This window comes from Eschscholzia californica, unplaced genomic scaffold (genome assembly GCF_041429995.1).
Source record: "Eschscholzia californica isolate CP2 unplaced genomic scaffold, dmEscCali1.0.p SCAF_6, whole genome shotgun sequence".
Classification (NCBI taxonomy): domain Eukaryota; kingdom Viridiplantae; phylum Streptophyta; class Magnoliopsida; order Ranunculales; family Papaveraceae; genus Eschscholzia; species Eschscholzia californica.
In genome coordinates, this window is record NW_028238483.1 from 457,784 (window position 1) to 529,872 (window position 72,089).

A 72,089-nucleotide genomic window follows, 5' to 3' on the forward strand; every position below is an offset into this window, starting at 1 on the left:
CTTTCCTTCATGGTGACTTGGAGGAAGATGTGTATATGGAACAACCAACAGGGTTTGAAGTTAAAGGTAAGGAACACTTGGTTTGCAAGTTAGAGAAGAGTTTATATGGGCTAAAACAAGCACCAAGACAGTGGTACAAAAAGTTCGAATCGTTCATGAAGGATCAAGGGTATCACAGGAATTGTGCTTTCGTTCATAAATTTCCTGATGGAGATTTGATTATACTTCTGCTTTATGTTGACTATATGTTGATTGTTGGTCAGGATGCTAATAAAATTAGCAGGTTAAAGAAGGAACTAAACAAGTATATCGATATGAAAGACTTGGGTCCAGCAAAATAAATTCTTGGCATGCATATCTCTCGTGATAGAAAAGCTGGAAAACTTTGGCTATCACAAGAAAGATACATTGAGAAGGTTCTAGAAAGGTTCAATATGGACAAAACCAGTGAGTTGTCCATTAGCCAGTCACTTCAAGTTGACTCGTGATCAGTGTCCATCAGCTAGAAGTGAGAAAGAAGAAATGGAGAAAATTCCTTATGCTTCAGTTGTAGGAAGTTTGATGTATGCAATGGTGTGTACGAGATCGGACATTGCATTTGCAGTTGGACTAGTAAGCATATTTCTTGCCAATCCAGACAAAGAGCATTGGATAGCAGTGAAGTGGATTCTGAAGTATCTTAGAGGTACGTCTAAAGCTCGTATATGTTTTGGTAATGATAAGCCAGTATTAGTTAGTTACACAGATGCAGACATGGCAGGAGATGTAGATTCCAAAAGGTCCACATCAGGCTACCGATTTACATTTTCAGGGGGAGCAGTGTCATGGCAATCTAAATTACAAAAGTGTGTAGCTTTATCAACTACAGAGGCAGAATATATTGCCATTACAGAATGTTGCAAAGAGATGTTATGGATGAAGAGGTTGTTAGAAGAACTTGGTATGAAACAGGATAATTATGTTATTCATTGTGATAGTCAGAGTGCCATGCACCCCAGTAAGAATTCTAGTTTCCATTCTAAGTCCAAGCATATAAACGTGAGATACCAGTGGATCCAAGATGTTCTTGAAGACAAGGTGTTGAAGATCGAGAAAATCCATACTGACGACAATGGTTCAGATATGATGACAAAACCATTACCCAAAGGCAAACATGAGCTATGTAGCAGTGTTGCAGGTTTGGGGATGGTAGGTCCCTCTTCATAAGTCGGGAGGGGGAGTTTGTTGGGGTCCCTCCTTATAATAAAAAGGAATTCCTATTTCTATTGGTAAACCTCCCTATTTATCATTATAAAAGGGAATGAAAGGGAAGAGATTATTCACAACAACTTCCAGAACAAAGAGAAGTCAGAGAAAGAGAGATTTCTGACGTGGTTCTTTCAAGAGAGATTGAAAGAGAAGAATATTGGTCTGAAGAAAAGAAGATTATTAATCTTGTGAAGCAATTTAGTTTGTGGTTATCTTCTTCAACCTTTAGTAATCTAGGATTTGTTCTAATCCTAAGGAGTAAGAGATTTCCATTTCTTTGTTTCTTTGTTCAGTTTATCCAACATAGTTCTGGTGAAGAGTTTTTATTCAAGAGTGTTTCTACACATCTTGAACAATTGGTTTATCCACCATAGGTTTGGTGAAGAATTGTGTAACCCATTATTTAATTATAGTGGAAGATTTTTGGACTAGGTCCCGTGGTTTTTTGCCACGTTAAATAATCTTGGTGTCTCTACTTGTACTTTCGCATCGTTTATCTTCATATTCCTGAACAAGTCAATTAGGTTATTTTTCCTAACACTTGAAATTTAAATAAAAATTGTTGACAAATCAAGCATTCCCCATTTTGGGTCATAAAAGAAACACCAAAAATCCATTAACAGTTAATATTTAACCAAAATACGATTAAATTAAACACTAAAAGGATACATCAACATAGTCGAAGACAAACAAACTGCGTAAAACCCCAAAAGTTAGAGAACCCTATCGCAAGAAATCGTGGGAATCGTTCTAATAGATGATTTTTTTTTTCTAGAGAGAGAACTTTGAAACCAAAATCTCATTATAACTGGGGATTTAAGATTTTAAAGAGAGAGGGATAAAGACTCTTAAATTGTAAGAGTCCTTTCAGGGATAGACGAGATTGTAACTGAAATCTTTAAGAAGATGAAGTAAGGGATAATCATAACCCTCTCCCAGTCGATGTCCTTCACGTCTGGGTAAGAGGACGTTAAGAGAGAAAAAGAAACAAATGATTAAGAGCATCTCCAATGCAACACTCAGTCTTAGAAACTCTGAGTGCCACATATGATTTTTAAAGTTTTATTTTTTTTAAACTCTCTCCAATGCAACACTCTATTTTGATCTCTAAGATGACGCGTCGAGGGTAGAATAGAGATATCTCAAGAGGACAATCTTTTTCTAGAGTGTCCTCTTGAGATATCCCAAATTGTCCAACTCATCAATATTTGATTTTCAACCAATAGAAATCAAGTTTCTACATTTTTTAAATAATTAATTATTTATTTACGAAAATAACTATGCCACATAAGTAAATAAGATAAGTTTAGAGTTTTGCATTGTAGACACAAAAAAGTTAGGGATCTCTATTTTCGCCACCTAGGAGTGAGAATCTCAATTAGAACTTAACACATAGGATAAATGAAGATTTTTTTGGAGTTTTGCATTGGAGATGCTTTAAGAGAGGGAAGATATGTTGAATGAGTATAATTAATGATGAAGATATGCTAATTGATACTTACCCATAATTGCAAAATAATCTGGGTCAATCGATTTTGTTACTCAAAATTGAAATTGAAAAGCACCATATAGTAAGTGCTCAAGGGCTTTTAGACAATATCTTTTATTAAGAAAAATGTTTGTCCCCGTCAGTATAAAATCTTTCTTTTTTTCTTATATAGATTGTCCAACTTATCAATATTTAAATTTGAACAAATAGAAATCAATTTTTCATATATTTTTAAAATAATTATATATTTCTTTACAAAAATAACAATGTCATATAAGTAAATAAACAAGTTTAAAGTTTTGTATTAGAAATGCTTTAAAAAGTCCATATATTTCCATCTCTACTTTATATATTGCCTTGCTTATATATGATAAATTTTGATGATGAACTCCTTGTATTTGATCCTCCAACCATTAAACCAAAGAGTGATAGACAAACATTGGAACTATCCCCTACCACTAACACATACATGAACCAACAGCCATTTTTTTTGTTGGAAGGTCGACCAACTTCCATGACCGATCAAATTGCCATTGCATTCCACACAATTTCCAAGTAATCAGGAATTAAGCTTACGAGGAATATGGGCGGGAAAAAAGAGAAGCTTGGCGGGAAAATAAGCGAGAAAATCAAGAATAGATTAAATACCCCTTATATTTATAAAGAACAGAGGAAACCCTAGGTTGAAACTTATCCTGTACTGAACATTTCTCTGTCTAAATCTCTATATCTGTTTGTGACGGAATTGGGAACGATGTACGTGGTGAAAAGAGATGGTCGGAAAGAACCAGTTCATTTCGACAAGATTACTGCTCGATTGAAGAAGTTAAGTTATGGTCTCAGTACCGATCACTGCGATCCTGTTCTTGTTTCTCAGAAGGTCTGTGCTGGGGTTTACAAAGGTGTAACAACAAGTCAACTTGATGAACTTGCCGCTGAAACTGCCGCCGGCATGGTCGCTAACCATCCTGATTACGCTTCTGTAATTCTCTCTCTTCTTCTTCTTCTCTCTCTTTTGTGGTTTGCTATTTTTTTTCCTGTTTTATATAAATTTACTGTTGTGGTATAGTTGGCTGCAAGGATTGCCATTTCAAATCTGCATAAGAACACAAAGAAATCATTTTCAGAGACGTAAGAATCCCTTTTTGTTTTTCAATCACAATTATCTGACTTTCTGTTTCTAGAAATAGGTCTAATTCTAAGTGGGTTGTTGCAGGATCAAGGATATGTATAACCATGTTGATGAAGGGTCAGGACTTGAGGCTTCTCTTGTCGCTGACGATGTATATGAGATTATCATGAAGGTAATTTTCCAATTATAAGCTATGTTTCTATTTTAATTCTTCTTTGTGGGTATTTCAGATAGAGGATAGTTTTTTTTTTTTTTGAATTGTTCTGCGTGCCTCGAACCCTTGACCTCTAAGGCGGAAGACTATACCTCTTACCACTCCAACCAAGGGTTGTTGACCAGATAGAGGATAGTTAGGTCGTGGTTTGTGAATCATTTTTTGTTATGTTTTGTATGTAATGGTAATAAATCGTTCCTTCCTAAAAAAGAATCATTTAAGTCAACATACAACTTTCCTTGCTCGTAATTGATGATGGGACTTGTGATCAATTTGTTTTTTTATGGATACGAAATGGACTTCAAACATCTATTGTATATCAAAGAAAATTTGTAGTTTTGGTTACTATATGAGATACACACAGTTGTTGAAATTATCACACTTGGTGGGTTGAACTAATTTTTTAGCGTTGAATTGTTTCAGAATTCTGCCCTCCTGGATAGTGAGATCATTTATGACAGAGATTTTGACTATGATTATTTTGGTTTCAAAACCCTTGAAAGATCGTACCTCTTAAAGATTAATGGGAAAGTAGTGGAAAGGCCACAACACATGTTGATGAGGGTTTCTGTTGGGATTCACAAGGATGACATTGCATCTGCTCTGAAAACTTATCATTTGATGTCCCAGCGTTGGTTTACACATGCTTCACCTACCCTTTTCAATGCAGGAACACCAAGGCCCCAAGTATGTTCTTTGTGCTATAAGTTTATTATCCCTTTATGTGCTGTTTGAGAGCTGTCTCTTCGTATTTTTGGTTACATGATTTTTTTTTTCTTAATTTGATCGTATATGACATCAGTTGAGTAGCTGTTTCCTCGTATGCATGAAAGAAGACAGTATAGATGGGATATATGATACGTTGAAGGAGTGTGCTGTTATTAGCAAATCAGCTGGAGGAATTGGTTTCTCTATCCATAATATTCGTGCCACTGGTAGTTATATTTGTGGTACAAATGGGATGTCTAATGGCATTGTTCCAATGCTACGAGTGTTCAATGATACTGCACGTTATGTCGATCAAGGCGGAGGCAGAAGGAAGGGTATAATTTTCTAACACTTTTTGTTTGATATGGTTGACATGCAGTGTAGATTTCTTAGGTGTAGGGCAAGAGCATATGTAAATTACATGCGTCTCAACATTTGTGTATTTAGCAATTTCTTACAACATATCCATTTATTGGTACCCAATTTTAATACACTTGTGCTGAGTATAGGTGCATTTGCTGTGTATTTGGAGCCATGGCATGCTGATGTTTTTGATTTTCTGGATCTCCGAAAAAATCATGGGAAGGTATGATTAGACTTATGATACATGAAGTAATTACTTATTGCAACTCTCCTGGGTGTTATCTACTTACTTGTTGGCTTTGTAATGGACATCTCTTTGTAAGTTTCCTTCTTTTACAAATTGAAGATATGCATCTTTTTGTCCGACAATCCATTACTTGGTCTCATCTAGTAGCATTTTAATTAAGATATGCTTCTTTTTTGTCCGACAATCCATTACTTGGTCTCATCTAGTAGCATTTTAATTAAGATATGCTCCTTAGTTTACTTAGCTTTGGGTGTGAGGGTGTTCAATCAGCAAAGCAAGTTCACCTAGGTAAGCTTCGTTAAAGGAGAGAGATTGTTTGCTAAATGACTGATAAAGAAATTGGTTGCTTTCACCGTTTCATATTTTCCTTTTCTTTGGTTTCCTTTTTTATTCTGCTCCAACTCATCATCTTTTATCTCAGTTCTTTCTTTACATTTTTATTGCTTTGTCTATTCTGCTTTTGTCATGAAGCTATAGATTAGTAACTGTTGGGCAACAAAAACATTGTGGATTAATATTATATTAGTCTGCGCATATATTTATATCCCAATAATCTAGAGGGGCGCTACATTGTGAATTGTCGTTTCTCTGAATGTTCCTACATCCTATTGGAAAACTGGGAATTGCATCAGATACTGAGTTCTTTATAACATGTTGTACACTTGCAGGAAGAACACCGAGCTCGTGATCTATTTTATGCTCTCTGGGTTCCCGACCTGTTTATGAAAAGAGTTAAAGAAAATGGCCAATGGTCATTATTTTGCCCTAATGAGGCACCACGCTTGGCTGATTGTTGGGGTGAAGAGTTTGAGAAACTGTACACCAAGTATGAGAGAGAGGTAAAACTCAGCGAATGAGCTCTTGTTTTTTATGTATCTTGTAATTACAGAATGCTTATATGGTCCTGGATTACTCAGGGCAAGGCGAGGAAGGTTATCCCAGCACAGAATCTATGGTTTGAGATTCTCAAAGCGCAGATGGAAACTGGAACTCCTTATATGCTCTTTAAGGTACTATACTGAGCTTGATTTGGTGTAAACGACAATGTTATATCCTTTGTTTTTGTTATTTATTTGTTTCTGTTGAACTGCAGGATACTTGCAACAGAAAGAGCAATCAGCAAAATTTAGGGACTATTAAATCTTCTAACTTGTGTACTGAAATTATTGAGTACACAAGTCCAACTGAAACTGCAGTTTGTAATTTGGCATCAATTGCTTTACCTCGATTTATCAGGGAGAAGGTGGATAATTTTGATGCTCTGTATTTATCAAATAAAAAATTTGTTCCACTTGCTGTGCATTGACGACACTTAATTGTTGATGTACTTTGTTTATTAGGACGTTGCAACCGAATCTCAGCCATCTAAGCTAGTTGGGAGTAGGGGTTCTGGAAACCGATATTTTGATTTTGACAAGCTGGCAGAGGTTTGATTTTCAGAACTTTTAGTGAGATATGTATGTTTTAGTTATGCATATCACTTAACCTTTTGTCTGTTTCAATTATTGTTTGTATTGTTATTCTAGTAAGTCTTCGAATATATCTTGGTTTTATTGTAATAGGTTACTGCAGTTGTTACGAGAAATCTCAACAAGGTAATCAATGTTACTTACTACCCTGTTGAGACTGCAAAAAGGTCAAATTTGAGGCACAGACCCATTGGAATAGGAGTCCAGGGTCTTGCTGATACGTTCATCTTGCTTGGGATGCCATTTGGTTCACCAGAGGTAACAACAATGTCCATGATGTTTCATTTTCTCGATCGAGTTTCTTTGTGTGGATAACTAAATTTGTAGTTTTATCCTTATTCTAGGCTCAGCAACTGAATAAAGAAATTTTTGAGACCATCTACTATCATGCTTTAAGAGCTTCTTGTGAAATTGCTGCAAATGAAGGCCCTTATGAGTCATATGAAGGGAGTCCTGTTAGCCAGGTCAGTAATTTGGCATAGCTTGTTATGTGTCTTAAATGGATCTTTTATTGGTCTCTCTGCCGTAATGTTGCAAATGCATTCTTTTGTAATTAATAATATATGGTAGCTTGCCTGGTAGACAGTTTGCTGTCGTTTTCTCATGTACAACTGATCTCAATAGAGGAAAGTATTTGATCTCAAATGAATTTGCCAAATACAATTTTTTATGGATTTAGAATAAATCTATTTTCTGCAAACAAGTTGGTGGACTATGATAGCCAACGATTTGCATGGACGTATCAAGAAAATCTATGTTGGTTGCTGTGCAATGCTCACTGCTGAATGTGTCAAATGCAAGAAGGAAGATGATGCTAGTTTATTTTTAATTTCATGCCAACCTTTCTCATCCACAGTGTTCCATTTAAGAGACATAGATTAGTTGCAACTTGCAAATGTACTGCATGAGATTCAACGATTTATGTTGCTAAGATGGATTGCATAAAACATAGATTGATCCAGATAAATACCTTTAAAGAGGAGCGAACTAACTACTTGATGTTGTGAATATGCAGGGAGTTTTTCAACCAGACATGTGGGGTGTAAAACCGTCAGACCGGTGGGACTGGGCCGCTCTTAGAGAAATGGTCTCCAGGAATGGAGTGAGAAATTCCCTTCTTGTAGCGCCCATGCCTACTGCTTCAACTAGCCAGATTCTTGGCAACAATGAGTGTTTTGAACCATATACTTCCAATATCTACAGCCGTCGGGTTCTAAGGTTGGTCTTCTTTTCCTACTGTGTTCTTGCTAAAAGAGAATATGTGCTGTGTGCCGTACTCATAATCTTTTCCCCTCTGTTTGCAGTGGCGAGTTTGTTGTGGTGAACAAACATCTACTTCATGACTTAACTGAGATGGGTCTATGGTCTCCTGCTCTAAAGAACAAAATAATTTATGAGGATGGTTCGATTCTTAATGTCCCTGAAATTCCTGAGGATCTGAAAGCTATTTATAGGTACAGTATTTTGCTGGTTTATATAGTGTAAGTTTGTCTTAAGTGTTGTTTTAGCATACTAAGAGTTACTGCTGGGGAATAGGACTGTGTGGGAGATCAAGCAAAGGACCTTGGTTGACATGGCGGTGGATCGTGGGTGTTACATAGATCAGAGCCAGAGCTTGAATATCCACATGGACCAGCCTAATTTTGATAAGCTGACATCCTTGCACTTCTATGCTTGGTCAGAGGTATTATGGCTTGTACATGATTTTTGACTTTTTAGTAACCATACCAAATTATCAAAACTATTTCTCCATCGAGGAGTGATTATATTGTGTGTGAAAGTATTTTTTTGATGTAGTTGTAGTTTAATAAGTGTTACCTTTACGAGTGTTATATTATGAAGTCACCTAACTTGTTACTTCTTTTTTGGAATCTTAAAGGGTCTGAAAACTGGAATGTATTATTTGCGATCACGTGCTGCAGCTGATGCCATCAAATTTACTGTCGATACATCCACTCTCAAGGTAGTAAACTTGATTCTTGATTCGGTTGGGCGTTATCTTTTTTCCAGTGTCATATTGTTCTTACCTCGTTTGGGACAATGTGCAGGAAAAGGCAAAGGTGAGTGAAGATGGTGGTGACGATGAATTGAAGATGGCACAAATGGTATGCTCCCTACAGAACCGGGACGATTGCTTGGCTTGTGGAAGTTGAAAAATTGAAACCAGATAGATGAGGCCACGAGGGAGCCTTGGAAGAAGATGATTGTTAGGGTATAAATATATAAGGGGATAAATATAAAGAGGGAGGAGAGGGATTGAGTTGTAAAATGTGAAATCTAGTTCTTCTAATTTCTACCAGGTAATTGAGTATGATGTTTGCTGTTAATGAAGTACTCTTACCAAGGTTGAAGTCCAAAAATTTCAGAAGATTTAGATTGGAGCTTTGGCAAATTACTTGGATAAGCTTCTGTGACCAGCACCAGTGCTGTAGCTCGAAGGGTGCGTCTATAGGTGCACAACAAAATTTCTCTAGGGGTCCCCAAGAGTGTTTGACGATACTGAATTCCCTCAGATTGACTAGTCCGAAGCAATGTCTTGGACTGGTTCGAGTCTGAGACCACTGCTATATCTTAGTGATGTTCATTAGTTCATACCAACTCTATTGATTATTTCATAGGCAATGGATTCTGAAGGGGTTTTCATTTTAGATTCCGAAGCAATGGATCTAAGCTGATGGAGGGTTTTCATTTCAGATTTTTGAAGTTTTCGAGTTCTTGAGAAGTTTCAAGTTTTAGGGTTCTTGAGAACTTTCAAGATTTTGGTTGGATTAGTAGATAAATATAGCTCTGAAATCAATTGTCAATGAGTGTTGTTTGGGGTTAGATCGGGTTCTAGTAGGAGTTGTTTTGTAACTGTGCATAAATTGTTACGAACATCGAGGAACCATTTTTCGTTGCCGAAGAGAACAAAAGAAGAAAAGAAGAGGGGAGTGCTTGGGGTCGCTTTGTTGGGACATAAGGGGTGCGTCTACATACGAAGGCCCGAAGAGAAATTTTGGTCTGCATATAGACGCACCCCTAACTCGAAATGTGAGTTTTATGTGGTATGTGTTTTTCCTCGTCTTATGTAATGCCCAAAGACTCTTTTCCACCTCGACCATCATTAAAACAAAGATTTAGCATTATGTCATGGTGTTGTAACACAGTAAATATGAAAGCTAAAGAAATGGGAACCAAATACACAAGGAGTTTATAAGAAACAATACATCAACTAACAATGAATAAACTGAATACTCAAGTTTTAAGGTACCTAATTTCATTAACTAATGAAGAAACTAGACTGCACTAATACAAAAACCTAGGAAAAGAACTAAACAACTAATCTCCAAAAGTGAAAACTATGACGAAGTTCCTGTTAGAGTATAAGGATCGAGATGAATCGAGATCCGAAGATATCAAATATCAACCGTCCAAGATATATGGAGATGAGACGGATCGATATGAAGAGATCCGAAGATCAAGATGAGTCCAAGATATTGAAGATATGAGAGATATCGAAGGTCTATTTAGGATATCTCTTATACAGTAATATTGAGTAGAGATTATATAGTTTCCTAGTTTAGTTAGGAGAAACTAGGAAACCCTAAACCTTATAAATAAGAGATGGGTTCTAGGAGTTTAAGCATTCGATTATAATCATTGTAACGAATCACCACAAGTGTGGCTAATAAAATATGTAGCCGTTCCGGCTTTCTCCGAGGATGTAGGTCGTGAATATCCGACCGAACCTCGTTAACTATTGTGTTATTTATTTTAGTTTATGTCTTCTAATCTACCAACGAACGTGAACTTTCACATGGTATCAAGAGCAGGTTAGGCAATCCTGATCAAACTTTCGTAAATTCTCCATTTTTTTTTTTATCGATTAAATTCATCAATCCTGTTTCATCAATTTCTTTTGCTTCCGCTATTTTCGACGATTTTCTTTCGTCGTGATTCTACCTTTCGGTCACTTCGTCGAGTTGTTGAACTCTTCCAAAATTTTCTGTTGATTATTACTCTTCTTGAAGCCAAGAAAATCCTGTGAAAGAAAAGAGATTAATTGATGGACTATTGAAAAGTCTTATTTGAGTTCTCGTGCTTCAATCATCATGAAATATGAAGAACAAATCCCACATGCATTGAAGGCTATTTCATCCGTGAGTTGCTGTTTTTTTTTCAAAACAGAGCCTAGTTTATTTACTTGATTCTCTAGTAAGTATAGAAATCTCCTGGATGGGTTTACAAAAATCTCAATCTCTTTCTCCCTCTGCCCATTGACAATGGTGAAGCTCCCTTTGATTTTGATTCTATGTGTTTTAGCAGTCTCTCCTTTTATTTTTGTTCCTGGAGAGATATTTGGTCATCTTCTTCAAATCAAAGGTTACTACTTTTTAATTTCTTTTACTCCAGAAGAGACTAAATCCCGTTCAATGTACTTGTTTTTAGAACGAGCACTTTCCCGACGTTTTTTCCAATCGTTGTGATTTCGTTATCAATCGATCATCTTCTTATGCATTTTCAAGAAGAAGTCATATCCAAGATCATCTTGTGTGATCATTCTAATATTCGATGTGCTTCAAGCAATCCGTATTCCAGATTCCACAGCTTTCCGATATCTTTTTACTCGCCTTAATATTGTCGTTCCATCGGCTGCGATGTGTTCACCTTAATCCATCATTCCCTCTCTTCTCAAAACGGTCTTTGCTGAATCGTTTCTTTTGCATCCGGATTAAGTTTCCCCAAGTTCCAACAATTTCTTTGTTGTATTTATCGTCCAATCATCACTGTCGTGGATTTGTTAATGAAGAGTCGCAAATTTCCACACATCATTGAAGGTCACTCTCTAATCTCACCAATTACACCACCTTCAAATCATATTTAGTAGGATATACTACTACAATTTTTGCTTCATCTCGATATTCATCGTATTCAATCTCTCGCCTCCAACGTTGTTTGATGTATTCAATGTTGTGATTTTTTTTTTCAAAACTAATTGAATTTTGGTTTTTCGAACTCCGTCTGTCCAGCTCACCAGAAATTGGATTGCGAACTTCCTTTTTTTGGCCGATCGACTTTCCCGGCTTTTCCTTCGACTAATCGAAATCCTTCATCTATTTGGACATCACCCTATTAGCCACCACTGATTTTTGTTTTTCAGTTCTGTGAGTAATCATCCCTCTTCCTCTCGGTTTGTGATCCGACGAGTTTATCTCTCTCTCCCGATCATTCAAGATCGATAATTCCCATGGTGTAATCTCTCTCTCTCTCTCTCGGCCATAACCCTCTCTCTCGACTATATCTCTCTCCCTCATGGTTTCTCTCACGTGAGTGTGAAATTTCACATGGTTTCTAGACGCTATCTTTCTGTCACCTATCTCTTCTTTTTGTGACACTATGTTTTCATCATCCTCTTCGTGGATCCACCGGTTCCTCTCTTCCATCATCAACTACATATGGTATCGTTTCCTCCTTAGTTTATTGATAAATTTGAAGCTCACCTCCCTCTCACCAAATTTTATTCAAGCTCGAGAAAGAAATAAAGCAAAGATGAAAAGAATGTCATTCAAGCTTACGAAAGAAAGACAAGAACATTATATCAAGTTCATTTGCGATATAAGTTCAAGTTGCAGACAAAGCATTCCGCACCATTGCCCATTGTTCGACATTAACCAAAAATTAAAATTCAAGTTCAAGTTTTGAATCTGATCGTATGCGAGCAACATTCTTCTTTTCCATGTTCAATCTTCAAGTTGGATACTTCACACGTTCCGCATTCCAACTTGAGGGGGAGTGTTAGAGAATAAGGATCGAGATGAATCGAGATCCGAAGATATCAAATATCAACCGTCCAAGATATATGAAGATGAGACGGATCGACATGAAGAGATCCGACGATCAAGATGAGTCCAAGATATTGAAGATATGAAAGATATCGAAGATCTATTTAGGATATCTCTTATATAGTAATATTGAGTAGAGATTATATAGTTTCCTAGTTTAGTTAGGAGAAACTAGGAAACCCTAAACCCTATAAATAAGAGATGGGTTCTAGGAGTTTAAGCATTCGATTATAATCATTGTAACGAATCACTACAAGTGTGGCTAATAAAGTATGTAGCCGTTCCGGCTTTCTCCGAGGATATAGGTCGTGAATATCCGACCGAACCTCGTTAACTATTGTGTTATTTATTTTAGTTTATGTCTTCTAATGTACCAACGAACATGAACTTTCACAGTTCCAAGTAGACGGCATAGATCACATTAGTGGCAACTTCAATTTTCTCTCACCATAAAAATAATAAGCTGGGTCGAACTCAACTAATAGATTCCCTAAAGGCACCTGACCAAACAGCTGTTAGCATCCAAAAATATTGTTGACTCAAGTCAATGATTTTTGACTTGAGTTCTCTATAAGCACCAGTTTTTAATGTGGGTGACCTTCACCTTCGTTTACTTCTTCCATCTTCTTCTTCCAACAAAAAAGGAATCCTAATCAAATCTTCTTCCAAAACAAAACCCTAGAAAAGAGTGCAACATTCTCCGGCAACGGCGACGGCAACGTCTCCGACACCTACCGGCGACTATTCTTTTATTCGAAAAAATCAATCCGGGTGATTTATTCATCATACAGCTGTGTTACATCTAATTCATAGCTTCTTTATATCATCTTTTGAAAAGAAATTAGGAAGATAACCATGGAAGAAGAGAGTTCTAAAAATTTAACAACTACATCGATTCCAACTCTTTCACCTAATTCCGGGCAAGGAGAAGTTTCTCATGAGGTATACAACCATTCCCCGATCCTATTTTATATGTTTTTATACGTGTTGTGTGAGTTTTTGAAAAAATCAAATTGAAACTTCGGTGACGCGGACGGACTGAACCAGTCCGGTACTTATCAGTCACTAACGGATCGGTCTATCCGTTTATAAATGAAAGGGCACGGACTCAGAAGTCCGTGATCTTGTAGATATGGACGGATAGGCTGATCCGTCATTAGCTGATAAATCCTGGACTCGTTCAGTCCGTTCCATCCTGAAGATTTTTTTTATCTTTAAGTGTTTTTTATGTTTTTTTCACCTTTTGACAGATTCCGGACCTTAATATTGTTCCTATTGAAGAGGAGTACCATGCCGAAGAAGAAAATCGACCTTCAAATGATGGGTGTCAATTTATTAGTATTGATGTTGGTGAGTATTTTGTGACTGAAGATGTTTTTCAAACTAAAGAGGAGTTAATCGTTTGGGCTCAAGAAATTGGGAAAAAACATAAGTTTGTAGTATTGACCTCTAGGTCAGGTAATAGAAAAGGGGGACAGAAACCCCGGTTAGAATTATGTTGCGAAAGAAGTGGAGTATTTCGTTCACATGAGAAGAAGGATTTAGTTCCAAAATCCCATCAACCACCTATAAAGAAAAGGAAATCGAGCACCAAAAAATGTCAATGTCCGTTCAAGCTCAAAGGAATACCGGGGGTTAATGACACGTGGAAAGTGTCAGTTGTGTCTGGAATCCATAACCACGAGTTAGCTGAAAGTCTTCTAGGTCACGCATATGTGAATAGGTTGAAACCCGATGAAAAAGCTGTTGTGAAACATCTATTAAAAATTGGTTCGAAGCCAGCTCAAATTCTTTCTCAAATTCATGAACAATTCAAGGATAACACATCAACGTTGAAAACCATTTACAATGCACGTGCGAACATACGTATGGAAAACCAAGAAGGAAGGAGTCCGATGCAACAAGTCATTAAGTTGTTGGTGGAACACCATTACGTCTACCATTTTTCAAAGAACGAAGACACTGATGAGGTAACAAATCTATTTTGGGCACATCCTGATTGTATTCTATTATTACAGAGTTTCCATACCGTGTTATTGCTCGATTGTACGTATAAAACCAACCGATTTAACAAGCCATTGCTTGAGATTGTCGGGGTAACTTCTACGTTGAAATCCTTCACCGCGGCCTTTACATTTATGGATGGGGAGACAACTAATCAGTACACATGGGCCCTTAATCGTTTGCGGACGTTGTTTTCTCCCAACTCAATGCCAATCGTGTTTATTACCGATCGTGAACTTGCATTGATTAACGCCATTGGTGAAGTCTTTCCAAATGCTCAAAGGTTGCTATGTACTTTCCACATCGACAAGTGTGTGGTAGCCAAAGTCAAAGGTCATTTCAAACAAGAACAATTCAATGTGTTTATGACAATGTTTCGAGCTATCATGTATGCTGAGACTGAAAGTGGTTATAATGAGGCGGTAGAAACTTTTGTGAAGTTTTGGTCAGACACACATCATAAAGATGTTAGTTATGTTCAAGATACCTGGTTGGGATTGAAAGAGAGATTTGTGACTGCATGGACTAACGGGGTTATTCACATGGGAAATACTACAACAAATCGTGTGGAAGGTGCTCATTCCAAATTGAAGAGATATCTATGTAGCTCCGAAGGTAACTATGTTACGTGCTGGGAATTTATGCATATCATGACGGAAACCGAGACATGTGAAATTATAACATCTTTTGAGCACAGTCGTATTAAGGTGAAGGAAGGGCATCAAATCAAGTTTTTTAAAGAGCTACGTGGTTATGTCTCGCACGCGGCATTAGATCTTATGGTAGATGAGATCGACCGTGCAAATGGGATTGATATTAACGTTCAAAATTGCGGATGTGTTCTAAGGTATGTCTATGGTCTCCCTTGTGCTCATGAGATGGTATCTTTAATGAAACAAGATAAGGTATGTCCAAAGGACATCATTCACCCACAGTGGACCAAGCTATCCATTAACCCGACTCCGCCGATTCATAATGATCTTGACGCATCACATGAGATGGAGCACCTTTATTTAATGTGGGATAAATCCAGTGATGCTGAGAGGACCGCAATACTTGAGAAGTTGAGGGAAATTTCTTTTCCGGTCATGACAAACTTGTGTGAGCCATTGCAACAAACAAAGACAAAAGGGGCTCCGAAACAAAGAAGAATGAGCAAAAAAGAAAAAGAAGTTGCAAAATCTACTAAGAGGAACCCATCTGCTTTCGAATATGCAAAGTGTGTTGATGAATGTGTTCCCTCCACTCAGACAGTACGTAAAGTTAACAAAGTTAACAAAGTAACCAAAGCACCGAAAGCAACCGTACCCAATTTTGAAAGATACAAAGGACATATTCCGTCAGTTATGCATCCATTCTTGGATGACATTATAGATGTGCCAGGCGATGGTCATTGTGGGTTTCATGCCGTTGGTAAAGGACTTGGGTTTTCACTAGAAGATGGTTGGAAACAAGTTCGCGAAAATGTCATAAAAGAACTTGAGGATCAGAACACACTCTACAAAGAGATGTTTGGAATAAGAGATTACAATCAAACACACAGTGCCGCGAACAACTTCAATTTTACATGTCCGGAAGATTGGTTCTACATTCACCCAAACACTAGTATAGTTGTGGCGAGTAGCTTCAATTGCATATTAGTTCATTTGTCTTACGGTTGTTCGACAACTTTCTTACCCTTACTTAGTGGTCCACCTTCTGAGGGTTATAAAATTGCATGCATTACATATACCGGTGGTCACTTTATGAACGTTAAACTCAAAAAAGATTCTATACTCCCTCCCATTGCACCGCAATGGTCTAGGTATGCATCGGTAGAGGCAACGGGTTGGCTTCCAATTGTTAGAGATAGAATCGAGGATGGAAAGAAATTTTATTCTCATGATAATTCGAATGAGCCAAGTAGTAGTGTGATAAATTTAAGTGATGATTAAGTTGTACTGAAAGACCGAGTTACAAAGTTTTTGATTTTATATTTGAATAAATTTAGATGATTAATTGTCTTCGTTACTTAACTTCTTTTTTCTTTGGGTTTATAATCGAAGAGAAACAGAAAAACAGGAATTTCATACAGGTCACGGATCCCTGAATCCGTTATGGTTCACAAAGGAACGGATCTATGGATCCGTTTATAGTAAAGTCGTCACGGATCCATAGATCCGTTACTTCTTATAACCGGGGCTCTTATTTTCATGTTAGAAAGGAACGGATCTATGGATCCGTTTATAGTAAAGTCGTCACGGATCCATAGATCCGTTACTTCTTATAACCGGGGCTCTTATTTTCATGTTAGAAGGAAACGGATTAGGTGATCCGTATTTTTTTTTTTTTTTTCCGAACAATGGTACTTAAGGTAGATATTAAAACTTGTTAAAAAAACAAGAATAACAATCAAAATGTACGGTAGATGTTAAAACTTGTTAAAACAAGAGTAACGATGTTCAAACATAGATCAAATTGTACGATACACATCGTTCACAAAAAGCAATTCAAAATAACGAGACTACACTTGAGATTCTAAACCATAATATATGCCTTAATATAATACTTCATTCCCTTTGTGATTTCCTCGATTTCTTCACCGTAGCTTTTCTAGACGATCTTCTTGGTTCGGGTTCTGATTGAGGTTGATGAGGACATTCGGGAAGCGGCATTTCAGCCCTCGCATTAGTTAGGATTTCAAGCCCTAACGAAACGTCAGACGCTTGAATCGCTACAATGGCACGATCAATTCCATCTCTCTAAAAAAACAACAATGGATTAATAACAAATTAGGTAACAAATTATAGCTACAAATTCAAAAGTAACAAAACAAAAGAATGATAAATCGAATACTCACGTAGTACGATACCGAACCTATGTACTGTTCTGGTCTATTGGATTTGTACAAAGCTAGGTTTTGTACAAACGGGTGAGATACTCTCTTGAACCAATGGTTATACTGAGCGCTTGCCTCCCACGGAGCCAAAGATACCTCCTTCGGTCTATCACTCATGTTTAGTAGGTGATCTTCCCAACGCCCCCAATAAGAAGCCACATTAACAAAGTTTTTAGAATCTCCATCCTTCGACACCTTTTTTGGTCGAATCGGTTCTTTAGGGATGACTTGAACCAACCCAAGTTGCCTTAACACCCTATCAGGGTGATAGGGCTCGGCAATATCGTTAACCGCGATGCAACCAGTGTAAAAAGAGTATTCAGGAAGTGGTAGTGCATCATCAGACGATAAGGGACGATATGGGTCCCAAATGACCTACATGATACAGACGTTTAACGAGTGATTCCTATAGCATACGTCAGGTATTATAGAACACAGGAAAAATTAATAAATAAAATACATACATCTCTCTCGGTCAGACCGTCCAATTGCTCACGAGTGCTTCCTAGAGCACATGCCTTGTTGCCTTTCAAGACGTGTTCCTCCCATTTATACATCCGGGGCACGTTAGATGTAGGATCATATTTTGGGTTGGGAACAGACACCCCAAGTTTGAAGTGTTCATCGATCCACGCCTACAAATGGAATGTTAAATACACATTTATTATTCGCTACTCTAAAATAATAAAGAAATAATTGAGAGACAAAAATAAATATGAAATTACCTGAAATAAAGTAAGATAACCAGCCAATTGATTTCCTCCCCTCGAAGCAAAACCAATCTGCCGATAAAGATAGGCAAGCGCCGCTGTTCCCCACGAGTAACTCGAAATATCATCTAAGTTCTTCAGATAACGTAGATAGAGAAAAGGAACCTTAGTTGCACTCTTATCAGCAAAAAGAGTACAACCAAAAAGATGCAAGAGGTATGCCCGTGCAACAACATCTTTGACATGTTCGGGGTCATCCTCTTTCGACCCACTGCATTGCTCCCTCAACCACTTGAGCTCCACAGACTTAGATTTACCTAAGTGCAGTTTTACACCTTCGTAATCTAATTGTAAATAACGAGAGACTAGTAATGCATCTGGATCTTTTGTATCATCGTCATCGTCATCGTCATCGTCATCGTTCAAATCTTCATCATCCGTCTTAGACAGAACAACAGGTTTACCTTCAATTGGAAGACCACATATGCGATACACATCCTCTAACGTGATCGTCATCTCCCCGAACGGCATGTGGAAAGTATTTGTGTCCTCGTACCACCGCTCTGTAAATGCCGAGATTAGAACACGATCTAGCTTGGTGTATGAATATTTGGCGATGTGGGCCAATCCCGTGTTCCGGACTCTCTCTCGAACACTTTGACACTCAGTTTCGAGGTCCCACCCATTCGTCTTCTTCAAAGCAGTACCCACAACTACGGCAGACGCATGGTTGTGTAACTTCAGCACCGGCCTCTCCTGAAAATAAAAAAGATATTGTTTTAGATTGATGATTAACAAAATTTTATCATAACTACTAAAATTAGAAAATAATATTTGCTTACCGGTTTGTTCCAAATCGTATAAGCAACATGATTCTTGAAACAAGGTAGAAGCGAACGATCTATCGGACCTCCAGAGTACGGGTCTGAAAATGAAGATGACCCCCCTACTTCTGTTTCTGCTGTCGAAATAGGAGGCTCTGTTTCGTTCTCATCTCCTTGCGTTCGTCGTTGCTTACGTGGTGGCATAATAACTTTTGAATAATACGCGTATGTGATGCACAAACAATAAATAATCAAAATATGTTTTCCTACTCTAAATTAATGAAGGAAAAATTAGACGTATCGCTACAAAAAAGGTCATTCAAAATAGGCACGTATCGCTACAAAAAAGGTCATTCAAATAATGAAGGAAAAATGATGAGAAAAATAAAGAAAGAAAAATATGAAAGATTAAAAAAAAAAAAAAAAAAAACTAAGGTCCCGGATCAGGTAATCCGGACCCTTTAAGTCCGGAACGGATTACCCAGTCCGTCACGGACTCAAAAGGGAGTCCGTTTCTTTGTACTAAGTCACGGATTAGCTGATCCGTGACTAGGAAGACAAGGACGGACTGGACCAGTCCGTCCGAGTCGTTCCAGAACGTTCATAAACCTAGGGCAGTACACATGGGCATCAAACATTCACAAAAAATGCTCTAAATATGTTCGAAATTGAAGAATACAACATTCTAAACATGTTACAACACACGATTAACATCCCCAATCAATCAAACAACAAATTTATTCAAAAAAATTATAAAAGTTAGGGTTTTTGAACCAACCTTGAAGGAGTAATTGTAGCTTGATTTCAACTTCGTCTCCACCAAATGATTATTGATTCTAAGAGTTAGAGAGTCGAATGACTTATTCTCAGCAAAATTTGAGGGAGATTAGTGAGATTATGAGCGATTTGATGAGGGTAAAATTCGGTTTTGGGTGAGCTTAGAGAGAGAAAGTTTAAAATCCCCAATTTTGGATGGATTTTGTGAGAGATGGATGGAGGGGGGTTAGGGTCAACAGATAATAGACGGTGCCTACATACTTGAGTGGTGCCAACAGAGAATAGAGCGGTTGGGCGTGGTGCCAACAGAGATGGATGCTAACAGCTGTTTGGTCAGGTGCCTTTAGAAGCACCCAAGACAAAGCTTATTCAAATGATATCAACCAGTTTTAACCAGTAAGAATCTGACTTGTTACACGGTGGTGGAAGGGATTCATGCAAATTCGATCCCCTTCGACCGTTTATAACTTATAACTAATTAAAAGTCTACTAGATAGCCTCTCTTAACAGTCGTGTTTGCATCAATTTTATCCTCTCCCACAAATCATGTGACCGTTCGGTTATCGCACATCATATAGGAGCAGGAGTGGAGCAGGCCGCTAGGCTCTAGTTGGCAAATTAATTCACAAGATAGTGTAAAATTATACTGATAAACTTGTGTTTACATCAACCACCATAAGTCGACCAACATATAGAGCCAACCACCAATTAATAATAGATGACAATCGCCGACCTATAAGAACTCAAGACAACGGTCCACTAGGTTGTTCGATGTTACATCAATAAATCCGTGTTTGCGTCGACCAGTAGTCTAAGGTTACCGTATATTTAGCGTAGTTTGTAGTCATTATATAAGTTATTCATGGCACAATCTAAGTCTAACCGACGATAATAGACTATATAGTTGAAACTATGAAGCTATTCCACATTTCGACTAATAAAACTAGGTTTGAAATTGGGACAAAAAACTAAAGAAACCCTAGGTATGTTGAAAGTAAAATTCTCCTCACTCAATTTAGACCTACAGTTTTTTTTTTTGTGTTGAGAAACACTTTAGACCTATAGTTTAGATTTCAAATTTGCCTCATAAAGATTGTTAACCGTACTGTTAATGGAGTGCCAAATTTGAAGTTCGACTGAAAATTAGCAAGGGATAGGAAGTTGTATAAACAATTCTGCTATTTCTAAAAGGGACTATGACTATCTCCACATCAACCTCTCATTTTCTGTGAGAGGTAGTGGGAAGTTTTAGAAGCCCACGCAAAATTCGAACCCTACTCTTTAGTATCAATAACCCACGCAAAAAAAGTAGTTTTACTCTGAACAAAGAAATATTACGAGTTTAATAATCAAGAGAAGATGATGATGATGATGACGACTGCAAACCAAGTACCTCAGACAACGCTTGGCGAAAAGAATTTGAAGAACATATCCTTCTTTCTTACATAAGAAAAATATACCAAACAAACCAAACTGCCTGCCGTCTTATAAAGCTAGTTAACTGACTACTACGGGTGAGATTTTGCAGTCACACTCAGATCAAGGTTGGCCAAATCGGCGAGTGCTTACACTTTTAGAACTGCTACTTTGTGGGTCATGGTTTCCTTGTGGATTTGGTGGCAGCTCTTTTCTACAAGATCAAGCACCTTTTCCAAGCTCACTGCCCATGAGTTTAGTACTTCGTTGCTGTCTTTCCCTTTCTCAAAGCACACTATTCCCATTGGCCTATCTATCTTTGCGACCAAAGATTTCGAGACCACCATTTCAGACAAGTGTTTCTGTGCTTCCTGAAACAATGAAAAATATTTCTTTTGATGCAAGTACAGACTAAAGAAAACAAGATTAGAAGATTTAGCGCACGTTTTGGCATCTGATTCTGCAATAAAATATTTTACAAAATGAAAAATGATTCACAATTTGATGCCAATAAGGTATTTGATAACGCAACCCGGGAACCCTACTGTTTTCTGAAGATTGCCAAGTCAGTCACGAATCGATCACATATCAATAACCTAGCATAAAATTGTCTTACCTCTACTAGCTCTATATGCATGTGTGTAGTATATCAGATAATAATGTTCGTTAATTATAAATGTAGCTTAGAATAAGTATTGTCCCGATCATACTCGGATTGAAAAACCATGTGGGACATAAGCAACTAGCAATTAATTTCATTACGTCAAATCATAGTTTTGAACGGACCAGAGTTCCTAACTGCGTAAGCCACTACATACGAAAACACAAGAATCTTATGATGCAGATATACCTAGATTCAATCTAGATTGATAAAAGAACTTGTTTTATGGGTGAATAAACAACGTTCCTCAGACAGAAGAAGCTGGAAGAATTGACACCTCCATCCGGGGAGTTCGGTAAATGTCTTGAGAATTTTTCAGGGTGGAAGATGAGATCAATACTAAGTCACAGCACAAGATCAATAGGGTAATAAGAGGGAGGATTCAGAAAAGTAGCAAACCTGGAGACTAAGACATAGAAGCTCGGCGAGTCTCTTTAAAGTAATCTTTGAGTAATATTTAGACACAACCAAAATGTTCTGCAAACAAAATAAACCGTGTAAACGAACTTGAACATCAAAATGCAGAAGTCCTAAAACAAGAGATAAAGAACTTGTTACGTGTTGAAACAAATTACATGTTCAATGATTCTCTGTTTTAGATCTTCAGCGGCCTTGTCACCCAAAGAGCCCCCAAGCATATTCTTCTCGTTCTCGAATTCAGATTTGTATGCTTCCCATAAAGCTGTCCACTGGATGACCTCCATTGTGACAAGCTGCTTCAGAAGCAAACTGAAGGTGGTATATTCCAATAAGTATTCAGATCGACATCAGCCAAATAAAATTTTTGAACAATCATGAACTAAGCGACGAAGCTGTTGGGTATTCTTTTTTACCCAAAAGTGTACGTGTATATTGAACTAGATCACAAAAGCATACCGAAAATTTTGGATTTCAGAGAGATTCTTATCTTCCAAGGTAGAGTTGAGAAGGCTTGACTGCATCGGGTCATGTTGCGCCAACACCAAGTACCAGCAAATTTTCCTCAATACCTACATAACATTACTGTCAGAAAGTTCAAAGAAGCTAGAGAATGTGGAAGCTAGAGGTTTCGGTTACCGGTATCCATTGTGCTGGATCTTCTTTCACTGAAGGTATTTCATATATTGATTTGTAGCATCGGCAGATCTCTAGGTAATCATTATTGTGGGAGTAATACCTAAAATAGAAAAAGGAAAAAGTTATTCTTCGTATGAAACAAACAAACATATCCAAATTAAAGCTTTAGGGATACATCTGATTCTTCATATTAGATGCTTTCATGTACCCCCATTCTCTCCAGACTAGTAATTTTAATCAATTTAACCAAATCAGCCTTTCAGGTTTGAAAGGTGCTTCTATATGATGTCTATTGTATAAAATGCGTGAGCATTTCGCAGGATCTGTTATTCTCAGTCCTCGCTCATGAGGATAAAAAGGTATTACAGCAAAGTGAAAGAGAGAAACTACTTCTAATGTTTGAGGAAATTACTTAATAACAAAAATTAAGCAAGAGGAGAGACGGAGAAGAAGAACCGACAAGAAGATAACAGAGCTTTTAGATGATAAGAAGCATTTCAGTTTAAATCCTGATGGGTTAAAATTTGAATTCAGAAAAAAAAGTATAGTAGAAGGAAACCGAAAACATACCGTATCATCAATTCGTAGTAGATTCGCTTCAATTCTGACAGAGAAGGAATATCAGCAGGGGCTTCTTCAACAACATTATCTCCTTCCTTAGGCTTTTTCTTTTCTTTAGTGGTATCTGCATCAAAAACTCGTGTGCTGATCTTCCTTGAGAGAATCTGTGCACGCACATAATCTTGACGGTCCAAGCACAAGCGAACCTATAAATTTTAAATTTCAACAAGGAATTTGATGTTCAATTTAGCAAGGCCTCGTATATTGAAAGAATCTTTTATAGGAAAAGAGATGTCAATACTTGTTCAAGGATGAAGGCTATCTTCTCAGTTTTTGCCATAGCTCCAAAAGTTTCCACCTGAATTCCAACATTATCAAAAGAAGGAATCAGAAGCAAAATACATGATATAAAGGAATTCTTTGCCACTTAAACAAGTACGGATTCAGATATGTTCCCTACCATACTAAATATTTAATTTAAGTTACACTTACAGCAATTTCTTGCATCAAATCAGCAGCCTCAGCAACTTGACCCTGTTCTTCCTTGATCTTTGCAAGTTTCTTGACAAGTCGTGCCCTCTCTATTTCAACATATATCTATGAAGGACACAAGATAATCCACATAACTACATAAGAATCTCGCATGGAAAAGTTATTACATTTCTCTTGAATCGTACGTAACTTATATTTCAGTATGTTATCACCTTCCCAGCAGATACACTGTTAAGTGTTTTGATTAGCTCCACACGAGTTTCAACATCAGGGGTCTCATCAATATATTGCATAGCTTGCTGGACCATCGCTGTTACTGCCTGTATGACAATTAATAACCAATGTAAATAACAAACCAGTTAAACGAGTACAGAAAGAACACAAAAAATTCAGCCACAAAATAAGGAGAACATCATAAAATTATGTGCTGCCATTGGAAAATCCCACAATCCTCAAGTTAGCATTCTGACCTGAATATTAACGTCATTAAGAATGTTTTATGCCTTAGACACAGTTCTTGAAGAAAACCTAATGTCACCAAGCAAATGAACATGTATACTTCACATAATTACCAGCTAAGTTCTAACTATGCAATCACTGTAATACAGCAGTTAGATGACAATGTTTTCCTGTTGAGCAATAACTTTTCATCCATACACAACTATTCTTTGAGTCGTATTAACTAAATCCATGAATGAGCATATCCAACTCCACTACCATAATTAAGGGAAAAGATATTTAACTACTAAGTTCATCCATAAAGGATAACAATATAAACAAGTTATTATAACTCCGTCTGAGGCTCGGGAACTATATCGTCAAAGATTGTCTAGGCACTCGGTGCCTATTTTCCTGCTAAAAACATTTATACTTGCACACATTTACGGGTTAACTAGAAATCATTGTAATACAACAGTGAGATGTCAATGATAGTAAGAAAGTAGCATAGGAGATGGGTCTAAATGTTAATTATCCATAACTTTGTACTGAACCTATTCAGTAGGACAGTGATAACCCAGTGAGCTTGATGAAGAAGACATTCACTTTACTTACCAAATACTATATAAGGTGCTAAGACATAATTTAACATACTGGAGTGATAAGCTTGTATAAAATTTTACTTAGTTAAGTAATAAGCAGGTTAGATCATCAAATTTCAAGAATAAGAAAACCCTAGCTCATCTTCCTATAAGTGATCTTGTTATATTTTGTTTCATATGGAATAGTAAGATAACAAGATAAGAACAAGACCTGTTTCAATTGACCTCTTCTCTTAGAGAGAAGAAGGATCTGATCGTTAAGAGTTTTCCAAGCACGGGATTCATAGCATAGATGAATAATGTCCATAACAGCTTTCCTTGTACCAGAAACATCTCCACCGAGTCTCATCTGCTTCTCGAGATTGAGAAGAGACTCTATCTGCGAATCTAGATTTCCTCCTCCTTCCTGAAAATTTCTCACAAACATCAAATCCAACTCAGTAATTTAGTAAAGATCGAGATCCACTAACAGAAGATGTTTCAGAAAAGGAGGAACTTACCATTGTTATAGCCCAGAAAATTGCTTCAGAGACTGATACAAAAACCCTAAGAGAGAGAGAGAGAGAAGAAGAACAGAAGAGAAAAGGGAAACGGGGAGAAGAGTGCGTCACAAGTAAAAGGACCGGAAGGTATATAAGAAGGGAAATAGATATGTTGCTGTGTTTGAGTTGAAGTCCCCCCTGAAGCCAAAATTTGGGGAAAGAGTGCTTTACAAAGCAGAAGGGCGCCCAACCAACAACGGGTAGCTTATGCTCTACCCCGCAATACAGAGGTTCCAGTTCGATCTCATAGAAGTGCAAATTCAAAATTTATTGAACTTGGGTACTAACAAAGTAGTTAATTGGGTTTTAAGGCAGTAGTTTAATTCGACATTAGGCCCGTTTATGTAAAAGTTTAAATTCGGTAATTATCGTACTTATTGGGCCGTCAATGACACTCTCAAGAGGTCTCTTTAAAATCACCCAAGAAAGTATTAGCAACCAGAAAATTGGGTTTCATATCTCCAACTTCTCAAAATGTTTTCGAATTTAGCTCAATTTACAATTACTAAAAAATTCTATTTGATTACTAAGTCCGTCTAACCCTAAGTTAACCATTTTTGATATTTTAGGAACATAAGCCGAGTAGAGAGCGACTATCTGTGATGAAGAATAGGATTCCTTCTGAATTGTCAATCATTATTTCTTCTTAGTTGTTTGACTATATTTGCTTGTTTACTAAGGAATAGATTATTGAAGTGAAAACATAGTTATTTAACCTTTTCCGTTGAAGTGTAGGTTAATTCAATGACGGTTACGTTCGAGGTTTTAGATTTTGTTGATTGAACAACTTTTTGAGATTTTTAAGTGAAAAACTTCTCTCGACTAGATATACTTTTTAGAGAGAGAAAAACTAGGGTTCTCTTTCTCTAAACGTACATCTCTCGATCAAATAAATTTTGATATTTAGTTTTGAAAGGTATTTTAATTTTTTTATCGTATAAGTAGCTGCCAAAATGCCATTGGGATCGCCGAAGAGAAAATTGATAGATTCACATTTTTTTTACCCTAGAGAGAAAGCTAGGGTCCATTACTTTTTCACTCCACCATCTTTTTTTTTTCCTTTTTTTTATAAAGAACCATCTCTTTGTCTATCTTCGTGACCATAACCATCAGCACCACCGCCATCACTGTTGACGACCATTTTCTCCGAACACCATCATCTTAAACTACTACCGACTACCTCTCTCGTCGGAGTCCATCTCCCATGATTCAGACATCCTAAATGTAGGGTTCCAGAATATGAAACCCTCAAAGTGGTTGAGGGAAGGAAATGAATTGCACAAGAGAGAAAATAAGAAGATAGAGTGGTCGACGGTTGTGATCAACGACACCAGTCGATGTGATGATGGAAAACCAACGAATAAGAGGGAGAAAAGATGGAGGGACAAAACAAATCAACTTTTTTTAATCCTTAGACTAAGGTACCTAACTTCACAACTAAGCCAAACCAGATTGACTAGACTTTGCAAAACTCTTGTGTCCCTGCAATATATAGTGGGCTCTAAAAGCATTGGCCTTGTTCAAAGTTGCTAAGTCAAATATTGGTCAGCTTTAATCGGTCAAGAAGTTGATAGATTGACCAAAACTACACGTGCAAATTACACACAGGCTGAAGGAGATGTCCTTCTACCAAAGATGCAATGCGAACAATTTGTCGGATATGACAATTGATAGAATAAGATCATCAAGTCTAGACGATTTAGGGATCGTAATGTTTAGCTAGAAACCAACTATGATCGTCGAATCACGGCTAACTTCGTATGCATCTTAAATCGGGTTACACCAAAGAGTGTCGATTGGATCGGATGATACGACTGGAGGGATGAGACATATATGTATGGATTAGATCCGGTAATATGTTCGAAAGGCTAGAACTAAAGGGTTTTGGGTCGGGAACTTAAGGCCATTAGCGGGCCGGCTAAGGCATGACCGACCATACTTAACAAGGGTCGATCAAACCTAGCCCTTTAGGGTATAGGTGAAGGAGATGTCTTTCGACCAAAGATGCAATGCGAGCGATTTGACAGATATGACAATTGATGAAGAAGATCATCAAGTCCGGACGATGTAGAGATGGTAATGTTTAGCTAGAAATCAACTACGATCAATCGAATAACGGAATAATTTGCAGCTAACTTCGTTTAGTTCCTACATCGGGTTACACCAAAGAGTGTCAGTTTGTGTAACGTCCCAAGTCTCAGTTTCCACGTCGACCACCATGAAAACCAAGATATGGAGCATTCCGCCACAAAATCACAATATAATAATTATGAAAGCCAAATAAATGACCAACGAATATATCACGGAGCTCATAAGAAATCATAAACCTAACTAATGAAGAATAAATTGAATAATAATCTTTGAAGCATCAGATTTCATCAATTGGCAAACGAAACTGAAAGGAAATACTACAAATCTAAGGAAAGAATCCAAACAACTACCTAATCTCGAAAGGGAAAAACTACGAAGTAAGCTCTAAGGTGACGAACTGAGATCAAAATGGTGGCAATCCCCTGTATCTATCACTTGAAAAATAGTAGGCTGGGTCAGAACCCAATTAGTAGATTTTCAATTACCTAAGGTCTAAATAGACCAATCCAACAACAAAACAAAGTATCGAACATGAGAAAAACAATAACATAGTAAAATGTTCTACCACTTTTGAGTAAACACAACTAAAGCCAACCTGTTATACGGTTGAGAAGAGACTCATACAGTACAACTTCCCTGTTAAAGGAGGTTATAACCAATTTTGAGGTCCACAAGATGTCATCACTTGTCATCCGTGTTTGAATCGAAATCCTCTCTAATAAATCATGCGACCCCTTGGTCATCGCACATCACCACTATGCATGAGGCAAGCCAACCTCTAGTTAGTAAGTTACTTCTTAAATTAGAAGTATGTGGTCCACAAGAATGAACTTGTGTTTCCATCGATCACCATGTCGAGCCAACCGCCGATTAGTTACGGATTACAACTGTCAATCCATACTGGAACTCAAGAACTGGTCCATTGGGTCATCCAATATCACATTGAGAAGCCTGTGTTTGCATCGACCCACATGTCAAGCTAACCAGTCTTAGTTCAATCCATTAATAGAATTCAAGATCATTATGGTCCACTAGGTTATTCAATATAACATTAATAGCTAGTGTTTGCAATCGACTGATATGTCGGGCTAACCATTCTTAGTTCCAACTAACCTATGCTTTTTAGGTTAACAACTTTAAGCAACATGATATACACACATTCATAAGATTTATGCTCTAATTCACAAACATATCATCTCATACAACCAAACGAGTGAGACATGATAAGTATTGGTCATAATATCACTATGCCCTATTACAATGAGTTTACTTTCATAAGTATGTCTAGAGATGCAAAATACTACATCATATATATCTCAAACATCAATAACATATACACAAGTATTTCTTAGCATTTAAGCTATTGTCCGGGTGTATTTATACTCTATTTGTATAACCTTAATAGCATAGGTTGTTGTCCGGGTGATTATATACTCTATTAATATAACTATAATGGTCTCGGGTTACTATATTAATGGTGTAAATAGTTTATAATCATAGTATATGTGTATCGTATCACTAATTAGGGCTAAGTTGATGATAAGCTAGTAGACATTGATAGTTTAAAGCTATCATAGTTCTAACTATTCAAAACTAGGTTTGAAATTGAAGAGGGCTATGTAAACCCTAAGAAAGAAGAAACCTACTTGATTTGTAGCACAAACAAGGAGATATACAGCCACCAACAAAACCCCATTGATGCTTCTTCTTCTTTTTCTTCTTCTTCTTCTCCCTCTAAAACCTCACTTTCTCACTCTAGACACTCCTTCTCAAGCTAGTTGTTGTTCATGGTGGAGAGAAAAAAATATGGAAGGCTAGGGTTACAGTTAATTAAAAGGGCAAGAAAAGAAATATGGGTATTATGCTATTTGAACTCATATTTTTTCTAATGACACCCTCATAAAGAAACATGGGTACTACAATCTCCCCTCCCAAACTAAAGAAGAAGTTCCCTCAGAAGTCATAAATGGAGAGGTACGAGACCTCCAAGGCAATCTGAAAGTCATTCTAAGAGAACACAACAAAATTCATCTATCACCCAGTTCAATGTCGATTGAACAAAGATAGATAAGACCTTAGATGAGTCACTCAGATTGTTACGAACAACTGATCAGAACACACGGGAAAATCAAATCTAAGAAAGGTTCTTGAGATTTGGTAAAAGGAATCTAAGAAAGAGTTATTGAGATTCAAAAGGAGCAAAGGGTCAGTCAAGTGAGACAAATATTTGATCAAAGAAAAGGCAAGTAGTTGTTGTCTTCATGATCAAGAATGTTCCTCATTACTGTGAATGTTTCCAAACAATAGCTAGACCATTTAATACGAAACTACCCTTAGCACCTGGAAGACAAAAGGAATGAAATTATGAATTCCGGTTCCTGTATCCTTGTTAACAAAGTTAAACAAGTACCATAGAATTCTTTCATCAGGTATTAAAAACCAGTTGAGCGGCTCAGTGAGAGCTCAAGAGAATTACATACTTGACTAAAATGAGTAAAGATCCAAGAGGCAGCAGAAGCAGTATTGCTAAGGATGCTGAAAGGGATCGAAGTCTTCTTTAGCCACTGATCTAGCTTAAGAATATATGATGTTTTAAACCAGTGGTAATTAACTGAAGGTTAACATTAATAATGGCTGAAATCAAGAGATTTAAACTCGTTAACTTCAGCATTGTCGCTTGAGTCTTAAGGACCAATTGACAAAGTCACCCTTTTCAAAAGGTATAGAGACTAGTAATCTATTAAGACTCATACTTAGTTATGCAAACCAATAAGTTTACTTGCAGAAGCTCACGAGAGCTACTTCAATACGTACCCTGACAACTTCATGAAGTATGGAAACATACAAACCATAAAGTATAAGTCGGAATGTCTGAAAGGTACACGCCGAAGTAAAAAATCACTTTGGCAAGATAGTTTAAGCCATCCGATTAGATTGGAGTGGTGAAGACTTGAGCCAAACACTTGATAACCATCAAATGAGTTGAGAAATAGTTTCCCAACTCGCTTCATGGAACACATCCGAGGAATGGTGGATTCAGTGGGAGTAATCGAACACTGCTATGCATGATTCGATCAATGATGGGTTTAGGCCAATCTTCCGAATGTTTTGGGATATATTCTAGAAAAGGGTGGTTGTCTCACTTTACCTACTCCGTCTAAGAGCTAAGCCTGTGTAAAAACGTTTTACAAAGACACAAAAATTAGCTAAAATACTGACACAATTTCTTTGGAAGAAATTTGGACTTTTCCATAAACGATCAAGAGAACAAAGTGTCTGTTGCTCGCGATAGTATTTTTGTAGTAGTTAGCGTAACAAGGTACTAATTATTACAAGAATAAGTGGGAGAAAAGTACAAGTCGAGTTAATTCGACCATGAGAAAAGTCATGAGGAACAATCATGCAAATTGTACAGACCAGATAAGTTCGACCAAGAGCAACAAAACTGTTAGAAGACAGTAAACCGCGGTTCCTCACAGAAGGAAACAAAAGGTAAAGATAGAATCTAAAATCCTACCCGCACATTGCGAATGTGATTCGCAGGAGAAATCTCAAGTAGTTGAGAATAATCCAAATTGTTGCTCAAAAGCCCTTATGGTCAAAAGTTCATCTAAAAAACTCAGAAGATTAAGTTCTTTCTGAAGAGATAAAAGACCTGCGCAGAGACGGAAACCGACTCTAGCTTTTGGTCCGAAGCCGAAAAATATGGAATCCATATCTCATCAAGCCATGAAGCTTGATAATTTAGTTAACGGAAGACTTAAATTAGTTTTTCATAAGAAGAAAACTGAGAAGGATGAAAACCTTAGAGTTTCCCAAAACTAGACAAGACAAATAAGCTTCTTCTAAGTCTAGTTATGTCCATACACATGCTTCAGGAATCCATCAACGGATTGAAGCACGCAAGAGTTGGAATCTTCAATTCATAGAAGTAATCAACGTAGTTTGATTCCCGAGGAATGAAGAAAGTCTTGAAACACGAAATTTCAAGAAGGTAAGTGGGAGTAAAAAAATTTCCAAGTCCGTATGCAGAGTACATACAAGAGATTGAGTACAACATGGAGATGTTGGTAAAACATTTCGGAACTGACTCAATAAAGGACCACACACAAAAGGATAAAATGCCATTTTGGGCATCAAAGGTCTATAAGCATAGATCGAAAAGATGATAGGATTAAAAAACTTAGTACGTTGAGGTTCTTCGAATCCAAATTCGAAAAATCTGAGACTCGGAAAAGTCTATAAAAATTTTGACCCAACAACTCATGACAGAGAGCGTTGCAAGACTCGGAGTCTAGAAAACACCAACGAGCAAGCACGCATGAGAGAGACATTTATGTACAAAACATAAAGTCGGTCATGTAGGACATGATTAGCATTTAGACATCTAGAGCACTGATGTCAACATCCAAATTCGGATTGAAGAACCCGAAACACTACTTAAAAGCATCTTAGAAGGCTATAGGATGAAGTAGTACAAAAGTTAAACAAGTCATCGTTGCAAACTTCCAGACATGGAAGGAAAGTAGGCTGAAAGTGTTTCAAGCTGGGAACTGTTACAAATTCTACAAAAGAAATAAAGCCTTAATACTAGTAAAGTTTACTAGAAATTATCAAGGTTAAAGAAAACGATCTTCAAATTAATTGATAATGGGCAAAGTTTAAACGGCCTACATCCGTAGTCAAACTAAACGGTCACCTAAGACATAGTATGAGATTCATTCACAAGTCTAAGACATATGGTATATTTTGAATAAACCTTGACAAGTAAATTGAGTGGGTAAAATGAGATTTACGGAAGAGGCTCAAATTTAAGAGCTCTCGTTATCGTAAATAAATTAGTTATTTCGCAGTCATCTAAATTAGTTTAGTATTTAAACGACAGTCCACGGATAATAAAATGTTTCAAATTAGTTTGTCAGATACGTGATCTGATGAATGAAATCCTATTAAGTGAACTTGGAATATTTATTATCATCTCCCTAGTCCAGGTCGTCGCATGGACAACAACGACTAAGGAAGACTAGCACGTGAGGTCGATGAGATAACGCAGTTTCATGGGCTATAGGAATAGGAATATTCGACTCGACTACGTGGGTGTGTAATAAAGATTATACACTCGATAACCCTCAAATGAGAAGTACATCACTCGTGATGATCGTTTAAACACTTTTCATTGACAAAATTGGAGAGATTGCTCAAAACATTAGTGCTCTACTCATCTTATGTAAAGAATGTCTGACTTTGGTTTCGTTAAACACCGCGCCGTAAAAGGAGGTTATAAAGGCGGATACTGGGAAGTTAATCATTTGTCTTTGACAGTTGTGCTCGGTATCAAGAAAGTCTGAAAGATGTGACATATCAGATGAGTTACAAATTGACACGGGAATCGAGCATTGCACTTGCTCTAAGTACAAGTGGGAGTCTGAAGGAGATGTCCTTCGACCAAAAGTGCAATGCGAGTAATTTGTCGGATAGGACAATTGATGAAGAAGATCATCAAGTTCGGTTGATTTAGGGGTCGTAGTGTTTAGCTAGAAACCAACTACGATCGTCGAATTACGAAGTAATTCGCGGTTAACTTCGACTGGATCCTACAACAGGATACACATAATAATGGCTATTTAATCGGATGATATGACTAGTGGGAGTGAGATACATAATCATGGGAGAGTCCCATTAATATGTCTCATAGGCCTAAAACAAGTTTAGGCAAAGATAGCACAAAATGCCCGAGGGTTTTGGGCCTAGAGTCAGAGAGGCACTTTTTTGGCTCAGATTGGGCTGAAAATTGAGAAAATAGCAACTAGTTTTTATTTTCGACTATTTCCTTAATCTTATTCAAAAGGGTCTTTTAGGAAACCAAATTTGAGTGGGACTATTATTAGGTATCTATATAATGACCCTTAGGGTAGTGAATAAGGTGTGTAATTTCTCTAAGAGCTTTCTTACACTACAACATCAAGTATAGAAGAGAAAGTGAGCTAATTCCCATAGCTATCAACTAGTCAAATAAAGAAGAAGTAGTTCTTCTTATTATCAAACTACCATTTGGAGTTCTAGCTAGCTTACAAGATGGGAGATTAAGTAGACCATTCGGTGTCCCAAGTAGAGGAGCGACAATTGGAGCTCCTGGTCTTCTCAAAGCGATTGGAAAGGTTCGAGGGAAAACTAGCGATTAAGGTAATCTCTAACTCTTAGTTGATTATTAGTTTATGCATGTGATCCTGGGATACTAATGTTAGACATGTGATGTCTGAGATTCCATTAACGACATTAGTAGACACCACCAATTCCCAACAGTCTCCTCTCCACAACCTGGGCTAAGATTAGATAGCATTCCCGAGCTACTTCTTGGTTCCCCCTGACCGTCCCTATGGGGTTTGTTCTCGAGACTGAGAATTTCATCATTAGGTGGTTCATAGAGATTATGGCTCCTGATTCCCTCAGGAAGTTTCTTCCTAATATGATGTTGTAGGTATGCATTTTGTCGACTATGGCGAAGTTTAGCATTATAACATTTTTCACCTCCCCCTCTCCTATCAGCATGGGTAGTGACACCGTTCCATCGGGTTCTACTTGGTTATCGCCGAATCCTGTCAAACAAGATTTGTATGATTTAAGGTATTGAGGACTTACCCAGAGCTTTCGAACGTATGGGCGACTCATGACTTCAGTTGAGCTTCCTGTGTCGACTAGAATGTGTCCGACATTCCAATTTGCCACTACCGCCGTTATTACCATCGGGTCTGTGTGTGGGGTAATTACCCCCACCAAGTCATCATTAGTGAAGGTGATGGGTAGTGTTTCCTCACTGGGCCTGATGAACAGGGCTGACATGTTTTTTACCTCGTTGGCATATCTGCGATGTTCTCCCTTGGTGTTCCCGCTAAGAGTTGATTCCCGGCGATGGTATTGATGTTGCCTATTACTCCGACATTCTCTTCTGGTCCTTTGGCTATCTTCTTGGAGCTCGTGAAATGTGTGTCGGTGTCCAGTCTTGATCCAATTCCTCCTATGCTTGCCTACCTCTTGTTTATATTCGGAAGATTATTGCTTTTTCTGGATGTACTTGTCTAGCTCACCTTTCCTTACCATTTCTGCTATGAGGTTCCTAAGGTGTCGACAATTGTCAGTGTTATGACCATATCCTCGGTGAAAAGCGCACCATGTGGTCATGTCTATGGTGCTGAACTCATCTTTATCGTTATTAGGTATGGGCAGCTCTACTTTTCCTTTTGACTTGAGTATCTGCAAAATTTCCTCTCCGCCCCTTGTTAGTGGGGTGTATGTGGTGAAATCGGGTCTTGACCTCCTACTCCGGTCTCGTTCCCTGGAGGGGTTTGCTTCCTCTTGCTCTTTCTTCCTGGATGATTCTCCTTTGTATGGGATGTTGGCTACTTCCGTCATCCTTCGATAATCTTCCTCCTTTCTTATGAGTTATTGGACCTTTTCTATCAGTTCTGCGAGCGTGCCTGGTCGTTGGCTGGAGATCTCTTTTATGATGTCATCCTGTCGAAGACTCCTTTTCAAGGCGGCGAACGCGACTTTTGGCTCCAAGTCGGGGATCTGCACTATGAGGTTCCGAAACCTTTGCCAGTAGGTGGCAAGGGATTTGTTCCTTCTTTGGACCACATTAAATAGTTCGTCAGTCTCTCTCTTGATTGTAGTGCTTCCCCGGAAGGCGTCGCAGAAGACTTGGGTGAGTTGTTTGAAAGATTTAATTGAGCGCAACGCCAACGCTTGGTACCATGCCTGAGCTGGCCCTTTTAGTATTGTGGCAAAAACCACACACCACACGTTCTGGTCGGTAGTGTAAAGGTTCATTACTGAGGTGTAATTATTGATGAACACTCCTGGATCCTCCAAACGTAGTAGTGGTCAAGTGTTGGGTATTTGAATTTCTTTGGTTTTTCCGACTCCAATATCTTCCGACTGAGAGGGGGCTATTGTATTACTGCTCTTCCCCACTGCTTCTCTTTCTCTCTCTCTCGGGTCAGCTCCCCTACTTGGTGTATGAGCACCTCGCAGACTGTCGGATCATCGGTACATCCTTCGCCGACCCCCATGTTTCTAGGGATGTATGAGCTGTCACGGGGTAAAATCTCGGTTATGCTGTTTACTCCTTGCGGCACTTGTGTAGCTTCTTTTCCTGCACAAGTCTAAGCCTTTTGAACTTGGATGCCTATGTAACTAAGACTAGTAGGCTGCTCCAACACTATATGATCGAACAAAGAAAGCTTCTAAGTATGCACAAGAACACTCTAAGAGAAAACTCCAAGCTTTATTGCTTATGAAAAACTCTTTACAAGTGGGCACACTTCCCAAGTCACTCACTCTCTTGGATACCAACTTGGTTGCTCTCAACTTGTTGCTTTACAAATGAGGGGATCACCCCTATTTATACTAGTTTGGCTATACAATGGATGACTAGGATTTATCCACTTGGAATGCATCTAATGGCTAGGAAGCTTCCTAGGAATTCTCTAGAAAACTTGGGCTCCAAGCAACTCTAGAAGCTTCCAACCAAAATATCTCCTCCATTCTCTAGAGAAGTCCCTTGGGCTGGGCCAAGGATGAAGCTCCCGCATGTGCACAAGGTAGCCCAGCTCTCATGTGGTCTGTCCCATCATTTATAGCTGCTTCTGGGCTGCTGCCTTGAGCTCCCAAGCTGCTGTCCGGCCCAACATATAGCTGTTGTTTGGGGCACTCCAATGTGGGCTGTTCGGGCTGCTCCTTGGTGCTAAGTTGCTGCTGGTCCGGGCCACCTGAGCTGCTAGTTGGGGCCGCCAATTTTGGTCCGTGACATTCTCCCCCACCTAAGCCGCAGACGTCCTCGTCGCGTACTTGGTTGCATCCTGTGAAGCAACATGTAACTCTTCCTTTGGCCTGCTCCAAGATATTTTGGTGCTCCTCCAAGGCTCTCCTTTGCCTTTGCCTTTGGCGCCTCCGTGCATGTTTGCTATGCACAGGTCCCGCCTCTTGAGCTTCTCAACACTTTGGCTTCTTCTTGTCCCGTGTCGGCTCTTTACTAGTGCCATCTGCTGCACTAGTGCTTGGTTGGTCCCTTCCATCCTTGGTGGTACCTGAAGTTGGCTTTGGTTGCCTCCTTTGCCCTTCACCTAGTTGGAGTGCGGATACCGTCCCAACCTTGCTCTCCTTGGTGCGCTCCACTGGCACCACACATGGGGACTTCTCATCTAACACCTGCAAAACATTCAAGTGTGGTATCACAGATGTCTTAGATACCTCGAGGAACTTCAGCCCTAAGATAACCTTGTGATCATCTATGTCCCCGACGTAGAAGTCTACCCTTCCACTCCAAGCTCCTATCTTGAGTGGAACGTGCCTTGCCACTCCATGCACGACCTTTGCCTCCGAGTTCACCGCCTTTATTGTTGAGTTAGGATCTCCCTCGACCTTCATCCTCAACCTCGCGGCTTCCTTTGGCGTGATGAAGTTTTGATTGGCTCCAAAATCGACCATTGCACGGGCCGACTGTCCATTCAAGCTCAGGTCCACATACATGAGACCCTTCCTTACCTTCTTCTTTGGCATGATGTCCCGACCTTCTACCTTAAGAGCACTGAGGTGAATGGCACCAACCTGTGGGCATTCCTCCTCTTCCTCCTCAACCTTGTTCTTGCCTCTGTGATGGTCCTAAAAAGTTACCTAGATAGGTTTCCACCCGCAAGTATACGGGCGTCAAGTAATAGTTCCGGTAAGACCGGTTCGTTCCTCAGAGACTAAGTTAAACTAATTCTAACCTTAAAACTATTGAGATTCAAAATTGGTTTTGATGGTGATAAAATAGAATTATAATATAAAACTCAAGAAAAATAAATAAATAAATAAATATTTCGATATTCAGAGAAAGGGAACCTAGGGTTTTCGAATCCGTTTTCCTAACAATTCTAAAGACAAATTTATTTTGGTCTAATTTGATAGTTCTTTGTATAACTCAGGTTTTTAGTCCATGAACGGTCTAAATAAACCCGGAAAATATTATCGTTAAAACAAAAATAACTGTAATAAATTTATTATTAGAATAGTCATTTAAACTTCGTCTAAAACCCTAGATATAAAGGATTTAGCTACTCATGCTAGAAACGATAAATATTTGAAGTAATGGAAGAAAAATAAGAAAGAAACTTACTTTTCTGCGCTTCGAAAACCAAACAGACCCTTAAGGAATGGATTTCCTTCTGTTTTTCCTGGAAATCTGCCAAACGCACCCTCTGGGAAAACGATTTTCTCGTCTTCCCGGAAATATTTTCCTCTCTGGAAAATTATTTTCTCATCTTCTTCAACTCTGTTTTCTCACTCCAACCTCCTGTTTCTCTCACTTTAATCTCTCTATCTTTGTTATTTCTTGCTTTCTCACTAAACAGGAAACACGAAAATAAAGAGAATCGAAAATCAAATTAATTTGAAAAAGAAACTGAGTTTCTGTTCTTTTCTCTCTCTACAATAATTCTCCTCTTAATCTCTCTGTATCTCTCTCTATCTCTCACTAATAGAAAGATTATAAACAGGAAAGAAAAACAGAAAAACCTCTCTCTCTCTCTTCTGTTCTATCTCTCTCTTAAACCCGAGCTTAATCTCTCTGTTTCTCTCTCTCTCTTAAACCCGAGTTTAATCTCTCTGTTTCTCTCTCTCTCTAACTTTTCTCCTTTTCTCTTCTGTTCTCCGAAAACCCGATCTCCTGCTCTCCTCTTTTGCTCTCTGTTTTATAGCCCAAAGCTAATCGAAATCTCTCTCTATTTCCGTTTTGATTCTTCCGAGAATATCTTCTTCAATCTTTATCTCTATTTAAATTCGAATCAACCTCCCCATATCTCCTTCATCTCTCTACTCCTCCTTCTCTGTTTAAATCTCAGTTGAGAAGATAAGGGAGGAAGAAAATCACGTACGGTTTTGATTTAAAAGAATGGGAGACTCTGTGCTTCGCGGCTGGATGAATAGAGGTGCAACGCCCACTGCTGATGACGCCATGTGTGCATGAAGAGTTTCAACCGTTGGATACACTCGGGCACACGCAATTACACTGCTTCGAGAAACATGGTATCGAAGACGTTTAGAAATCCTGGAAGCCGTCCCACCGTGACAGAATAGGTCCCGCTAGCGATTTGGACCGCTAGATCTTCTTCGCGTCTGCTTGCCACGTGTCCTATTTGATCTGGTCAACTGTCTTTGACCCAAACTTTGACCTTGAATATTTTATTGCTCCGGACTCCGATTTGACTTCCGTTTTCGCCTACAGACTCGTCTTGGACTCTACTTTCCATCCGAGCACTAATCTTGACCAAGGAATCAGAATCAAAAAATGACCAAAATGCCCCTAGTCTGTATTCCTTCCGATTTTATCCGTTTTGCACGCATAACTCTGTAAAAAGGTACCTGAACATAAAAGAGAGTAATTCGTGACAGTTACTGCTCTAGAGAGACTAACTAGTCTAAATTAAGAGACTTAGATGGGACATTTTCATGTCTCATCACTCTGTCCCTATCTTTGCCTTTATCTTCTTTGGCTTGCAAGGCATTGAGTGTACTCTTCTTTGAGCATTCCCACGATTTATGGTCGCCTCCACATTTCCAGCACTTCCTAGTTGGGTTGGCATGCTCCTTCGACTTTTGGTCCTTAGGTGTCTCCCATCTCCTCGGGTCCCTGTCGTGGTTCCGACCTTCTCGTGCATTCCTGTCTCGATCACCATCTCCCCCACCATGTTCCTGGCCACCTTCTTTGGGCTTCTTTGCATAGTCCACCCTGAAATCTTCAAGTTTCTCCGCCATGACTAGGGCAGCGGACAAGTTCTCCACATCTCTGCGTCTCAGCTCGGTCCTTGCCCAATTCTGCAACCCATGTAGGAAGAAGTATAGGCGATCTGTGTCCGACATGTTTGGGATGTCAAGCATAAGGGTGTTGAACTCCTTAATATAGGCTGTGATTGTTCCCGTATGCTTGAGCACCATCAACTTGTCTCGTGCTCGAAACTCGACATTCTCGGGAAAGAATTGCGCCTTGAATTCTCTTTTGAACTCCTCCCAAGTGTCAATCCTGCAATGTCCCTTGGCCATCTCGTCCGTCTTCCTTCTCCACCATAGCAAAGCGTCCTCGACTAAGTACATTGCTGCCGTCTCCACCATGTCCTCCTCTACTTCAAGCCCCATAGCCTTGAAGTATCTCTCCATGTGCCATAGGAAATTCTCCACTTCTTTGGCATCCCTGGCACCATTAAAGCACTTAGGGTCAGGTATCCTTGTAGGGATTTACACCCTTCTACTAGTGTTTATAGCGGAAATATGACATCTAATGTCTACACAAGTATTCCCAGGATCACATGCAAAACTAGTAATTAATCTAATGGAGATAGTAGATTACCTTAATCGCTTTTCCCTCGAACTAGTTGAATTGATTGAAGAAGACCAAGAGCTTCAAGTGTAGCTCCTCTACTTGGGACACGAGCAATCAATTTGATCTCCCACCTTGTTGTATAGCTAGCACACCAATGGTGGTTGGATAATAAGAAGACCTTCTTCTTGCTTGACTAGAAGATAGCTTGGGAATTAGCTCACTTTCTCCTCTCTACTTGATGTGGTAGAGTAAGAAAGCTTAGAGAGAAATTCCACACCTTATTCTCTGCCCTAAGAGTGTTTATATAGAACCCTAATAAGAATCCACCTCCTTTTAGGTTTCCTAAAACACCCTTTAGAATAAGATTTAGGGAAATAGTCGAAAATAGCAACTATTGGTATTTTCTCAATTCCCTAAGGAGGAGGTTCCCAAACACCACGAAAATTGGTAGATATAATGTTTATTATATCAGCAACTAACCCTCCAAAATTCAGCCCAATCCGAGTCCTAGAAGTACCCGAACCGGTCTAGGCCCAAAAACCCTGTTTTTGGCCCTTTTGTACTATCTTTGCCTAATTCCTTTTTAGGCCTATGAGATATGTTTATGGGACACTCCCATGATTATATCTCACTCCCACTAGTCATATCCTAGATCAATTTGTCACTCTTATGTGTAACCCGTTGTAGGATCCGATCGAAGTTAGCCGCGAATTACTCCGTAATTCGACGATCGTAGTTGGTCTCTAGCTACAACTCTACGATCCCTAAATCAATCGGACTTGATGATCTTCCACATCAATTGTCCTATCCGACAATTTGTTCGCATTGTCACCTTGGTCGAAGGACATCTCCTTCAACTCCTTCAGACTCCCACTTGGACTTAGAACAAGTGCAATGCCTCGATTCCCGTGTCAATTTAGTATCCCATCTGATACGTCACATCATTCAGACTTTCTTGATATCCGAGTACAACTGTAAAAGACAAACGATTAACTTTAATCCGTTTGAGCGCGGCCACGCATTTTCAGTTGCTACTCATCAAGTGGCCTTGAGACACTTTGTACCTAATGTGATTAGGGTGACACAATCCATTCTTGCACTCCCACTTAACTTCATGTCTATCCTGTCCTTCCCAGTATCCGCCTTTATAACCTCCTTTTACGGCGCGGCGTTTAACGGAACCAAAGTCGGGCATTCCTTACATAAGATGAGTGGAGCACTCATGTTTTGAGGAATCTCTCCAATTGTCTTTATGAGAAGTATTGACGTTCATCACGAGTGATGTACTTCTCATTTGAGGGTTATCCAGTGTATAAACCTTTTACACACCCACGTAGTCGAATAGAATATACTATTCATATAGCCCATGAAACTGCGCCATCCCATCGACTCCCGTGCTAGTCTTCGTGAGTCATTGTTGTCCATGCAATGACCTGGACCAGGGATTTTTGATAATAATTATTCCAAGTTCACTTAATAGGGTTTCATTCATCAGATCACGTATCTGACAAACCTATTGGGAACGTTTTATTATCGATGGACTGTCGTTTAAACACTAAACCAAGTTTAGACGACTGGTGAAATAATTCTTATTATTTCTGATAACGAGAGTTGTAAATCTGAGCCTCTTCCGTAAAACTCCTTTTACCCACTCAGTTTTACTTGTCGAGGTTTAAAATTTATACCTCATGCCTTAGACTGTGTATGAATCTCATACTATGTCTTAGGTGACAGTTTAGTTTGACTACCGTGGTAGTCGGTTTTAAACTTTGCTTATTATCAATTAATTTGAAGATTACTATCTTCAACCTTGATAATATCTAGTAATCTTTACTAGGGTTAAGGCCTTTAATTCTTTGTGTAGTATTTGCAACAGTTCCCGGCTTAAAACACTTTTAGCCTACTTTCCTTCCATGTCTGGAAGTTTGCTACGATGACATGTTCAATTTTGTACTACTTCATCCTTTAGCCTTCTAGGATGTACTAAGTAGTGTTTCGGTTTTCCAATCCGAATTCGGATGTTTAAATGCTAATCATGTCCAACATGATTGACTTTATGTTTTCGAACATAAATGTCTCTCTCATGCGTGCTAGCTCATCGGTGTCTTTTAGACTCCGAGTTTTGCAACGCCCTCTGTCATGAGTTTTTGGGTCGAAATTCTTTTAGACTTTCCGAGTCTTAGATTTTCTGTTTCGGATCTCAAGCATCTCAGCGTACTGAGTCTCTCTAATCCTATCATCCTTTTGATCTATGCTTATAGATCTTCAGATGCCCAAAATGGCATTTTATCCTTTTGTGTGTGGTCCTTTATTGAGTCAGTTCGTTACTGTTATACAACACCTTATGTCGTACTCAATCTTTTGTATGTACTCTGCATACGGACCCGGAAGGTTTGTTTACTCCCACTTACCTTCTTGAAACTCGTGATTCAAGATTTTCTTCATTCTCCAGGAATCAAATTTCTCTGATTGCCTTTTGAATCGAAGATTCTAACTCTTGCGTGCTTTTAATCCGTCGATAGATTTCTGAAGCATGCTTGTGGACATAACTTGATTGAAAGAATCTTATTCTTCTTGTCTAGTTTCGGGAAACATGAATGTTTCCATCCTTCTCAGTTTTCTACTTTGGAAAACCAATTTAGGTCTTCTGTTGACTTAAATTATCAAGCTTCATGTCTTGACGAGATATGGATTCCACGATGATTTTGGCTTCTAGCCAAAATCTAGAGTCAGTTTCCGTTTCTGCGCAGGTCTTTTATCTCTTCAGAAAAAACCTTTATTTTCTGTGTCTTTGAGATTTGACCTTTTAGGGCTTTTGAACAACAATTTGGAATTTTCTCAACTACTTTGAGATATTCCTTTAGAGACACTTTCACTTGTTTTGAGAGTTCTCCGGCGAATGACATTCGCTTTTGTGCGGTGGGTTTATAAGATCATGTCTTTAACCTTTCCTTTTCTGAGGAGCCGCAGTTTGTTGCTCTTGGTCGACTTTAATCGTTTTGTACAAGTTTCATGATTGTTCTTCATGACCCTCCATGATTTTTCTCATGATCGAATTAAATCGACTTGTACTTTTCTCCCACTTATTCTTGTAATAATTAGTGTTTTCTCCCAGACTACTAGGTGTGCTAATTATTAGAAGAATACTATCATGAGCAACAAACACTTTGTTCTCTTGATTGGTTATGGAAGAAGCCCAAATTTCTTTTTAAAAAAAGAAATTGCGTCAGATATTAGCTAGTTTTGTAATGCTTTTACAAATTTAGCTTTAGACGGAATTTTGGTAAGTGTGAAAACAATCGTTTATAGAATATGTCCCAAAATATTCGGAAGACTGGCTTAAACCCATCTTTGATCGAATTATGCATAGCAATGTTCGATTGCTCCCACTGAATCCACCATCCGTCGGATGTGTTCCATGGAGCAGAGTTGGGAAACTGTTTCTCAACTCCTTTGATGGTTATCAAGTGTTTGACTCAAGTTTTCACTATCTTGTCAAAGTGATTCTTTACTTCGGTTTGTACTTTGTTTGAACCTTTCAAACATTCTGACTTATACTTTATGATTTGTACGTTTCCATACTTCATGAAGTTGTCAGAGTACGTATTTGAAGTTTCTCTCGTTAGCTTCTGCAAGTAAACTTATAGGTCTGCATAACACCGTATGAGTCCTAACAGATTACTAGTCTTTATGCCTTTTGAAAAGGGTGACTTTGTCAATTAGTCCTTAAGACCCAATTGACAATGCTGAAGTTTAATGAGTTTGAATCTCTTGATTTTAGCCATTATCAATGTTAACCTTCAGTTAATTTTATCACTGGTTTAAAACATCAGACGTTTCTAGAAGAACAAAATAATCACTATTAAGTTCTAAGCTAGATCAGTGTCTAAAAGAAGACTTCGATCCCTTTCAGCATCCCTAACATTACTGCTTCTGCTCCCTCTTGGATCTTTACTTCTTTTAGTCAAGTATGTGATTTCCTTGAGCTCCCACTGAGCCGCTCATCTGGTCTTAAATACCTGATGAAGGAATTTTACGATACTTGTTTTTAACTTTGTTAACAAGGATACGGAATTCATAATTCCATTCCTTTTGTCCTCCAAGTGCTAAAGGTAGTTTCCTTTTAAATGGTCTAGCCATTGTTCAGAAACATTCACAGTAATGAGAAATACTCTTGATCATGTACTCGGTAGCTGCTTTTCTTTGATCAAATGTTTGTCTCACTTGACTGATCCTTTTGTCCTTTTGAATCTATTTCTTAGATTCTTTGTACCAAATCTTAAGAACCTTTCTTAGACTGGATATTCCCGTATGTTCTGCTCAGTTTGTTTGTAACAACCTGAGTGACTCATCTAAGGTCTTATCTATCTTTGTTCAATCAATATTGAATTGGGTGATAGATGTATTCTGTTGTCTTCCATTAGGATGACTTTCAGATTGCCTTGGAGGTCTCATACCTCTCCATTTATGACTTCTGTGGGAAATTCTTCCTCAGTTTGTCTTAATGGTTATGCTAGCATTCATTATTCTTCCAAAGAGAATGTTATACGATTGCTTGCAAATGGCTTTTGACCTTCTCTTGTATGAGTCAACATTGGGATTGGGTATTCTAGTGACCTTCCTTTTGAATCTGAGAATTATTCTCGGATTCATTCTTCCATTCTAGGAAGTGGATCAACACCTCCCTTAGGTGTGATTCAATGTTGAAATCGTTTGTGTCATCTTAAAACTACATAAAGAAATGGCAAAGTTTTAAAACTCGTTATCGTTTTTGAAAAACATTAGTTTTCCCACATTATTCAATAAAAATCGTCCCCGATTGAATAAGTGATTCCAAGACCCCAGTTCTTCGAAGTAAAGCGGACCAAGGCCCTACCCTTTGACTCCGTCGTTCCGGGTGAGCGAACTACTTCACTGATCATACCTTATGACTCTTGGTTGATAGATTTCATTAATGAATGACTAATCTATCCTTTTGCCTCGAGTATCCAAGACTCTCTTGCTGATCTCGTTGAGTAGAACCATTTAGACGTGTAGGCCTCTTCTATAGACCTACCCGCATTGTCCCAAGGTAGAGGAGGTACTCTGCGAAGGCCGACCCACCTTCCTCGAACAAGGGCGCAACGAGTGTCTTAATCTGGATAGGCGATTACTCAAGATTACTTTTGGGGACTTTTACGCTAGTCTGGCGTTTGTTATAGTGAACTATTTAGCCTAACTAACATCCACGACATAAAGCGTAAATAAGTAAGTAAATGCGCGCGAGAAAGTAAATCAAGCAGACATGGATCCTAGTATGGCCCCTAACCTAGAAGATCTAATCACCCTTGATTTTCTTCTTGTTTCGCCTTTTGGTTCGTCTTAGATCGCCATCTTTGAACCTCCATTGATTTCTCCCACTCGCCTTTGGATTTCATCCTCGAGTTTCTTCAATGGACTCATAGACCCTAAACTCTAATTACAAGACTCTAACGATTCGCAGATCGTATAAACTTGAAATTAAAATTAATTACAAAGCATGCACCCATCCGTGCTTAAAACAAGAATAAAGAAATAAATTTATGGCCATACTAGTTTCCCGCATTCACATCACATGCAATCATATAATATATCAAGGCTAAGAATTATATATGCATGATTATCTTGGGAGATACTTTTGTTGACATCACATGTCACATTGCGGACCTTAAGTCTAAATTCGAAGAATTCAACTAATGGTGCTTTCCGGTTTTATGTTTTATGATTAAAATCATCTTTTAGAAAAACTCCGTTTTGGGCTCGAGAAAGCCCGGGTCAATTTCGGAAAAAATATTGGTTCGATTCTTAATGATTTCATAAATCAATTTAAAGAGAAATCCGTTTTGGGCTCTTGGATGGCCCGGATTGATTTTGGAATTATTTGGTTGGAATCGGAAATTTTTTTTGGCAAAAACTCCCACTCGAATGATGGTCCCTTTTCGTGGTCCGAATAGCCTCGAAAAAAAGCCCGGGACAAGTCCTAGACAAGTCCCGGCCCAAGCCCAAAAAGGGCTCGGACAAGGTCCGGACATAGCACGGCCCATAGGGCCGGCATGTCCTGGCCGAGGCCTATCAAGGCCTGGTCTCGTCCTGGCCGGAGCCAGGACGCTAGTCCATGTACCAGACGCGTCCTAGACGTGTCTGGTACTGGACCGGACCAGCACTAGGTGTCTCAGACTAGTCCGAGACACCCAGAACCTCCTAGACGCGTCTTCAAGACGCGTCTGGTCGAGTGCTCTGGACGCGTCCTAGACGCGTCCAGGAAGCTCCTTCGCAGCTGCTGGTCGCGTCTTAGACGCGACCTGGACGCGTCTTAGACGCGACCTGGACGCGTCTTCAAGACGCGACCTGGACGCGTCTTCAAGACGCGTCCTTAGTAGCTGCTCTGGACGCGTCTTCAAGACGCGTCCAGAAGCTTCTGTCGCAGCTGCTGGTCGCGTCTTCAAGACGCGTCTCAGCAGCTGCTCTGGACGCGTCCAGAGGACGCATCCAGGAGCTTCTGGTCCGGCCAGGACGCTTCCTGGCCGGACACTAGGGTTTTGAAAAACCCTAGTTTCCAAAAAGAAATTTTTTTTTTTTTTTCTTATGCAACTTTAAGTTGCTATTTTCCAATTTTAAAACTTTTCTTAAATTTTTGAAATTCCTTTTAGAACACTTCTAAAATTTTTCAAAACTTTTAGAAACTTTTTAAATTTTTCCAAATTTGTTTTGAGAGTTTCCCAAACTCAAAACTACTCTTTTTAGAACACTTCTAAAATTCCGAATCTTTGTTTTTCAAAAGTTTCCAAAATTTAAAAAACAACTCTTAATCAAACCAATTTTGGATCAAAATCTAGGTTTTTGAAATTTTTCAAAGAACAATTTTGAAATCAATTTTGAAAAATCTTTGAATCCAATTCATAATTAATCAAATTTTATGTTTAAAACCTTTTTAAATATAACTATCAACATAATCAAGCATGGATTAGTTTGAAATTCAATAAAATTGAGTCTTTTAAAACACTTTTAATCATCAATTTGATTCTCAATTTGAAAATTTATTGAATCCCATCAAATTATGAGTTTAAAATCCTTTTAAAAACATCTTTTAAAATACTTTTATAAACTCAATTTTCAAACTATTAAGCATATTAATTAGTTCGATTCTTAGCAAAAACTAGTTAATGGCAAGAGGCTCTGACGCCACTGTAGGGATTTACACCCTTCTACTAGTGTTTATAGCGGAAATATGACATCTAATGTCTACACTAGTATTCCCAGGATCACATGCAAAACTAGTAATTAATCTAATGGAGATAGTAGATTACCTTAATCGCTTTTCCCTCGAACTAGTTGAATTGATTGAAGAAGACCAAGAGCTTCAAGTGTAGCTCCTCTACTTGGGACACGAGCAATCAATTTGATCTCCCACCTTGTTGTATAGCTAGCACACCAATGGTGGTTGGATAATAAGAAGACCTTCTTCTTGCTTGACTAGAAGATAGCTTGGGAATTAACTCACTTTCTCCTCTCTACTTGATGTGGTAGAGTAAGAAAGCTTAGAGAGAAATTCCACACCTTATTCTCTGCCCTAAGAGTGTTTATATAGAACCCTAATAAGAATCCACCTCCTTTTAGGTTTCCTAAAACACCCTTTAGAATAAGATTTAGGGAAATAGTCGAAAATAGCAACTATTGGTATTTTCTCAATTCCCTAAGGAGGAGGTGCCCAAACACCACGAAAATTGGTAGATATAATGTTTATTATATCAGCAACTAACCCTCCAAAATTCAGCCCAATCCGAGTCCTAGAAGTACCCGAACCGGTCTAGGCCCAAAAACCCTGTTTTTGGCCCTTTTGTACTATCTTTGCCTAATTCCTTTTTAGGCCTATGAGATATGTTTATGGGACACTCCCATGATTATATCTCACTCCCACTAGTCATATCCTAGATCAATTTGTCACTCTTATGTGTAACCCGTTGTAGGATCCGATCGAAGTTAGCCGCGAATTACTCCGTAATTCGACGATCGTAGTTGGTCTCTAGCTACAACTCTACGATCCCTAAATCAATCGGACTTGATGATCTTCCACATCAATTGTCCTATCCGACAATTTGTTCGCATTGTCACCTTGGTCGAAGGACATCTCCTTCAACTCCTTCAATCCTTACCTTAGGTGTTGCTAGGCTTGGCCTGTTCTCCATGTTGGCCACCACCTTTTCCATCACTAGGTATCTCGATTTGAAGTCTTCGAACTCAGCACGCATCCTCTCCGTGGATTGGCTCATACTGTCCATGTCCCGCTTCAAGACATCCACCACCGTCTTCACTGACTTCTCGATCCCATCGATAGCATCTTGTTGACGATCTAGGATGTTTGTCACGTCCCCACAGAACTCTTCCGACTTCTCGATACGTAACGCCATCATGTCCAGCCTCTCCTCGATAGCTACAAATCTTGCCTCCATGGAAGAAGCCTCCCGGTCTGCCGACTTCTCTCGTGCATCCTTACCTCCCTTTGTCTTGGGCCCTCCCTCCTTCCTGGCAGCATCTTGTGGCACATTCTTGATCTCGCTCGACATGGTTCCGACGTAGCTCTGATACCACTTGTCACGGGGTAAAATCTCGGTTATGCTGTTTACTCCGCGGCACTTGTGTAGCTTCTTTTCCTGCACAAGTATAAGCCTTTTGAACTTGGATGCCTATGTAACTAAGACTAGTAGGCTGCTCCAACACTATATGATCGAACAAAGAAAGCTTCTAAGTATGCACAAGAACACTCTAAGAGAAAACTCCAAGCTTTATTGCTTATGAAAAACTCTTTACAAGTGGGCACACTTCCCAAGTCACTCACTCTCTTGGATACCAACTTGGTTGCTCTCAATTTGTTGCTTTACAAATGAGGGGATCACCCATATTTATACTAGTTTGGCTATACAATGGATGGCTAGGATTTATCCACTTGGAATGCATCTAATGGCTAGGAAGCTTCCTAGGAATTCTCTAGAAAACTTGGGCTCCAAGCAACTCTAGAAGCTTCCAACCAAAATATCTCCTCCATTCTCTAGAGAAGTCCCTTGGGCTGGGCCAAGGATGAAGCTCCCACATGTGCACAAGGCAGCCCAGCTCTCATGTGGTCTGTCCCATCATTTATAGCTGCTTCTGGGCTGCTGCCTTGAGCTCCCAAGCTGCTGTCCGGCCCAACATATAGCTGCTGTTTGGGACACTCCAATGTGGGTTGTTCGGGCTGCTCCTTGGTGCTAAGTTGCTGCTGGTCCGGGCCACCTGAGCTGCTAGTTGGGGCCGCCAAGTTTGGTCCGTGACAGAGCAGTTCGGGTCCAGTGCTCCATATTCATCTAAGATGCTCTCTGATGTGACACGAAAATGTCACATTTGGAGAGCCTAACTTAGACTAATTAGTCATTTTCGAGTGTTATCAATAATATTTTATGTGTTTTTCATGTTAGGTACTTATTTTGGAGTTAAGCGTGTAAACCGGAATAAAGGGAACGAATTGTCACTATCATTTCATGTGCCGAAAACGAGAGAAAAAGATTTCAAGCAAATCATATGACAAGAGGAGTCAAAGACGAGTCTAACGATGAAAACGGAAGTCAATTCCGAGTTAGGATGGGGAAGTTGTGGAAGAAAGAAGTCGAGGTTCAGTCTTAAAACAAAGATTCTATGAAGGCACCCCCCTTGATTTCCAAGTGAAGATTAAAGCCCAAGTCTAAAACCCAAGAGCCTAGATATAAAGGAATAAAACCCAAGCCCAAAGAAGATGAAAGAAGGAAGAGATTTTGGAGGCACTCTCTTTATGGACTCAAGTTTGAGTCAAAGTCAAGTCTTGACTAAGTCTAGGGTTTGAGTAGAAAGGGAGGGTCAAGACACTATTCATCTTCTTCTTCATTCTAACAATACACAAGTTTTGAAAGGAAAGGAGGGAAAGAGGAGATCTAGGGTTTCAAGTTTGGAAGTTCAAGGGTTTAGAGAGTTAAGAGGAGCTTGAGAGAGAGAAAAGGAGAGGAAGGAGAAGGAGGAGTGCCGGCCAAGCTCAAGGCCGGCCAAGCTTGGCCGGCAGCAGCTCGGGCTGCATAGAGCAGCACGGGCTGCTCGGGAAGCACTCAGTGACGCGCAACAGCAGCTCGGATATGGGACGGCACCACAAGGGCTCGGACATGGGAGCACGAGAACGGCAGTGCAAGCAAACTCGCGACAGCAGCAGCTGCTCGGAAGAGCTTGCTCGGACGCGACCTGCTGCTCGGAACAACAGCCCGAGCTGCTCCAAGGACGCAGCTGTTGCACACTCGGGCCTTCAAGGCATAGCTCGGTTGGCTTGGGAACGTGCTCGGGTTGCTCGGACATCGCATGGAAGGGGTCGACAGTGTGCACATGGCCGGATCTAGGGTTGGCCGGAACTAGGGTTTCTTTGACCAGATTTTTCGAGGGTTTCCTACAACTTTCTTGATTCGAAACCATAGGGCTTTTACTCCCCATGTCTTGATCTATCTTCCCATGTAGTTTGATTTGATTTTGGGTAAGAAATCTTTAGAGAGAGAAAGCTTGATGAAGCTTTAATGGAGTTTGTGTTCTAAATGGAGAAGATGATGGTGGTCGCTATGGGGAAATCTGATTTTTGCTCGGGGACACCCAAAGTGCACTATTAAAGGGAAATCCAGAAAATCGCTACGGGGAGATTGACTACACTTAGAGACTCATTTTTCTCGACGAACCTAGCCTCGAGCCACATCGAAAAAGGGAGATTTCTCATCATCTTCTTTTCATTTATTACTTATTCACCATGTTAGCTAACTTTAGTGTGTCGATTATATGAGATGAAATGTGATGAATTTGTGATTATGTTTAATATGATTTGATGTTTTGATTATGAATTGATGTTCATTTGATTCGATTATCGTTTTGATCGTATTTTCATGTGTCTTGTCAAGCACTTCGCATAGTTAATAGACGAAACGAAGTATTCGATATCGATCGTAGTCTAAGTCATAATTTCATGTGTCTTGTCATGCACTTCACATAGTTAGGCGACTAGACGACACTTTCGATGACTCGGGATTAACCGATTTAGACGTTTGTTTGACTAAGTATGATCTCCGGATATACGTAGTACTTAGAGACATCTACTTTAGGAGTCGAACATCGATTGTACTTCGACACATTAAATCGGACTACACATAGTCGTAGGTTTATCATTATGGATTCCCGGACTTCGACACCTCTCTCACTTATTTGTTGCCCGAATCGAGTTTTACCGTCTCCCGACTCTTGTTCCTCCGACTCTTCTCTCGAATCTCTCTCGCCCGTTTACGTTAGATTATCTAGTTAGCTTTACTTGTTTTCTTCTCTTATTACTTATTCATCCAAAACCCCCCATTTATCCTTGTTTCTCTTCTTTTTAGTCTAAGTTAGCCTTTAATATCTAGACAGAGGGATAAGACCCTTCGATATCCACAATATCTTCCTATCCTTGGATCGATCCCGGCTTTGCCGGATTACTACTTGATACCTCCGCTTGGGTGTGCAACCTTTTCGGGTGCATCACTCTCTAAGTGCATCTGATCGCCAGGCTGTAATTCCAGAGCTCCGGTCGGGAACGCGTTACCCGACGAGAAGAGTCTTCGGGCATGCGTCCTGATTGCTTCCTTTCTTTCCTCCGGGGTTGTGCTTTTCCTGATTGTTTCGGCCTTACGAAGGCTTTCCTGTAACCGTTTTACCTCTTTGTTCCCTCGCACGCAGTCGACCTTAAGTTGTTCAATTCGGCCACGAGTTCAACTACATTGGGAATCTGGTTTTGGGATCCGTGTGGAGTGTGCTCCTCCAAGGACATGTTTACCTAAGGGTCTTGGAGAAACAGTTAATGCTGAAAAAGTAATGAAGAAAGTTCGGGTTACCAAACTGATGACTTTGCTGGAGAGATGCCTTCCTTCTAGCGCCAAATGCTGATGTCAAAAAATGGCTTTCCGTTATATCAGCATGAAACAGGGAGTTGATGCATGACAACCTCCGTTATGGTCGAATGTTCTGTTATCTTAAGTTAGATTCTGCAGAGCGTTCCTGCTTACAGCTCTGGTTTTATGCTTCCTTACTCCTGCTCCTCGCTCCTTGCTCCTGCTCCCTGCTCATGCTCCTTGCTCCTGCCTCTTGCTCCTTGCTCATGTTCGTCTATTCCCAAAGGGAGGAAAACCTGCAAAGGATTCGAAAACCGCTCCGACGGTCAAGACAGTCAGGATGCTCTTTGCTGTAAAAGAATGAATATTGATTGATCCTTTTGAAGGGAGAGTTGTGAGAACTCAGAGTTTTTCGTGATCTTTTAGGGTTCAAAGATCGTGTCCTTTGAAGGACGATTTGGGGACCTTTTATAAGCTTAAGAGGCGGCGGTGATTGCCGTGGAGGGAAGTTTTCCCTTTGTGTTTATCTCGTATTCATGATAGACGAAAGTTCCTAAGTTCAAGGATCTTTCGTAGATATCCTGCCGGTGTGATAGATCTTTTGGGAGAAGTTTCCTCCTTTTGACGCGTGAAGTCCAAACTTGCTTAAACACTTAGATCTGTAACCAACTGAGATCTCTGTGGAGATTCTAGGATTAAGTCGGTAGGTTGCTGGTGCGCTCTTGCCTTCCCAGTTCTGGGCGTAAGGCATCGACCGTTCCTACGTGGACCCCCCTTATTCCTTTAGACTGCCCAGGGCTGATCCGTTCATGCCAAGGGCGTTACAGGGCTGGTTTCCTCTAGCCGACCTCCTAGTTAGGGGAGTACGTGATGGATCGTTAAGGGTCCAGCTGTCCTGTTGCCTTAAGTCGGGTTGACCAAATGGACTTCAGGTCTGATCTTGACTCTTCAGACGTTAGTCAACGTCTGGACATTTTATGCATCATCAATAACATCTCATACGACCAAATGGGTCAGACATGATAAATATCGGTCATAATACCATTATGACCTATTACAATGAGTTTACTTTCTTAAGTATGTCTAGAGATGCAAAATATTACATCAAATATATCTCAAACATCAATTGTCAACATCAATAACATATACACAAGTAATTCTTAGCATTTAGGCTGTTGTTCGGGAGTGTATTTATACTATATTTGTATAATCCTAATAGTCTAGATTATTGTTCGGGTGATTATATGCTCCATTAATATAACTATAATGGTCTAGGGTTACTATATTAATGTTGGAAATAGTTTATAATCACAGTAGATGTCTATTATATCACTAATTAGGTCTAAGTTGTTGATAACCTTATAGACATTGGTTGTTTAAAGTTATTATAGTTCTAACTATTCAAAACTAGGTTTGAAATTGAAGAGGGCTATGTAAACCCTAGGGAAGAAAAAAGCCGACTTGATTTGTAGCACAAACAAGCAGAAATCCAACCACCAACAAAGCCCCTTTGATGCTCCTTCTTCTTCTTCTTCTTCACATTCTCTCTCTAAAACCTCACTTTCTCACTCTAGAACCTCTATCTCAAGCTGGTTGTTGTTCACGGTGGAGAGAAAAAGAAATAAGGAAGGCTGGGGTTACTATTAATTAAAAGGGCAAGAAAAGAAATATGGGTATTATGTTATTTGAACCCATACTTTTTCTAATTGAACCCTCACAAAGAAATATGGGTACTACAATTTGATGGGAAGATAGTTAAAAGGCCAGAAGCAAAGGGATGTTTTGGCCCGGGCTTAAAGCCCATTAGTGGGTCGACCGAGGCATGGCCGACCACATTAAAAGGGGCCGACCAAAGTAAGGAGAAAAAAATAGAAACTAGTTTTTATTTTGGTGAAATCTTTATTCTGCTTATTTTTTGACTTTTATGAAAACTAATTGGGGTTGGACTTTAACTTAGGGATTCTATATAAGACCCTCATTAGAACTATATAAGGTGTGGAGAATTCTCGAAGAGATTTCTGACTCTACAACATCAAGTAGAGAAAGAAAGAGAAAATAGTTCCCAACTATCTATCTAGTCTAAAGAAGAGGGTGTTCTTCGTCTAACCACCATTAAAGTTCTAGATAAATTGAAGGTAGGAGATCAAGTTGATTACTAGTGTCTCAAGTAGAGGAGCTACAATTAGAGCTCCTGGTCTTCTTATATTCAACCGAATAGTTCGTCGGATTTAGCGATTAAGGTAATCTCCAAACTATTTAGTTTCATCTTTAGCTTATGCATGAAATTCTGGGAATACTGGTGTTAGACATTAGATGTCTGAGATTCCGCTTAGAATACTGGGAGACACCATAACCCGACAATAGGGTGGCCGACCAAGATAGAAAGAGAGAAATAGAAAGCAGTTTCTATTTTGGTAAATCGTAAGCCTGTTTTTCTTTTGGCTTTTAGGAAAATCAATTAGGGTTAGACTCTGACTTTAGGAATTCTATATAAGGGCCATATTAGAACAAAATTAGGTGTGAAGAAATCTCAAAGAAATTTCTGACACTACAACATCAAGTAGAGAAAGAAAGGGAAAATAGTTCTCAACTATCTATCTAGTCTCAAGAAGAAGGTGTTCTTCGTCTAACCACCATAAAGTTCTAGCCAACTTGAAGGTGGGAGATAAAGTTGATTAATCGGGTGTCTCAAGTAGAGGAGCTACAATTGGAGCTCTTGGTATTCTTATATTCAATCGTATTAGTCCGTGGGAATTAGAGATTACTACTTAGTTTCATCTGTAGCTTATGCATGAGTACCTGGGGATACTAGCGTTGGACATTAGATGTCCGAGATTCCACTCAGAACACTAGGAGACACCATAACCCTACATAGTGTATGGGCCAAAATACGTCACTAGGAGCACCCTCAGAAATCTACGATTAATGGCCGACACAGTGACCAAGCCCACAAATTAATAACTAATGGGCCCGACCCGTTAAGTTAAGGGCACCTCGAATCTGCTGATGTCAAAAAATGGCTTTCCTTTATATCAGCATAAAAAGGGAGTTGATGCATGACAGCCTCCGTTATGATCGAATATTCAGTTTAGATGATCGATAGTCTTTCGATTCCCGCTCCATCTCTTAGAAACCTGGGGGGAAACCTACAAAAAGAAAGAAAACCGCTTCGGCGCTCAAGCCAGTCAGATTGCTCTTTACAGTAAAAGAATGAGTATTGAATGATCCTTTTGGGTGTGGAGTTTGTTAGACTTGTTTTTGCTTACCTTGAAGAAGGTAATATGAGGCCCTTTTATAGGCCGAATTAAGGTTTCCCTTCGTATTGTCCTGTATCTAGGATAAATAGAAATATCCAAAGTTCAAGGATATTTCGTAGATATCCTGTCAACGTGATAGATCTTCAAGGAGATATTTCCTCCCTTAAGACTCTTGAAACCCAAACTTGCTTAAACACTTCCAGATCTGTAACCGATTAAGATCTCCTTAGATATTTCGGGATTGAGTCGGTAGGTCAGTGCGTTTCTGCCTTCCTAGTGTTGGGCGTAAGGCATTGACCGAACCTACGCGGACCCCCTCATTCTTTTAAAGACCACAGGGCTGATCTGCTCATGTCGAGGACGTTACAGGGCTGGTTTCCTCTAGCCGACCTCCTAGTTAAGGGAATTGCGGTGGATCGTCAAAGATTCAACTGTCCTGCTACCTTAAGCCGGGTTGACCCAATGGACTTCAGGTCTGATCTTGACTCTTCAGACGTTAGTCAACGTCTGGACATTTTATGCATCATCATGAGTCCTGCCACTCCTTAATCGAAAGTAAAGAGACTGAGGAGTAGAAGCAACTCTCGGATCTGGCCACTAAGTATTTTAAATGATCCTGAAGACAAGGGTTTACCTGGACCAGAGCCGTTTTGTGAAGCTCGGTCGTTCCTGTGTTGATTTTAGTCGAGCTCCGTGTTCAGGTGTTGATTTTAGCCGAGCTATTCGAGAAGTCTTCTTTCCTACTTGCGCTGGTGATCATTTCTTTGTCGTAGCTGCTTTTGCCAAGGTGATGAGCCATGAAAATGTCTCATCCGAGTCTCTTAACTTGGGCTAGTTAGTCCAATTCGAGCCTTTACTCTGATGAATTACTTGTTTCTCTTACTCAGGTGTCTTCTAAGGAATTGAGCACGAAAAACAGATAAAATCGAGAGAAAGACGTGTTGAGGGCATTTTGGTCCTTTGTTACTCTGAGAATTTTGGCAAATATTGATACTCGGATGAAACTAGAGTTCATAACGAACTCGGGGGCGAAAACGGAAGTCGAATCGGAGTCCGGATGAGCGAGTTAGCTTAAGTCAAAGATTTGGAGCGAAAGAGGGTCGACCTAATCAATCAGATGGCACGTGGCAGGAATCGGATGGGGTACCCGGAGCAATCTGGACGGTAGCGGGATTCTCTCGGGCCCAACTTCAGGCACACAAAGGAAACTATGCTATGCTGATCCAGTGTGCCGGTTTTCAGTTTTCCCAGGATAGGCCCGCGCGACCCGACGGTGGATGTTACTCTTAGACACGTGGCGTCATCTTTTGATCTTGTTTCAGCCTGTTTCGCTAGCCCGCGAGACAACAAATCCGTCTCTCTTGACAGCTCAACCACCCGTGTTAGTCCCAACTGCCAGCACGTGATTGGCTTCAATATTTAAGGGAAAGCTTTGATTGGCCGTTGGGAGGTGTTCCCATTTTATTCAGTGCTCCTGTTGTAGTTTAACGAAGTAGTCTCGTAGCATCTGACGGTTGCTGTTATGTCCAGCCACAAGGCGCCATCTCTTAGGCTGGTTGCATCTCTTTCCTCTAACCAGCGAAGCACCGAATCAGTGTCACTCCTTACTCAACAACTAACTCACGGTTGTTCCCATATTAATAGGAATTCCAAATCTGCTGATTGGGCAACTAAGTTGGTAAGTTTTTATTCTCTCTCCTCTCATATCTATCTAAAGAGATTTATTTCTTTAAAAGAAAGGAAACAGAGGAGGAAGAGGGGATGGAAAGATGGATGGAATTTTACAGGGAAGGAAAGAAAATATTGTTTGGGGTACTACCCAAATCAGCTCAGATTCTCTCTCCCTCTCGTGATCTCCTCTTTATTCTCCACGGTTATTCTCGTTTCTTATATAGTAGAGAGAGAAAATATTTTTCTCTCTTTCTTTGATGGAAAGAGATCACAGAGAGATTAGGAAGAACTTGGAATGATTTCAATTACTATATTGAGAGAGACAGAGAGAGAGAGAGAGATTTTCTTTATCTTTAAAACCGAGAAGGAAAGAAAGGAGATTGATAGAGATAATCCAGAAGATGATTGGTGATTGCTTTGAGATGGAAAGAGTAAGAATGAAGAGGATTCTATTGATATTTTTTTCGAAAGAGACAGCAAGCTCGGAGCTGGGAGTTTGTCTCCTTTGTTTGTATAAAACAGAGAGAGAACAGAGTTATTGAGCATCTCGGTTGGGGAGGTCGAATTATCTCCTTTAGCTCAACTAACAGAAATATTAGAGAGAGAGAGAGAGAAAGAAGGTTCATCATTATACCATTTATCTTTTCTTCTTCTTCTTCTGTTGTTAATCTTTTAGTGAGAGAAAGAATTATCAATAAAGAAAGAGAGAAAGAATTGTAAAGAGAGAGTTGTAACAGAAAGTTGAATAAGAAATTGTGTTTGATATTTATAGTTTTCTTTTACTTCTTCATTATTTTCTCTGATCCTTTCGGATATAGTAGAGAGAGAAAGAGAGAGTGATTTAAGAAGAAAGAAACAGAAGAAGAAAACAGTGGGGATTTCAGAAAGTAGAGAGAGAAAAAAAGAGTTGGAGAAGATGAGAAAACAGTGGGGAAATAATTTTCTCACCAGGAAATCGTTTCCGGGAAGACGAGAAAATTATTTTCCCTAAGGGTCTGTTTGGCAGAATTCCGGAAAGAACAGCAGGAAAATACATCTTCTAGGGTATGTTTGGTAGCAAATCAGAAGGAAAATTAAGTTTCTTTACTCTCTTACTTATATATTTCTTTAAATGTTTATCTCTTATCTCATGAGTAGCTAATTTTCTCCATCTAGGGTTTTAGGATGAAACTCATACTTGAGCCTTCAGAGACATATTTTTTATTTTGTTAATTCTCTTGATTGTGATTCAAAGTTAAAATTGTTTTAATTTGTAGAATTGATTTTCTTTTCATTGTTTATACTTTTAAATTTGATATATCATGCTTAGATTAGATTCTTTGATGATATATGCTTATTGATTGATAAACAATAGTTTAGAGATTTGTTTTTCGAAATAAACAATTACATTGTTATAGATTATTGGTTTTAAACGAAAACATCTTCCGGAATTAAGATAGTTCATTATCTGAAATTCCGAGTTATAAAAAAAAGGAGAATTGACTAGTTAACTATTTGTTCTAAAGATGATTTTATGTGGTAGATTCCGAAACCCCTAGACTTCTCCCCCCATTTGAGTTCACCTTTTTAATCGTTTTAATATTTTATATATTTTATTTTATCACCAAAACAAATTTTCAAAAACAAAAACCGTCTTACTTCCAAGTCTTAGAATAGGTTTCACTTAGTCTCTGAGGAACGAACCGGTCTTACCGGAACTATTACTTGACGCCCGTATACTTGCGGGTGGTGACCTATTTAGGAAACTTTCTAGGCCCATCACAAGGCTACTTGAGTGGTTATTCCTTGGATCAGTGTACACGTATTTCCTTTTGCGTGACGAATATCAAACTCCATGTTTGTGCAGGACAAGCATGCCAGCTTTGCGTTTTCCTGACGACTTCATCAAGTCGTTTTGTATGGTGTATTCTCCAGCGTGATTGATGTTGGGAATTTCTTCATGATAAATGTGCTTTCGTGATGAACCACATACCATTATCTCTGAACCTTGTTTCCTGCATAATAATTTTAGCTTCAAACAAAAGGTGTTAGTAGGTTAGCGTTATCCTAAGCTTACTAATGCAAGTTTCCTAGCTTACTACACATGCTCCGAATGATCGCTCCTGCATAACAAAAGAAAGTTAGACCTGTTCTATAATGCCATAGTCTTGCTAACTCCCCCTGGAAAATAGTACCCATGTTAGCCCTGTATAAGTGTTTTTGAATAATTTTCAGATCTGAGTTCTGCCCCTGGTCATAAACTTAACTACCAGGGCTACTTCGTCGGCTTGAGCACGACTAGCTTTGCTAGGACTTCTCCTTAAGCCCCTAGTCGTTGCTTTCGCTACCAGAGCTGTTTTCGTTGGCTTGAGCTCAACTAGTTTCGTTAGGACTTCTCCTTAGGCTCCTGGTCGTTACTTTCGCTACCAAGGCTGTTTTCGTTGGCTTGAGCTCAACTAGTTTAGATTTGGAATAGGGCTCCCCCTTAGGCCCGCGTAAGCAAGGCTTATAGTTTGGGTGCCTGGTTGGTTGAAAACCGCCAGGGCTTTTGCATTGGGGTTCTGTTTTCGCAGGACTTACATCGTTAAAACTTCATGGGGAGCCTTCAAAGCAGGGCTCATGCTGATGGTCGTGCCTGACTAACAGGACTTGGTCTGTGACCTTGTCGAAGGAAAGTTCGGTCGACGGGGCAGTAATCTGTGACTTTGTCAAAGAAAAGCCGGATCTGTTCTTGACGAAGTAGGATCTGATCTGTGACCTTGTGAAAGCAAGGTCCAGTTTGTGCCTAACGGAGTATGGCTTAATCTACAATGAGAATATGTTATTAAATTCACAAAGTGAGTTTGATAGGTATGTGTACCTTAGCGGCCCTTTTTGGGTCCTTTCGCCGAGACTTTCTACGAGAATTCAACATTCTTTGATTAAGGTAAGATGTGTCCTCCAACCGAGACTTTCATTTTCTTCTTCGAGTTCGCCGTGTTAAACTATTTCACCCTTAAATTCTGCCATAGACAGTTTCAATGCAGTCATCTAGACTTTCAAGAGTTGTTAATTCATTATTAGCTAACAACATGAAGATCATTGTATAGCTTTGAATCATGACAACACAAAATCATGTGTTAGGTGTGTTAACCTATTTGTGTCATTGACGTATTTACTTGTTTCATATCATGCAAAGTTAGCACGACAAGTATTCGTATGTACTTTTCGGCTCGTTCAGTACACCATGGTTTATATGATATATATATATATACTCGACCGGTTTAGAGTAAATCTAATATATTCCAAGTCTATTTAAAACTTGGAGCGTGTATGTTCATGCAGTATCAACAAATTTTTGTATAACCAGTTTTGAGTACGAGTACTCTTTTGAGCTTTCTGGCAGGCATTGTACTAGTAATGTAGCATGTTTAGTTTGTTGTAGCAGTCAGTTGTCTACACACTTCATCGATGAGTTCATATGCATAGGTTCGTTCCTACTTGTCAATGTTTTCAATACAATGACATATATATGCATATAAACCTCCCTTAGTTTGATTTTTAGTGAGAGTAATGTACTAATTATCAAACTAGAGAAGTATAACCAATATGAGTAAGAGTTACTCCTTGTTTTTCATGTCCTTGCTCCGTCACTTCCGACATGAGACCTTTGTCTGAAGAGTTTTGCAATGACTGAATAGTTTAGTCTCGACTTTCGTCGAAGTTGTTCGCCTTTTTTCTGTCATAGTGTCATGCATAACACAATTCTAAAAGTAAATATTGAAGAGTTAAAGAACTTTATATTCTTTCTTAGAAGAATCCCGATCCTGTGCTCCCGTTAAGGGAAACTAAAGAGGTTCTCCTACTTATATTCAATACCGTCATTCGGTAATGGAAGTTGTTTCTCTAATCCAAGCTTATGAGTTTTGAGTCGAGCCAGACATTGAATTGTCTTCCGCCAATTGGCAACATTGTAGTATTAAATTATTCAAATATTTATACTTGATTGAACGAGAAAAGTGTTAATCGTCTCAATTTTTAGGGCCTCTAAGTGGCTTTGCCCAAATTGAGTTAATTCATGCATTGGTGATATTAAAGCTAGCAGTCTCTACTTGAGTTCTGCTCCTTGGTCGTTTATACTGACCACGTGGTTGTGTTTTGCCGTTTCGACAATATTTTGGTTTAAAGAGAGCGGTCTCTTCCAAGCGTTCTGTCGAGTTATTTTCACATTGTTTGAGCGTTGGTTCCTATAATTATAGGAAATTAAGAGGTATTACCAGGTCTAAGGACTCGGGTGTATGAAAGATACTATCAACAAATCATTAAAGCAGTTATTGTTATGAGATGAGAAACTTCCTTGGCGCGTTGTAGTTTGATTATCTCCGACTGGAGTTGGTCGATTGGTTGCTCCCTTTCAAATTCCGGCCTGCTCCGACTCCTTGTTGTTCATGATTAGGCTCCCGCCATTGTTGTTCTGGATCATATTTATATGTAACAAACAAATCGAAGTTAGTGGTGAGCAAATCAAAGTCTGACAACCAGCACGTTCGAATTTCATCATAAGAGATTTAGGACTTGACAACTAACTAAGATTTAGCATGGTCAGTCAAAACTTATCAATAAACAATTCAGAACCGGAGTTATCTTAATCTCATTCTTAACATCAGGCTTAATCAACTCGTTTTCAGTGTTAGGATACATGATGGTAATTTCGAAGAACTATGTATGTAAACAGACATGAATACATATATATATATATATGTATATAATCATTATCATGATTCTTATTATCTTATTCTTATGTATCGAATATCGTATATTTAGGCACGGTAATTCGACCAAATCTTCTCGAGAAGTGTAGGTCGTAATCAAGTTATATGGCTTGTCGGTAATCGTTTGAAGTACGGTTGAGGTTGACTCATGTTTAGCGTTATCATGAAGCTATGAAAAATAAGAGAAGGAAAGCGGATATTTAACAATAAGAGTAAGAGTAAAGAACTTCCCTTTCCGTGGGATCGAGATGCTTGAGGGGTAGCCGAGAAGACTTTGATGGTTTGCATGATCTCCCTCCAGCAGACAACTAGGCTCCCTCCAGCAGTGATCAAAAGTGCTCCTTTAACACTAACAGGAACCGATTTTTCAATAATAGTGGTTAAATTTCCACTTAACTGGAATTCGTTTCCAGTTTAGTGGACGTTCTTCTTCTTCCTTATTTATTTAAATTGCCATTGAGTTTTGGGAGATTTTATAAGCAATGCCCAAACATGTTAAAGGCAAGCTTGCTAAAGGCAATCTCTAAAATGGTTGAAGGCAATGCGCGTACAGGAGCAATGCCCCAACTAATGTTTGACCTACGCCGTTAGGTCGTGTCGACCGACAATCTCTAGCCGGAGACCATAATAGAAAAAAAAAATAGCCGGAGACCATAATAGAAAAAAAATAATCTTCTTCTTCTTCTTCTTGAAAACTAGGTCATCCATCTTTACTTCCCTCACCAAAATACCTCTTAATCTCTTATTGAACATCATCTTTCTAATGACATTTCCAGATCTCCATTAATGGAGTTTTTATGATCTTGCTCAAACCCTTTCTTGCACGTGTTATTTTCATTTCTCTTCCCAAGTAACCATTTTAGTCTTGAAGGATCAATAACTTCAGAAGCTACACATAACTCGATTAGGTTTCCGACTACCGGCCATGGCACATGACCAAGAGGAAGTGGAGCTTCTCCTCCTTCTTTGGTGGCGGATGATTGTGACAATTGAGGTTTTTTCTAATTGTTTGATCCAACTTGAATGAGAAATATGAAAAATGTAGAGAGAGAATGAAGAGAATAGGAGAAGGAAGGAGAGAAGAAAAGATTTAAGGTCATCGGTCGGAGATCGCGTGCCAGTGACTTTTTGTCGGAAAAAGAGAAAAAAATAGAGGTGGGTGATAAATACCTTCAGTTTAGGCATTGCCTTGACCAAGTCTTTAGTGAAAAATAAATTGCCTTTAACAAATTTGACCATTGCCTATAAAATTTCCCTTGAGCATGAACTCACGAGGGTCTTCTTCTTTTCTCTAAATTTCAAACTAATAGTATCTAGCAACCAACACATGGAGGTTAATCCAATAGTGCCTACTGGAACCCATGAATTTCTTGTTGGAATCGGAGCCGATTTTGGATCAGTTCAAGTCGTCAAACTCAGAAACGAAGCACACCATTGCGTTCGTCTCGTCGAGCTCTTAAGTTTAGACTCAAGAATCACTCAAATCCGTGATGGGCCTAAAAGGTTACCCTAAAAGGTCTCCACCCGCAAGTATACGGGCGTCAAGTAATAGTTCCGGTAAGACCGGTTCGTTCCTCAGAGACTAAGTTAAACTAAATTCTAACCTTAAAACTATTGAGATTTACAATTGGTTTGATGGTGGTAAAATAGAAATAAAATATAAAACTCAAAAATAAATAAAGAAATGAGTCGGTATTCAGAAAAAGGGAACCTAGGGTTTTCGAATCCGTCTTCCTAATAATTCTAACGACAATTTAATTTTGATCTAATTAGAGAGTTCTTTATATAACTCAGGTTTTAGTCCATGAACGGTCTAAAAACCCGGAAGATTTTATCGTTAAAATGGTAAAAACTTTAATAAATTTATCGTAAAAATAATTATTATGACTTCATCTAAAACCCTAGATATAAAACACTTAGCTACTCATGCTGGAAACGATAAATATTTGAAGTAATATAAGAAAAAGAAGAAAGAAACTTAACTTTTCTGCGATTTTCCCACCAAACAGAGCCTAAGGAAGTGATTTCCTTCTGTTTTTCCAAGAATCTGCCAAACGCACCCTCTGGGAAAACGATTTTCTCGTCTTCCCGGAAATATTTTCCTCTCAGAGAAAATTATTTTCTCACCTTCCTTAACTCTTTTTCTCTCTCTAAATTTTCTGTTTTCTCTCTCTATACTTAATCTCTCTGAATAATACTTCTCTCTCACAAAGAAATATGATACAAGAATCAAAAGAACAAATCGAAAACAAATTCCTTTAAACTCCAATATTCATTAATGGTGGTTCTTGTTTTTTTCTCTCTCTGCAATGTCATTCTCTCTCTTTGTTAATTCTATCTCTCTCACAAAGACAGAACTAATAAGAAGAAGAAGAAGACAAAGATGTAAAATTAAAATCAATGAAAAATAACTCCATGGAAGCTCTCGGTTATAACTCTCTCTCTCTCTCTCCTGTTCTTTTCTCTCTAAAACCCGTCTCTCTCTCTAACTTTCTTTCTTCCTCTGTAATCTCTCTCTCTCTCTCACTAAGAAATTAAGGTTACAACTCAAAGAAACAAAAATCAGAAATAGAAGCTCTCTGTTCTCTCTCTCTCTACTTTCTTCCTTCTCTGTTTTTTCTGTTCTAAAAACCGATCTCAACTCCCAAATCTTGCTCCAATCTCGGTCATCTCTCTCTCCTTCCATCCCTCTCTACTCGGGTCTCTCTCTCTATAATCTGTTTTGAATCAGTTTCGTTAGATAGAGACGAGAGAGAGAGAAAGAGATAATCTGGAAATTCCAAATTGTTAAAGTGATTACGCTAGGATGCATCTCGGTACAGTTTAATAAGTTGCAATTATCCATCCGGTGAAGCCACATGACGCAGACTAACGATAGCCGTTGGATGAAAAACCCCGTGTACAGGAGCACTGAAGTAAGACAGATCGCAATGCACCGAATCACGGCCTGTAACTCATCCCGAAAACACCCGAGAGACCCACCAAGACTCCCGACAGTATACCACAAACTCCTGGTACCGTCAGATCGCGTCATGTCCTCCTGATAGATCTGCGTCACGTGGCTCTAGGTGTTTTGGTCAAATGATTTTGACCCCAATCTTTGACCTTGAATATTTTATTGATCCGGACTCCGATTTGACTTCCGTTTTCGCCTACGGGCTCGTCTTGGACTCTACTTTCCATCCGAACACTAATGTTGACCGAGAAGTCAGAATCAACAAATGACCAAAATGCCCCTAGTCTGTATTCTTTCCGACTTTATCCGTTTTGCACGCGTAACTCTGTAAAAAGGTACCTGAACATAAAAGAGAGTAATTCGTGAGAGTAACTGCTCTAGAGAGACTAACTCGTCTAAATTAAGAGACTCAGATGGGACATTTCCATGTCTCATCAAACATCCCCAAACTTAGATTTTGCTAGGCCTCGAGCAAAACAGAAAAATAAAACTAAACCCATTTCACCACTTTCGTAGGGACCCACGATTGCACTTAGCACGTGCAACAAGCCGTTAAACCTCTAGGTTACCCAAGAGGACGAGTTTTGTCTCGTGAGGGTTTGCAGTGAATATACCCACAAAATTCAAAGATCAAAAATGCAAAAGGGTCTAAATATGATGTGGACTAAAAATGTTCATCCGGTAGATTTTCAAAAGTTAATAGACATGAAATCTAAGTCGACCAAACCATACAAATGCTAAAAATCCCTTCACTAGTAATCAAGACTCGAAGTGCACGTGACCAGCCAATATGAGTATCATTTCGGTTCTGAAAAGACAAGACCTCGATTACCGTCTCGATACATTTCGCCTCAACTACTGCCTCACGGTCATACACTCAAAAATCAAAGTCACTCACGAATGGTTTACTCTATGTGTTGGTATGAATATGAAGGAAAACTCAACACATGAAAAAGACGGACTAAAATTTTGTGGACGACTGATCTCAAAGAAGGAAACAACCACTAATATGGAATGGGGAAGCTAACCAACTCTTCTCACCTGATCTACTATCTAACAATGCTTCCTAGAGGTCGATAGACACTAATGAGGATCTGACTAGAACTCCTGAGAACTCGACGTCTTCAAATCTTTAAGAATTTCTTCAAGGGGTAAACACTCAAACAAAACTACATAAACACTTTTTTCTTGCATTTTTCATTTTTTTTCTTTCACTTTTTTTTTTTTTCTACTAACTCTGGTAATAAAACTCAAAATACATAACATACTTTCTTCACATTATTCTTTCCTTGGATAAAATTCTATTCATTTTGCTTCATGCCTTATTCCCAGGGTTCTAAATAATGATGGCGTTTATATCTTTCTCTAGTTGACACTGTTTTCAAGTTTCTCAGACTACAAGAGAGGGTTTGCATTCCTGATGACATCCCTAGTAGTTGTAAAATTTGAACTCAAGAGATCAACTGAGTTCTAATGAATATTGCGAGGTTGAGTAGCTCTTCATTCTACTCAGAATTAGCTCAGAAGAGATCACTCGAAACAAAAAGAAAGGCTCAGAATCTCACATGGGTTAAGTCTCCACTAATGATAGATTAAGTTCTCTTAGAAAAGTCTACTCTTCACCTATCTAATACTCACATGGCTAGTGCACAGACAACTTCAAGACTCAAAATTCGTGGAAAAACCCTTAGCAAAAGCATAGTACAACCAACTAGACTCTATAACTATTAACAAGCAAAAACAACTAGACTCACGTTTCTAATCCAAAAATTAAAAATTTTTAACCCTTTTGAATTTTTGAAATAAGGACTAAAAATTCAATCCCCCATCCCCAAACTTAAACCGAACATTGTCCTCAATGTTCTGAAGACTATGCAAAATAACAGGAATAGGGAAAGATGTTACCAGATTCAGAAGTCCTATGCATGGGTTGCCTCCCAGAAAGCGCTAAGTTTAACGTCTTCAGCCAGACGAAACTGATCATAGCGGATCAGTTTTGATAGACAGGATCTTCGATAGGAACGTCCTCTGTATCGGCCAACATCTCTAAAAATGGTTTCAGCCGTTGTCCATTCACTTTGGACACACTACCATTTCTGTCTTCAATGTCAACTGCACCGTAAGGATACATAAACTTGACTGTGAAAGGCCCTGTCCATCTAGAACGGAGTTTACCAGGAAATAAATGCAAACGTGTGTTATATAATAAAACTTTCTGACCCGGTGAAAATGTTTTTCTTAAAATAATTTTATCATGCAACATTTTCATCTTATGTTTATATAACCTAGCACTCTCATATGCATCATTTCTCAACTCCTCCAACTCACTGAGTTGCAACTTTCTCTCTCTACCCGCCTTGTCAAGCGAAAAATTCAATTGCTTGATAGCCCAATATGCTCTATGCTCTAACTCAACGGGTAAGTGGCATGCTCTGCCATACACTAGTCTATATGGAGACATTCCAATAGGGGTCTTAAACGCTGTACGGTAAGCCCATAGTGCATCGGTTAGTCGTAAAGACCAATCCTTCCTATTGGTGTTAACCGTTTTCTCTAGAATGCGTTTAATCTCCCTATTCGATACCTCGACTTGACCACTACTCTGTGGATGATATGGGGTAGACACTTTATGGGTAATACCATATTTATTCATCAAAAGCTCAAACTGTCTATTACAAAAGTGTGTGCCCCCATCACTAATAATTGCCCGCGGTGTACCAAAACGTGGAAGTATGTTTTCCTTCAAGAAAGTGATCACAACTTTGTGATCATTCGTTTTGCAAGCAACCGCCTCTATCCACTTAGACACATAGTCAACTGCCACTAGGATGTACAGATTTCCAAATGAATTTGGGAAGGGACCCATGAAATCGATGCCCCACACATCGAAGACCTCAACTACCAAAATAGGATTAAGGGGCATTATGTTCCTACGTGAAATGCTTCCCAACTTTTGGCTCGTTCACATGCCAAACAATATGCATGGGTATCCTTAAATATAGACGGCCAGTAAAAACCACATTGCAGAATTTTGGCAGCCGTCTTTTTACTACTAAAATGCCCTCCACATGCATGATCATGACAAAAGGAGATGATTTTCAATTGTTCCTCATCAGGAACACATCTCCTAATGATCTGATCGGGACAATACTTGAATAAGTATGGGTCGTCCCAGAAGAACCGTTTTACCTCGGATAAAAATTTATCACGATCTTGCTTGGTCCAGTGTTTGGGTATTTGACCAGTAGCAAGATAGTTCACTATATCAGCAAACCAAGGTAATCGGGAGACACTAAAGAGTTGCTCATCAGGAAAGCTCTCTCTCATGGGTAACTTGTCTTTGACAGACTCGACTACAAGTCTAGACAAGTGGTCTGCTACTAAATTTTCGGAACCCTTTTTGTCCCGAATCTCTATGTCAAATTCCTGTAGCAGTAGTATCCATCTAATCAGCCTAGGTTTTGCATCCTTTTTAGAAAGGAGATATTTTAATGCAGCATGATCAGAGAATATAATGACCTTAGACCCAACGAGATATGATCTGAACTTCTCTAAGGCATACACTACAGCTAACAACTCTTTTTCAGTGGTAGAGTAGTTTAGCTGTGCATCATTCAACGTCTTACTGGCATAGTATATAACGTGAAGAAGTTTATTCTCACGTTGACCTAACACAACTCCAATGGCATAATCAGATGCATCACACATGATCTCAAATGGAGTACTCCAGTTGGGAGGTTGAACAATAGGGGCGGATGTAAGCATAAGTTTCAGTTTTTCAAAGGCTTCTAAGCAAGGACCGTCAAAGACAAATTTGTTCTCTTTTGCCAAAAGATTACAAAGAGGTCTAGATATCTTGCTGAAATCTTTGATAAACCGCCGATAAAATCCAGCATGTCCTTAGAACGATCGAATATCTTTGACCGTTTTAGGGATTGGGAGGCTTTTTATCAACTCCACTTTTGCTTTATCTACTTCAATGCCCTTTTCAGAAATGACATGCCCTAAGACTATTCCTGAGCGAACCATAAAGTGACATTTCTCCCAATTAAGAACTAAGTTCTTCTCTTTGCATCGAACCAACACGAGTGTGAGGTGATGCAGACACTGATCGAATGATGAGCCAAAGACTGAAAAATCATCCATAAAGACCTCGAGAAACCTCTCTACCATATCTGAAAATATGCTCATCATACATCTTTGAAAAGTGGCGGGTGCATTACACAACCCAAAAGGCATCCGACGATAAGCATAAGTTCCAAATAGACAGGTAAAAGTGGTTTTCTCTTGGTCTTCAGGAGCTATAGGAATCTGATTATAGCCAGAATAGCCATCTAAGAAACAGTAGTAGCTATGCCCAGCTAGTCTCTCTAACATCTGATCAATGAAAGGAAGAGGAAAATGGTCTTTCCTCGTGACCGTGTTCAATTTCCTGTAGTCAACACAAACACGCCACCCAGTGGTCATCCTGGTGGGTATTAACTCATTTGACTCGTTCTTGACTACAGTAATGCCTGATTTCTTGGGTACAGTTTGAACAGGACTGACCCAAGTACTATCTGAAATAGGGTATATGATACCCGCACCTAATAATTTCAGGACTTCAGCTCTAACTACCTCCTTCATGTGAGGGTTAAGTCTACGTTGCATTTCCCTTGACGGTTTAGCATCTTCCTCTAGATAGATATGGTGCATGCAAACAGAAGGACTTATACCCTTTAAATCTGATATTGACCACCCTAGGGCCTCTTTGTGGTTTCTAAGGACATCTAACAGTCTACTCTCCTGTTCTTTTTCTAACTCAGATGCAATAATGACAGGTAGAGTTTCAGATGGGCCTAGAAACGAATACTTTAAGTTGTTAGGCAAGGGTTTCAATTCTAAGGAAGGTGGTTTGTCTGTGGATGTAGACAACTCTGGGATAGATGGACCACTGGACTCATTGGTCGATGATAGTTGATTTGTCTCTAAAGTTGGCGAGTCAATTGGCTTTGACAAAATGAGGGGTTCAACTTTCGCTTTCCACTTATCAGTATCCAGTAATGGGGTAGAATCCAACAAAGCATTTACCTCATTGATACTTCCCTCCTCACCAAAGTCTAAGCCAAAATGAGCCAACAGTGTTTCTAAGGGATCCTCGGATAAAGTTTCAGGTAAAGAATCCTGAACGAACATATCTATCAGATTCAACTCGGTAAAATCCTCAACATCATCTGGAAAAAGTCCAGCTTTATAGATGTTCATCTCTACAGTCATGTTTCCAAAAGACAATTTTAAGAGTCCACTCCTACAATATATGACAGCATCAGATGTAGCTAAGAATGGTCGTCCTAAAATGACTGAAATCTGACTCTGGGTATCACGAACTGGGTCGGTATCCAAGATGATGAAATCTACAGGAAAGATGAATTCACCAACTTTTATTAAAACATCTTCCACTATTCCACGTGGTCGTCTAATAGACCGATCCGCCAACTGGAGAATTATAGGAGTGGGTTTTATTTCTCCTAAACCTAACTGTAAGTACACCGAGTAAGGAAGAAGGTTAACACTAGCACCTAGATCTAATAATGCTCGTTCGATCTCATGTTCTCCTATGGTGCATGGTAATGTAGGACTTCCTGGGTCTTTGTACTTAGATGGAAGGGTTTGTTGGATAATAGAACTCACTTGATTAGTCAAGAAGACTTTCTTATGCACGTTCATCTTACGTTTTCTAGTACATATGTCTTTAAGGAACTTAGCGTAAGATGGGATCTGTTTAATGGCATCTAATAATGGAATGTTAATACTAACCTGTTTGAACATTTCAATTATCTCCTCAAACTGAGATTTCTTCTTAGGTTCTACCAGACGCTGAGGATAAGGGGCTCTAGGAACATATGGCTCAGGCACAATGGGTAGGTTTTCAGACTCAGGAGCCTTCACAGGCTCTTTACTAGGGGTACTAGTTGGTAAGGTTGGTGGTTCATAGTTTGGTTCACTATCTTCGGGAACTCCTACCTTATTGTCAATTGCCCTACCACTTCTAAGGGTGGTTACTGCATTGGCCTGGTCCATTGACATTTTACCCTTCGGATTTGGCTCTGGTTGACTAGGAAATATACCCTGTTCTCTCTGCCTAAGGGCTTCTGTAAGTTGACCTACCTCGGTTCTTAGACTGGATATAGTCTGGTTGGTCTGTTGTGCAAACTCCATTTGGGCCTTAGCTAGCTGCTTCATGGTTTCCTCTAAAGACTCTTTGTTCTGAGAAGGATATTGGGTACTAGATTGACCCTGGTTTTGAGCATAAGGATTCCTAGGAGCATTAAACCCAGGAGGGTTTATTGAACTACTAATCTGGCCCTGACCCTGACCCTTTGACCAAGAAAAATTGGGGTGATTTCTCCAACCCGGATTATAAGTGTTCGAATAAGGATCATATTTCTGACGGTTATCTTGCCTAGAGTTTAGATAAAGAGCATTAGCATGCTCTTTCTCGTCAGGAACAAAAAATAGGGTACACTTATTTCCAGTATGAGATGGGTCTCCACAGACCGAGCACGGATAAGAGATGGATTCATTTCCAACACTCATGACTTGAGTGGGATCCTCCCTGAATGCTTTAGGCTGACCAAGTTCTAGGGCTTCTATCCTTCTTGTCATGGCGGCGAGTTTAAGATCTGACTCATCAACTCTATAGATGCCAGCTTTATTCGGAGTAGGATTAACCCTAGTAGGAGGTCATCTAGAAGTTTCCCATTGCTGGGATTTCTCAGCTAGATCTTGTAGAAAAGCCATGCAATCATCGGCGGATTTATGAGTAAAACCGCCACCACAGAATGATTCTACCATGGATGTAGTTGGGTAATTTAGTCCGTCATAGAGAATCTGGATTAGTCTTATCTTTTCAAAACCATGGTGTGGACACTGTAGTAAGATTTCTTTAAATCTCTCAAGATATTCATAGAGAGATTCTTCTTCTTGCTGCACAAAACTGTTAAGACTTTGCCTTAAAGAGGTAGTTTTGTGTTTCGGGAAGAATTTCAGAAGGAATGCACTGCTCAATTCTTCCCATGTAGTAATGGAATGGGGTTGTAAGGCATACAACCAAGATTTTGCTTTCTCCTTCAGTGAGAAAGGGAACAACCTAAGTCTCAATATTTCGTCAGGCATATTGGGGAAATTCATAGTCCCACAGATTTCTTCGAAATCCCTAACATGGTAGTAGGGATTCTCGTTCTCAACCCCACGGAAAACAGGGAGCATTTGAATAGTGCTCGGTTTCAACTCGAATTGAGTCGTGCATTGGGGTAACTGTATGCATGACGGTTGACACGTTCTAGTGGGATTCATGTAATCCCTGAGTGTCATAGGCTGATTTCCATCCCTGGCTTGGTTTAGATTCTCACCCATAGTGTCACTCAAAGAGAGATTCGCTAAAAGATTACTTAAATGTGTTTCTCTACTGATGAAACGACCTCTCTT

The 72,089-nt window shown here is 39.1% G+C and overlaps 4 protein-coding genes across 4 annotated transcripts; 3 read left to right on the forward strand and 1 right to left on the reverse strand.

Annotated features, from left to right (window-relative positions):
- The first annotated feature begins 3,059 nt into the window (after positions 1 to 3,059).
- On the forward strand, positions 3,060 to 9,214 carry LOC147530681 (ribonucleoside-diphosphate reductase large subunit-like). Its single transcript, XM_086648179.1, has 17 exons — positions 3,060 to 3,719; positions 3,807 to 3,868; positions 3,954 to 4,041; positions 4,507 to 4,770; positions 4,886 to 5,126; positions 5,301 to 5,377; positions 6,070 to 6,240; positions 6,319 to 6,411; positions 6,495 to 6,644; positions 6,742 to 6,828; positions 6,964 to 7,128; positions 7,215 to 7,334; positions 7,886 to 8,088; positions 8,175 to 8,324; positions 8,407 to 8,554; positions 8,750 to 8,833; positions 8,919 to 9,214. The coding sequence occupies exons 1-17, from the start codon at positions 3,492 to 3,494 to the stop codon at positions 9,021 to 9,023; spliced, it is 2,436 nt and encodes an 811-aa protein (XP_086504305.1). The 5' UTR covers positions 3,060 to 3,491; the 3' UTR covers positions 9,024 to 9,214.
- A 4,244-nt stretch (positions 9,215 to 13,458) lies between these two features.
- Positions 13,459 to 15,616, forward strand: LOC147530682 (PKS-NRPS hybrid synthetase cheA-like; the record flags this gene model as incomplete). Its single annotated transcript, XM_086651234.1, has 2 exons — positions 13,459 to 13,634; positions 13,943 to 15,616. Coding segments are annotated over exons 1-2 (1,761 nt in total), but the record flags the coding sequence as incomplete, so codon positions are not given.
- Positions 15,617 to 15,647: 31 nt separating this feature from the next.
- LOC147530683 (uncharacterized) lies at positions 15,648 to 16,632 on the forward strand. Its single transcript, XM_086650425.1, has one exon. The coding sequence runs from the start codon at positions 15,695 to 15,697 to the stop codon at positions 16,628 to 16,630; it is 936 nt and encodes a 311-aa protein (XP_086506551.1). The 5' UTR covers positions 15,648 to 15,694; the 3' UTR covers positions 16,631 to 16,632.
- Positions 16,633 to 21,186: 4,554 nt separating this feature from the next.
- Positions 21,187 to 36,085, reverse strand: LOC147530684 (26S proteasome non-ATPase regulatory subunit 12 homolog A-like). Its single transcript, XM_086645778.1, has 12 exons — positions 35,834 to 36,085; positions 25,612 to 25,865; positions 25,323 to 25,517; positions 24,284 to 24,391; positions 24,072 to 24,176; positions 23,881 to 23,937; positions 23,589 to 23,785; positions 23,019 to 23,118; positions 22,839 to 22,951; positions 22,538 to 22,691; positions 22,362 to 22,439; positions 21,187 to 21,672 (listed from the first exon to the last, which is right to left on the reverse strand). The coding sequence occupies exons 2-12, from the start codon at positions 25,612 to 25,614 to the stop codon at positions 21,451 to 21,453; spliced, it is 1,332 nt and encodes a 443-aa protein (XP_086501904.1). The 5' UTR covers positions 25,615 to 25,865; positions 35,834 to 36,085; the 3' UTR covers positions 21,187 to 21,450.
- Between the last annotated feature and the right edge of the window lie 36,004 nt (positions 36,086 to 72,089).

Bases quoted from the DNA above. Each gene is read 5' to 3' on its own strand.
- LOC147530683 (XM_086650425.1), top strand. From the start codon at position 15,695: ATGGAGCACCTTTATTTAATGTGGGATAAATCCAGTGATGCTGAGAGG.
- LOC147530684 (XM_086645778.1), bottom strand. The intron at 22,692-22,838 runs GTATGCTTTTGT...TACCACCTTCAG, and splicing joins TCTGAAATCCAAAATTTTCG to TTTGCTTCTGAAGCAGCTTG. The intron at 21,673-22,361 runs GTTTGCTACTTT...TCATTGTTTCAG, and splicing joins TTCTATGTCTTAGTCTCCAG to GAAGCACAGAAACACTTGTC.
- LOC147530681 (XM_086648179.1), top strand. From the start codon at position 3,492: ATGTACGTGGTGAAAAGAGATGGTCGGAAAGAACCAGTTCATTTCGAC. The intron at 6,241-6,318 runs GTAAAACTCAGC...TGGATTACTCAG, and splicing joins ACACCAAGTATGAGAGAGAG to GGCAAGGCGAGGAAGGTTAT. The intron at 7,129-7,214 runs GTAACAACAATG...TCCTTATTCTAG, and splicing joins TGCCATTTGGTTCACCAGAG to GCTCAGCAACTGAATAAAGA.